Raw genomic sequence first — 72,089 nt, 5'->3', positions numbered from 1 at the left:
TCCAAACTACAAGAAGATTCCACCTAAACATTAGGAAGAACTTCCTGACAGTAAGAGCTGTTCGACAGTGGAATTTGCTGCCAAGGAGTGTGGTGGAGTCTCCTTCTTTGGAGGTCTTTAAGCAGAGGCTTGACAACCATATGTCAGGAGTGCTCTGATGGTGTTTCCTGCTTGGCAGGGGGTTGGACTCGATGGCCCTTGTGGTCTCTTCCAACTCTATGATTCTATGATTCTATGATTCTATGACTCCGCCCTGTGGCCGCTTGAGGGCTGATGTGTTGCACGAACAAGTATTCGGTGACCCGCTCGTGCCAGTCTCCCCGATCCAGGTGCACCAGTGCCTCTTTTGCCGAGCGCACCATTCTCTCTGCTTGCCCATTGCTGGATGGATGAAAGGGTGGCATGGCGGATGCCCAGTCCCAAAAGATACCACTCAAAAGTGCCTGACGTGAACTGCGGTCCGTTGTCGGAGACAAGGACATCAGGACACCCATGAGTCACAAACAGGCCTCGCAGCACCCGGATGACGGCCTCGGTAGTGGTGGAGGGCATCAGGGCCACCTCCAGCCATTTGGAATAGGCGTCCACCACTACCATAAAGGTCCGGCCGTGAAAGGGGCCAGCCAGATCGATGTGCACCCTCGACCAGGGTGTCTTTGGCGTCTCCCAGGTGTGTCCCTTAGCTGCCAGTGGTGCAGGCCTCGATTCTTGGCACACTTGACAGGCAGACACCCAGGCAGTGATGGCATCGTCCATGTTAGGCCACCAGACATAACACCGAGCCAACGCCTTCATTTTGACAATTCCCGGGTGGCCAACGTGCAGAGCCTCCAGGACACGTTGATGGAGTCTTTGGGGAATCACAACGCGGTCTCCCCACAGCAGACAGCCGCGATGAGCCGAGAGTTCATGTTGTCTGGTTGCAAAGGGCTGGAACTCCGATGCAAAAGGCCCTTGTGGCCACCCCTTCCACACCCAGTTGAGCACACGGCTGATGGTGTGATCCTGGGCAGATGCGGAGGCCACAGTGGTAGCCGATACAGGCGCTGCCGGAAGATCCTCAATCAGGAGGAGCGATGAAGCTGGAGTCGGGTCTTCCACAAATGCTGGAAGAGGGCAACGGCTGAGGGCGTCGGCATGGCCCATTGATTTCCCCAGGCGATGGACGAGCCGGTAGTGGTAGGCAGCCAGGAAAACAGTCCATCGCAGCATGCACGGTGAGAGGACCAGTGGAGTTGGATGATCACCGGTGAGGAGGCCCAGGAGCGGCTTGTGGTCAGTGATGAGGTCAAAAGTCCTGCCATAGAGGTATTCATGGAACCTCTTCACTCCAGCCACAAGTGCCAGTGCCTCCTTGTCAAGCTGGCTGCAATTCCGTTCCGTTGGAGATAGTGTCCTGGAAAAGTAGGCGAGCGGTGCTTCTCTTCCGTCTGGAAAACGGTGACTAAGGACAGCGCCAATGCCAAAAGGTGAGGCGTCACAGGCAAGGACCAGCAGCCTGGCTTCACTGTACTGTACCAGCACACTGTCCGATGAAAGGAGAGCCTTGACCGCGTTGAAGGCCGCCGTCTCCTGATGACCCCAGGACCAAGGCGTCTTTGTGCTGAGGAGTCGGTGAAGAGGCTCAGCCACCGTGGCTTTGTGGGGCAGGAACATGTTATAAAAGTTCAGCAGCCCCAGGAACGCCTGCAACTCCGTCTTGTTCTTTGGGATGGGGGCCTGCTGGATAGCGCGGATCTTGGATGTGGTCGGGTGAAGGCCGGAGGTGTCGATAAGATAGCCCAGGAACTCTACCTGTGGAACGGCGATCTGGCACTTCTCCCTCTTTACCTTGAGCCTCTTGGAACCTGGTCAACACGGCACGGAGGCGCTCGAACAGCTGCTGGTGTGCGTCTGCGGACACCAAGACATCATCAAAATATGGTACCACGCCTGGAAGCCCTTGCAGGAGACGCTCCATAAGGCTTTGGAAGATGCCAGGAGCCACACTCACCCCGAACTGCAACTGGCGGCAACGGAATGCCCCTCGGTGGGTGACGATCGTCTGGGCTTCAGCAGTGGCATCATCGACAGGCAGTTGTTGATAGGCTTGGGCAAGGTCCAGCTTAGCAAAGACCTTACCCTCACCCAGGGAATGCAGCAGGTGTTGGACAAACAGGAGCCGGATGCACTTGTAGTCAGCGCAGATTCTCACCGACCCGTCTGGCTTGACAGGCGTGACGATGGGGGTTTCCCACTTGGCGTGGTCAACCGGCTCCAAAACTCCTTGGGCAATCAGCTTGTCCAGTTGTTCGTCCACCTTAGCCTTGAGAGCAAAGGGAACCCGGCGTGGCTTTAGCTTGATGGGGGCGACTTGTGGATCAAGGCTAAAGGAGATGGGCGTACCTGTATATTGCCCCAAAGTGCCATCAAAAACCTCGGCAAAGTCTTTGACCAGACCCTCAGTCTCTGCGTTAGAGATGCAGTTGATGCCGGTGACTTCCAGGCCGAGGGCATCAAACCAGTCTAGCCCTAGGAGGCTTGGCCGCTGACCTTCGACCACCACCAACTGGAGCAGACCTGAAAAATCCTTGAAGGCGATCCGGAACCGGCCAACGCCTACCACGGGAATGTCGTTTCCCTGGTAGTCTCTCAGGTATACGCGGTGAGAGTTGAGTTGCCTTTTGGACACTCTGGGTACCAGTCTTTTGATGGTGCTCCAAGACACGATGGACAGGGCAGACCCGGTGTCGATCTCCATGTCACATGGAGCTCCTTCAATGAGCACCGTGACGTTCAGCTTGCGTCGCATAGGCGAGTCGGTTTGGCCAATCGTGGTTCCAGACGGGCAGCGGCGGTTGGTGAGAGCGAAAACAGCTTTCCTTGGCAGACTGGAGTGAAGACTTGGACTTGCGAGTCGGTGAAGGGGGTGTGTGTCAGACGGAGCCGATCGGCAGACCTTAGCGATGTGGCCCCTTCTGGAACACTTCCTACAGATGGCGTCTCTGAATCGACACTTGGCACGGGAATGGTTGCCTCCGCAGCCGGCACATTCCGGTTGACCCTTGGACTTCTGTTGGAACTTCCTGCGCTCCCGCTTTGTCTGGTGCACGTCATCGTCTTCACTGGAGGATGCCTCATCACTGCTGGCCTCTTCATGATGCACTGGAACTGGCTTCCTAGCAAGACACGGGCTGCTGGACTTGCGGATCTCCTGGGCGGAGCGTTCCGCAGCTTCTGAGGCCACAGCCTCCTCAATGGCTTTCTGTAGCGTGAGGTCTGGCTTGGCGAGGAGACGCCATTGCAGATGGATGTCCCGGACCCCGCAGACGATTCGATCCATCAGGGCATCGTCTAAGTCTCGGAACTCACAGTGCATTGCAGCCTGTCTGAGGGTGGTGGTGTAGTTGCTGATTGACTCCCCCTCTGCCTGGTTCCAGTGGTAAAACGCATGGCGGGCAGCAATCTTGGATGTCTTTGGTGCGTAGTGGTTGCGGAGCTTCTCTTGGATCGTGTCCCATGGTGTTGCCTGGACTGCTTCAGGCGCAACCAATGCTCGGGCCGTCTCAAACACCTCAGGGCCACAGAGGCTGAGGAATAGGCCCCGCTTACGCTCCTGTGATACTGTTGTCAGCTCGTTGGCTTGGAGGTAGCAGTCGAACCGAGCGAGGTAGGAGTCCCATGATTGAGAGGCTGGCGCAAACGGCGGTAGAGGCACAAGTGAAGCCATGATTCCGATGCCGGAGAGAAGGGCGATGGATGCTCTAGCCAGAACGGTCAGCTCTGAATTAGTTCTGTCCAGTGATTTCGCTCAGTGATTTCACTCTGTGATTCAGCTCAGTTCAGAGGATGGCCGCATCTGGCTGTGCTCTGATGTCCACCGATCCCATCCTCGTCACCAGTGTAGAATAGTGGGTAGACATGACAGACGACACAGCAATTTCTCCAAAGCAGCTCTTTATTTTGTAAGCTGGAACAGAAAACTGAACAGCAAACAGCTCAGCCGGCCTGCTTTTATAGGCAGCCAGCTATCAACATTGTAGCAACAACAACCCAGGGTTTCCCGCCTAAAATAACTGACATGGACATGAGTGAAAACTATCTACAGTATCCCCCTGCTGGCCCAGGGTGAGAACTTCAGTACATAACAGCCAGTTTTTTTTATACTGGGAGTAGATTTCAGTCTCTTGGGAGTTGGACATGCCTGCACTAGGGCATCAAGCTACTTAAGGTCTATTTCTGCCTCAGTTGGGAGGGTGGCTCACAAAAGCTTTTACCTATAAAATGTTGTCTACTTAGCAAACTAAATGTCTGAGAAGGGTGTTCTCTGGTTTAACAAAAGGTGAGCAGGGGCTTTGAAGTTGCTCATTAACAGCTAATAGCTGGGCTAAATCTACACATATATAAAAAATGTTGTGGAAATGCTTTAAAAATGTTTTTTAAAAAATATATGGAATTTGCCATTAGCTCACTAGCACCATTTGTATAATTCATTTAAAACACACTTAAAACATTATATTTGCACCTGTATAGCTGAGTCCCTGGACAGAAAACTGCTAAATAGGACAGTCTTATTCGCATGGTGAAATGCCCTGTGTTCTTATTTAAATTATAGTTTTTGTTTCTAAATTTATGTATAAATTATCCCTACCTATAAAGATCAAGTAGCTGCCTTCATTGTAATCTTTTCAGCATCTGCTGAAATATTCTAAACAACATTGTTGTCTAGAAAGTTGAAGCAATTCTAATCTGTTTTAGAATTTTAACTTTGGTATGTTTTGAAGTATGGCTGTGAATTTTTCTTGATTTTCTTTTTTTTCTTTTTATTGAAGGTTTTTACAGTCAAAACACTTTATGAAATAAGTAAACAAGTTAGCATATATAAATCCTTTGCTCTCCATTTTGGTGGTGGGTTTTCTTCCTTGGAGAAGTCTATGGTCACCCAGCTTTGCCTTCTGCCCAACATCTCATTTTCTATATTGATAGGATTTGTTTTGTTTGGAGAACATTTTATCAGTAAGCCCTATCCCTGCAGTCTTACATCCCCCCCACAGGTCTACCGCCCCTGTAAACCTCAGTAGGCCTAAATCTTCTCAAGTGTGTAAAGCCCTCCTTTCACAGGCTAATCACATGCACTGATATATCAAAAGCACCAGAACAGCTTCAGCATAAATCTTTGCCAAAATATCAACAACCCTGTTACACCTAGTTTTGCATGTAATATTGGAATACAGACTACTGACATCTCCAGGCAGGACTCAGAAAGACACCTGCCAGTGACCCTGGAAATATCCGCTCACTTGGGACTCTGGGTGGGTGGCTGTTGCTGCTGTGGTGGGTTCAAGGAGGCTGCCAACTTCCAGGCATGGTCGGGGAGGGCTGGCACTGCCCAACTCTGGCTGCGTTAGAAGAAGAAGAAGAAGAAGAAGAAGAAGAAGAAGAAGAAGAAGAAGAAGAAGAAGAAGAAGAAGAAGAAAAGAGCTTGGATTTGATACCCCGCCTTTCACTCCCCTTCAGGAGTCTCAAAGCGGCTAACATTCTCCTTTCCCTTCCTCCCCCACAACAAACACTCTGTGAGGTGAGTGGGGCTGAGAGACTTCAAAGAAGTGTGACTGGCCCAAGGACACCCAGCAGCTGCATGTGGAGGAGCGGAGACGCGAACCCGGTTCCCTAGATTACGAGACTACCGCTCTTAATCACTACACCACATTAGACCCTCAGGCTGGGGCTTGGGGCAGCCAGCAGCCCACCCCCAGCCTATTTAAGGGAGAGGCCAGGTGCAGGCCGCTCTCTTGGCTGATTGTCGCAGGATTTTCCATCCACCCAGTCTTTAGGGGCCCACCCAGGGGAGGAAAGTGGGCACATTGCCATGGACCTTGATATGGTTAATTCAGTTGCTGTATTTGGGGGCCAGGGAGGAATTTTCTCCTGCAAGCAAATTGGCCGGCTTGTAGGTTTTCGCCTACCTCTTAGCAACTGTCACAACTTTGGTGGATTAGGCAATGGGCTGCATAGTACATGTTAGAGGGGTCTAGGAGGGGGGACTCTATCCGGGAGTCCACTGGTGGACCTTTCCCAATGGTGGCCTGTGCGGGGTTGTGGCATTCAATACATGTTTGAGTTGACTCCCCAGCACTGGTTTGAAGCCACCAGGTTCCTATCAGGTAGCAGGCAAGGTGCCTGATGCAGGTTATGCGCCCAATGTCTTAGCCAAACCTACTCTTTCCTTTAATCAATAAAGTTGTAGCCTAATTTTCAGTTTCTTGTGTCATTCCTGCAGCCTTTCTTTCACCTGTCATCGCCACTATGTGTCTGTGCTGGCAATCTACTACCAATCAGAACCAAGAGTAGTGAGCTAGATGGACCAATAATCTGCCTTGATCAGTCTCCTCAAGTCCTCCTTCCATTATCATCTCCATCCATTTGCACAGAGATTGCTTTCTGAGGCCATCCTCAAATATCAACTTTTTTATATATAAAAAAGTCATTTTTATTAAGTTTCCCATTTTAACAATCCAATCAAATCACATTGAATGTTCCAAATTATACAAATACATATCAAATGGTCCAAATATTCTGCCTAAATTATATTTTTTTTTGTTGGGACTTCCCATGTTTCAGGTTCGGGGGGACTCTTATCATCTCATATCTCTGCTGCCTTTAATAGTCTTTCCAATAGTTCCTTTAACCTGTTGTTAACCTTCCTTCTTTCATGGCCTCTGAGTTGTTTCCACAAGCAAGTTGAAATAAGCAATGATGTGTTTCTGTGTGAATTTTATGTGTATGACTCTTCAATGTTGTTGCAGTGTCTCCTCACACTCTGGTGTTTATGCCAAATCAATCCAAAAGTCATTTCGCTGCTGACAGACGCCATCTTCTCTCAGTTCCAAATCTAGGCGTTTGCTCATTAATTTTCCCAGAGTGGTTGCATCAAACATTAGCCTTTCCAGGGGAGATTTACCAAATCGAACTTGAAATACAGATATAATGACATATTAAGAGCTCACCTCCTCCTATAACTATTTATAACTCTGCAGCTCAGTCTTATTCCATAATGGCAGATTTCCAATCAAAAATTGTGTCACATTCTAAGAACCCATCCAAAATTTTTTGAAGTCTCTCCAGAGGCTAACGAGATCCTGCTTCTTTCTAAAATCGGCATTTGGAGGGTCTTTTATCTTCTTCCAGGCAATTCAAAAAACAGAAGCTTTAATTATATAATATTGTTATTTCCACACAGTTTATATTGTCCAATCTCGCTTGCTGTAAATAATGTAAACGGTTCTTCTGGGGGGAGGGGTTGCCAAGTATTATAATAAATCAAAGTACAATAGTAAAAAAGGCTTTACCCCCTCCTTTTCTGTTCCGTTCCAACATACCAACTTAGATGTTATCCTCCACCACTCCGTCTCTTTTGGCACCTCAGTGGCTGGCTTAATTGGCAGATTAATTTCCCCCTCCTCACTCGAAGCATGTCCACAACTTAAATCCAAATTATCATCTTAAGTAATGGAATTTGGTGCTCTCGCAGGGACCAGCGTCCAGGAGATCCGAACTCCCTCGGGGGATTTCCATCCAGTGCTCCCACCCCCTCCTTCTTTACAAACTTGGGGGTGGTTTATTAGGCATCTGCGGATGAGATTGCATCTTCCCTTACCCCGGGAAGAGTTTGGGAGGCTGATTACTCCCATCTCAGCCTCTAATTACCCGGTGGGAGCTGGAGCGATGGTATTTCGATCGGATACTCCCTACTGATGTGGATAGATTCCTCCAAGTTGGTAGGCCCACCACCTGCCTCCTTGATCCGTGCCTGTCTTGGCTGATTAGGGAGTGTCCAGATGTTGCGCGGACCCTCCTGGTTGAAATTATCAATTTGTCCCTTGACACGGAGACATTCCTAGGGGAACTGAAGGAAGCAGTGATGTGTCCACTCTTAAAGAAAACTTCATTAGATCCCTTAGACCTATCCAATTACCGCCCAGTTTCAAATCTTCCATACCTGGCTAAGGTAATTGAGAGAGCAGTTGCTGAACAGCTTGGTAGGTTTCTGGAGGAAACATCGGCATTAGATCCATTTCAGTCTGGTTTCCGTCCTGGTTTTGGGACGGAGATGGCTCTGGTTGCCCTAACAGATAATCTCCGTAGACAACTGGATCGAGGAGGGTCAGGACTGCTGATCCTTTTAGATTTGTCAGCAGCCTTTGACATGGTCGATCATGATCTTCTGGACCACCGCCTCGCAGACGTGGGGATACAGGGCATAGCCCGTAACTGGTTGTGCTCTTTTATCTCTGGTCGGGGACAGAGGGTGGCACTAGGGAGGGAAATGTCATCGCGCCACTCCTTGGTGTGTGGAGTGCCGCAGGGCGCAATTCTCTCCCCGATGCTTTTTAACATCTTTATGCGCCCCCTTGCCCAGATTTTCCGGAGCTTTGGGCTGGGCTGTCACCAATATGCTGATGACACTCAGCTCTATCTGCTGATGCATGGCCACACCGACTCGGCCCCAAACACACTGACCAGATGCTTGGAAGCTGTGGCTGGATGGTTTCGTGGGAGCCGATTGAAACTAAATCCTTCGAAGACAGAGGTCCTATGGCTAGGTCGGGATGGCATGGGGATGAGGGACCAACTCCCTTCTCTTGCGGGGGCCCAATTAGTGCCAGTGCCTTCCGTTAAGAGTTTGGGTGTAATCCTTGACGCCTCCCTTTCCATGGAGGTGCAAGTTACAGCAACAGCCAAGGCGACATTTTTCCACCTTCGCTGCATCAAGCAGTTGGTCCCTTACCTTTCCCGCCCCGACCTGGCCACAGTGATCCATGTGACGGTCATCTCCAGGCTTGACTACTGTAATTCGCTCTACGCGGGGCTGCCCTTGAAGCTGTCCCAGAAACTCCAGCGGGTACAGAATGCTGCAGCGAGGCTCCTCACGGGGTCTCTGCCATGGGAGCATATTCACCCAGTGCTTTTCAAGCTGCACTGGCTCCTGGTGGAGTACAGGGTCAGATTTAAGGTGCTACTTTTGACCTTTAAAGCCCTTCACGGCCTAGGACCCTAGTACCTACGGGACCACCTCTCCTGTTATGCCCCACGGAGAGCCTCAAGGTCCATAAATAACAACACCCTAGTGGTCCCAGGCCATAAGAAAGTTAGATTGGCTTTAACCAGAGCCAGGGCCTTTTCAACTCTGGCTCCGGCCTGGTGGAACGCTCTGCCTCATGAGACCAGGGCCCTGCAGGATCTGATTTCTTTCCGCAGGGCCTGTAAGACAGAGTTGTTCCGCCTGGCCTTTGGCTTGGAGCCAATTTGATTCCCTCCCTCTCTTTCTTTTTTCTTTTCCTTCTCCTCCTGCGATGAGGATACATTTTAATATTTTAATGCTCCATTATTTTAATGTTGTATTTTATTTTTGTTTTTAAGTTGTAATCATTCATCTTGTTTTTATTATTGCTTGTAAGCCGCTCTGAGCCCGGCCTTGGCTGGGGAGGGTGGGGTATAAATAAAAAATTATTATTATTATTATTATTATTATTATTATTATTATTATTATTATTAGCCATCTTCCGTGGCACCTCAAGCAGAAGTTCCATGTCCTCAAATATCAACTTGATGAGCTTTAACATTAAGCCAAATCCCATGAAAACCAGGGTGACATATCTCCTCTTTTCCCAGGAAACATCCTCTTTTTCATGGGTATAAAATGAGTCGTCATAGCAAACCATAGTTAAAAGTAGAAGTCAGCAAATGTGTCCTCTTTTTGTGCTCTTCAAAATATGGCAGACCTAAATGCCCCTTAATATCTTGAGCCTTAAGTTAAAGGGGAGAATGGGTGATACTTTAAAAGTTGTATTTATTTGTCACAATTATGTTGTACAAAAAGAGGGGAGAAATAGATATTATCATCAAATGTAAAAGTCACAGAGTAAACATTTCACTTGTCATCTAAAGGCCAGTGGAAGTGATGGTATTGCAGCTGAACTATTTAAAATTTTAAAAGATGATGCTGTTAAGGTGCTACACTCAATATGCCAGCAAGTTTGGAAAACTCAGCAGTGGCCAGAAGATTGGAGAAGATCAGTCTACATCCCAATCCCAAAGAAGGGCAGTGCCAAAGAATGCTCCAACTACCGCACAATTGTGCTCATTTCACACGCTAGCAAGGTTATGCTTAAAATTCTACAAGGAAGGCTTGAGCAGTATGTGGACCGAGAACTCCCAGAAGTGCAAGCTGGATTTAGAAGACGCAGAGGAACCAGAGACCAAATTGCAAACATGTGCTGGATTATGGAGAAAGCTAGAGAGTTCCAGAAAGACATCTATTTCTGCTTCATTGACTATGCAAAAGCCTTTGACTGTGTTGACCACAGCAAACTATGGCAAGTTCTTAAAGAAATGGGAGTGCCTGATCACCTCATCTGTCTCCTGAGAAATCTGTATGTGGGACAAGACGCTACAGTTAGAACTGGATATGGAACAACTGATTGGTTCAAAATTGGGAAAGGAGTACGACAAGGCTGTATATTGTCTCCCTGCTTATTTAACATATGCAGAATTCATCATGCGAAAGGATGGGCTGGATGAATCCCACACCAGAATTAAGATTGCCGGAAGAAATATCAGCCTCAGATATGCAGATGACACAACCTTGATGGCAGAAAGTGAGGAGGAATTAAATAACCTTTTAATGAGGGTGAAAGAGGAGAGCGCAAAATATGGTTTGAAGCTCAACATCAAAAAAACGAAGATCATTACCACTAGTCCCATCACCTCCTGGCAAATAGAAGGGGAAGAAATGAGGGCAGTGAGAGATTTTACTTTCTTGGGTTCCATGATCACTGCAGATGGTGACAGCAGTCACAAAATTAAAAGACGCCTGCTTCTTGGGAGAAAAGCAATGACAAACCTAGACAGCATCTTAAAAAGCAGAGACATCACCTTGCCAACAAAGGTCCGTATAGTAAAAGCTATGGTTTTCCCAGTAGTGATGTATGGAAGTGAGAGCTGGACCATAAAGAAGGCTGATTGCCAAAGAATTGATGCTTTTGAATTATGGTGCTGGAGGAGACTCTTGAGAGTCCCATGGCTGCAAGAAGATCAAACCTATCCATTCTTAAGGAAATCAGCCCTGAGTACTCACTGGAAGGACAGATCATGAAGCTGAGGCTCCAGTACTTTGGCACCTCATGAGAAGAGAAGACTCCCTGGAAAAGACCCTGATGTTGGGAAAGATGGAGGGCACAAGGGGAAGGGGACGACAGAAGACGAGATGGTTGGATATTATTCTCGAAGCTACCAGCATGAGTTTGACCAAACTGCGGGAGGCAGTGGAAGATAGGAGTGCCTGGCGTGCTCTGGTCCATGGGGTCACGAAGAGTCGGGCACGACTAAACTATTAAACAACAACAACACACAATGTTAAAACATTATTCAGAGCCAGAAGATGGGCTATAAATGGGAAATGTTCTGTCGGATTTGCACATTGCTACTTTTACACATTACTGCTACATTCTTCTGAGATAATAACAATTGGACTTCAACGGTGTGCTAAGACGACTTCCCAATCATTGCAAGCATTTCTGTTTGCAGATGGAATGATTTGCACTTTGCTCTTGCTGCATGCTGTTCTGGAGGTTCTCCTGATCCTCTCGAGCAGACTTGGGAAGAACTCAGGAGCAGGAGACGGGGGAAAGTCCCACTGTGCAGCAGGTCACATTGCACTGGCTAGTCCAACAACTCAGTTGAATGTGTTCAAGGGTGCATTGCTATGCACACTTGCATGGGAACACAGTAACTTGCAAGTAAAAAACTATATGATCTGGCAACAAATCATTCTGTAGGTGTTATATCAAACTGTTCATAATAAATCATTTCTCCCCAGAGGTAATTGAGAGTTAGACATATTAATGGCATGTTTGAATTTCTACAAATGGTAATTCCCAGCTATTAGCTGAGTTGTCTTGATGACCTTCACTGTACTAGTATTACTTTACTCATCCTATCTTATTCATGTACTTCACACAGATATTCATATCCTTGGTAACCTTTGCAAATGATTTCCCGGGGGGGGGGGGATTTCTTCATCAATACCAGAAAAAACTAACCTATTGCCATGATCTTCTAAAAAGTAATTAGCCATGAATAATTGTTCCTTCCTGACATCTTTCTAGCTTGCACAGAATTGATTTTTTAAAAAAGTGGATCTATTAATTGTGGAAGCATTAGGCAGCTATTTTGCTTTTGTTCTCTCATTTCTTATTCTGTCTCTGTGTGTGTTTTGCTATAAGTGCAGTGGATTACTTTTTTTCATCTTGTTTAATGTTGCTGGCATATTTCCCAAGTTTTATTATAAATTGCATCCCAGACTGGCATAATAGATCCCCCCCACCTCCCACCAGTTTTATTAGTTTCGATTTTGCAAGGTTCCTTTGCCTTCCATGAGCCATTCTCATGAAAGTTAAGGCACATTTATTGGAGGAGGTGGGTCTTTTTTTCGTAATTTTGTATAACAAGCATCTTCTGACCAACTTCTAGTAAATGACTGTAAATAAGTCCAGCTCTCATCATGCAGCTGAACACCCATACTGTATAGTGTAAGGGATGTGGGGGTGGGGGGTGAACCTCATAAAAACCTCCTCAACCAGGAAGTAAGCAGTTAAAAGAAATCCTGTGCATTTCCCCCCAACTTCCAACTTGTCTGCCCACTTATCATTTTCCGCTGCACAACTGTGGGGGAGTGCTAATGTGATGGCCTGGGAATCCGATTCAGAGGCTGAACCGGAGGAATCCCAGCCTGCACAGGAGTCCCCGCCTCCAGGGCCGGCCGAACTGGGGCAGGGCCTTGATTCTGAAGCGCCTGCACCTGTGCAGGATCCTCAGGAGCAGGGACCAGGTGAATACACTCTGGCTCCGGAGGTGGTTGAGGACTCAGTGCCTACAGGTGAGTCTCCCCCTGGGTCCAGTAACCCTTCAGCCTCTCCTGAACTGCAGAGGTTCAGGGCAGAGAGGCGAAGGGAACTGGTTTCTCCCAGGAGGAGTGCTCGCCTTAAGGCCAGGAGAGCTAAATAGGTCCAAAGGTGCATTCTTAGTTCATGCTGATCAACAGTGAAGCCCAACAGGCCTGTGAGCACTTTGTGCAAATGAAGGCAGCCCTGTTTAAGGAAGTTTTTAATGTTTGAAGTTATATTCTGTTTTTAGTGTTCTGTTGGGAGCTGCCCAGAGTGGCTGGGGAAACCCAGCCAGGTGGGTGGGGTATAAATAATAAAATTCTTCTTCTGTTAAGTTGTGGGTGAACATATCAGACGACACAGCAATTCTTCAAACAGTTCTTGTTTATTCACAGGCCAGGACAGAACTGAACTGAAGGGTTCAGTCAGCCTGCTTATATAGAGCTCCAGTACAACGTAACTGTAACAATTTTCTAAAACTATCCAATCACTGAATGTCACTTTCGATCCCTTATTCGCATAACTATCTACAGTATCCCCCTGCTGGCCCAGGGTGAGAACTTCAGTACATAACACCTTCTTCTTCTTCTTCTTCTTCTTCTTCTTCTTCTTCTTCTTCTTCTTCTTCTTCTTCTTCTTCTTCTTCTTGGTGAGATAGAATCCATTTGCTCCCAGCAACCCCTGCCCCAAGGGTAATCAGAAAATTTCTGCCTGAGGGAATACTACAGAAATCAGCTCAGTAGTTAGAAAATTCTAGAAAGTTAGATTATATTTGCCTCAGCAGTCCAACACCCAAAAAGTACCCTATGTCTCCAGAAAATGTCTCTAGAGCCATCCCCCCACAACCCCCACTTTCAAGTTTGCCACAAAATGCTGTGTAAATTGGCTAGTCCAGAAAGTCAGTCACAAGAAGATGAGCTAACTGATGTCTGGTGTCTGTTTTTAAACTTGCGTAGGTCAGCTGTATGGGCAAGTTGCAGACAGGACAGGAGGGGAGGGAAGGGGGAAAGAGGCTAGAAAAAGTTCTGTTTTTGCCTGCTATTGTAATGTCTCCCAAAAAGAGGAACTGTTGAGACAGACCCTCAGAAAGAGGAACTGCTTACACGTGAAACTCAGAAAATTAGAATATCGTGGAAAAGTTCATTTATTTCAGTAATTCAACTTAAAAGGTGAAACTAATATATGAGATAGACTCATGACATGCAAAGTGAGATATATCAAGCCTTTATTTGTTATAATTGTGATGATTATGGGGTGCAGCTGATAAAAGCCCCAAATTAACAATATCAGAAAATTAGAATATTAAATGAAATCAGCAAAACAAGGATAGCAAATAGAGCAACATTGGACCTCTGAGAAGTAGAAGCATGCATATGTACTCAGTACTTGGTTTGGACCCCTTTTGCATCAATTACTGCCTCAATGCGGTGTGGCATGGATGCTATCAGCCTGTGGCACTGCTGAGGTGTTATGGAAGACCAGGATGCTTCAATAGCAGCCTTCAGCTCTTCTGCATTGCTCGGTCTCATGTCTCTCATCTTTCTCTTGGCAATGCCCCATAGATTCTCTATGGGGTTCAGATCAGGCAAGTTTGCTGGCCAATCAAGCACAGTAATCCCATGGGCATTGAACCAGGTTTTGGTACTTTTGGCAGTGTAGGCAGGTGCCAAGTTCTACTGGAAAATGAAGTCAGCAACCCCATAAAGCTCGTCTGCAGAAGGAAGCATGAAGTGCTCCAAAATCTCCTGGTAGACGGCCGCGTTGACCCTGGACTTAATGAAGCACAGTGGACCAACACCAGCTGATGGCATGGCTCCCCAAATCAACACTTCACACTCGACTTCAAGCATCTGGCATTGGAAACTTCACACTGGACTTCAAGCATCTGGCATTGTGTGCCTCCCCATTCTTCTTCAGACTCTGGGTCCTTGGTTTCCAAATGAGATGCAAAAGTTGCTCTCATCAGAAAAGAGGACTTGGGACCACTGAGCAACAGACCAGTTCTTTTCTCTCTCTCTTTAGCCCGGGCAAGGTGCTTCTGATGCTGTTTCTTGTTCAGGAGCGTCTTGACAAGAGGAATACAACATTTGAAGCCCATCTCCAGGAGCCGTCTGTGTGTGGTGGCTCTTGATGCACTAACTCCAGCCTCAGTCCACTCCTTGTGAAAGTTCCCAACACGCTTGAATGGTCTTTTCCTGACAATCCTCTCCAGGCTGTGGTCATCCCTGCTGCTTGTGCACCTTTTTCTGCCACACTTTCCCCTTCTGCATAACTTTCCATTAATGTGCTTCGCTACAGCACTTTGGAAACATCCAACTTCTTCTGCAATTACCGTTTGAGGCTTTCCTTCCTTACGGAGGGTCTCAATGATGGCTTTCTGCACAACTGTCAGGTCAGCAGCCTTCCCCATGATTGTGCTTCCTACTGAACCCATTGCAGGTGTTATGGATTGAATAGCTACTGCACCTTTTCACAATATTCTAATTTTCTGAGATTGTTAATTTGGGGTTTTTATCAGCTGTACCCCATAATCATCACAATTATAACAAATAAAGGCTTGACATATCTCGCTTTGTATGTCATGAGTCTATCTCATATATTAGTTTCACCTTTTAAGTTGAATTACTGAAATAAATGAACTTTTCCACGATATTCTAATTTTCTGAGTTTCACGTGTAAGCAGTTCCTCTTTCTGAGGGTCTGTCTCAACAGTTCCTCTTTTTGGGAGACAGTTATGGTGTCTGGGCCGTGGACCTCATCACTTTGGACTATAGGTGGGAGTTCCTATGATTCCCCAGGCAATAAAATAACATAAGAAATCCTTCACACAGAAAACTATGTTCAAGGAATGTTTTGTATGAAAACCGCCTTCTGTCATTTGAGGCCTTGCCTGCCCTTTGAACAGCACAGCTCAGGCATATGTACTACATTAGTAAGGAAAACTTAGTAAGGAACATGCCCCAGAATGCTCAGGAATTCCACATCAGACCAGTCTATGTGGAAAGAGTTCCGTAGAGCTATAGTTTGCAAACCACTGATGATAGTCCCATATTGTGTATTGTTTTCATAGTCTGCTGCTGAATTCAGAAGTGAATGCAATTTCCTGTTTGTGTTTATTGCAAATGCCAGAGTCGAATGACTTGAGAGAGATAGATGACTTGAGAGAGATATGCTATTCCACATATCTTGTCTGACCAGAAAAGTAGCATAGCTTATGTATGATTGCAAGTTGTCAATCACAGTAAATTAATGTCTGAGATGAAATTAAAATTTTAAAAGCCTGTAATTTCCAATCTAGCCCATGACATTAGCTAAGTAAGAGCATGGCACCTCTGTGGCCAGCAGGCCTGAGCAGAGATCCTATTTCTGTCCAGGGTTGGTGTCAGAAACTGGGGTCCTTGAGAAGTTGCAAAGGCTACAGCAACACAGGGTTCACAAATGATGCCTGTCCTGAGTCCTTATGCGCCCCATTAAAACGTATACCCCATTGTCCTGAGCAGCTGGATCTAGCTACATACTGTATTAATTTTGCACAAATCCTCTGTCTTTGGAGGCATTTATTTGTGAGTGTCTATGAATGAATTTTTACATGTTGCATTGGTTACATTTACATTGGTCACAGGTCATTCACCAGAAAACCTTTATCCACTTTAGCTAATGGGGCCTCCCGCTGCTGCTGCACCGCCAGAGCACAATTTCTGTTCTCATCCTGATGCAAAGTTCTTAACCCGAGGTACTATTTCTGGGTTAGCGGAGTCTGTAACCTGAAGTGTATGGAGTAGAGAGTAGAGATCTGAGAGAAGCTGGTGAAGAGGTGGGTTTCTTTTTTCTCTTCTTTTGTCTGCTTGCTTACTTTTGCAAGCTTGGTTGTGCTACAATGCCCTTCCTTGTTCAAAAGCTGGCATGGATGGTGGTGGGAAAGGAGTCTCCTCCGTGGTGGGATGGAGGTCTCAGCCCCCCCATTAAAACGTATACCCCAATGTACAATGATACATTGTCACTAACAAGAACTTCAAAGGCATGTTAACTTCCAGTAATTCAGAGTGGCCGTGGGGTGAAGCATGTGCAAGGAGCAAAGGTGAAGGAAGGTGTTTCGTTTCAGGTAAAGGACAAGCCAGGACTCAAGATGCATCTACATTTTATAAGAAGGAAGGAATCAAAACAAAAACAGCCAAAGGGTGTGTAGTGATCTCAGGATTAAAACTAGAAGACCCACCACAAGCCACATAATTATCTGTCGCCTCAGAAAGGGACAAATAACCTTTTAAAATCACCAGCAAAATATACTTTCGCAGCTAAAGCTTTTGTGTTCCCTCCCATGTGAATGTTCAGGACGTATGCTGCCGCTGGGTTCACTCATATGGAGGAGGAACCATTTGCGGCAACTGGCAACTCCCCTGTGACTGCACAATTATGGATTTTCTTTTCCAAGTTGCTGTAGGTGGGAACCAGCCTTATAGAAAAATGTGCAATGGGCTATGAAACTTAATTCATTTTTTCAACTGACAGGTCAGGAGGTGGTCATACCCCAACCACTGGTGGGTTGCACCTCTGACACACTTCTTTCAGAGCTGTGTAAAAGATGCTTTGGTGTGCATGGCCTTTTTGACAAGTATCAACTGCAAAAATTACTTGTCCTAAACAAGTGTTGCAAACAGGAGTGCTGCTCTCTTTTGCAGCTGGTCACCCTAAAACAGGATTGGGGCACCTGCAGCCTTCAGGTGTCCCTGGATTCCAACTTCCATTGGCTCTGGATGATGGGAGGTTTACATGAGAGGTACATCTAAGGGTCACCCCACCCTAAAGAGAATGAGAAAAGCTGGAATAAAATGTGGTAATGTTTGTGGTAAAGGCAGGTCCAGAATCTGAAAAAGTTGGTGCTTAGTCTAGCTGTTCCTAGTCTAGTGCACCTCTATATTCAGGTATATAAAAACAGAGGTATTTAAAACTGACTGAAATCTATGCTTTCTCTTCTGATTTAAGGCTTTTAAACCTCACCATTCCTGCTTAATGGACATTATTTCCCAGGAGTCCAAAATACAAGAAGACCTGCCCAAAGGTTTATTCAGAGAAAGGAGAATAATGCATTAAATCAAGCTTATAAGAAATCACATACAACTGTGGCATGATGACAACAATGACAAAACCTTTCTGTTGGACCACTGGTGAGTCACTACACAGGAAGTGTGTGGGTTCAGGGAACAGCTGTAGGTGGCTGACCGTGGACTGGGGCTCCTATACTGCCAACCACCTGCCCTTGTGATAGATGTGAAAAAGGAAAGGAGATCACAGAGCAGCTGTACAAAAGGAAGCAGCCAAAGGACAGGGGAAAAAACATATAGAGTGAGTTCTTGAGTATGACAAGCTGCAGGAAAGCTTCCTTCAGAAAATAACTTCATAACCAGAGTTTATATAAGGATTTTCAAAGATGCCATTTTGAGCTATGTTTCTTTACTCAGTGATGTGCTTTAGTAGAGAAATAACAATGCCAGTTCAGTGCTCCTGAAGCTCCCATAAAATATGTTACTATCTTCTGTTTTATTTCCTCCTTTCAGACAGCAGCCAAGAAGTATGTTGCAGTGACAGCATCTTTGACAAACCCTGCTCTTTGTTCTCCCTTTTGTTCCCCCTCCTCTGAATACTGTGGGGCAAAGATTTCTGAAGCACATTGATTTTTGCCTCACATAAATAAAATAGTTCAGCAAAATGGATACAGTATACAGAGGGCAGGACAGAGTCTTTAGATTTGGCCTTGGAAAAAACCTTAAATACATTCTGATGGAGAGCTATAATATCTTTGCTATTTATTCTTAATACAAAAGAGCATCATGAAAGCTCTTGCCAGAAGGCTTAAGAGGTTACCAGACCACTGGCTGAAGTAAGGCAACCTCCCACATTTAATAGGATGAATGTGCAACAATGGATGCAACTGGGTAGCGCTTCTTGGATTTGGTCACTTGAGCGTGAAACAGCTGTGATGGATAAATCAGGCCCAGTTCAATCCCTTTCAGTTTCCTGTTTAGAATCAATTTTAGTTTACTTCAATGTCTGAATCTATAAGCTTTGGCTAATAATTACCTTCCAGTAAAAAAATTTAAAAAAATTGAAGGCTAAGTATCATACTAACCATAGTATGCCAGTTCTGATTTACTGGCTAAAAGTTGTTCACATCACACAGGAAACTGAAAGGGAAGCCTGCATTCAGAAATGGGGAAGGGAAGGGAAGGGAAGGGAAGGGAAGGGAAGGGAAGGGAAGGGAAGGGGGGAGCCTGTAAGCCTGTGAACTGTTTTCCATCATCAGAATTATGATGAATGGAGCCACCGATTTGTGGCACTGCCTACACTACCCATTTTGATAAGAGCCCTACTAACCCAGAATCCAAGTGGGAATGGGTGGGGTTTGGCATGGGTTTCAATGATACCTGACATATTTTACGGTCTTTCTCACTGTGCACTTTAAACTAGGGTAGGCAAATCTATACAGCTTATGTGTCATATCAAGAGTCTGTCCTCCTCAGCCAAGTCCAGCCTTGTGAAACAGCTACTCAGGCCTCCTAGATTTCTTTGGTTCCATCCTCTAAATAAGGAAACAGGGACAGCAACTGTTAGGCTGGCCAATAGCTTCAGTTAGGATCCAGCTTCTCCCAGAACTTCCCCTATCACTGGTCACACTCCCTGGCTGCATCTGAGTTGTAAGAAGTACTTTGTATGCTGAAAAGTAGGTTGAACTATAAATCAATCAATCAATCAATCAATCAATCAATCAATCAAATAAATACAAACCTATAGATAAATTAAAATAAATAAAAAATTGTCCAGTAGCACCTTAAGGTAAAGGTAAAGGGACCCCTGACCATTAGGTCCAGTCGTGGTTGACTCTGGGGTTGTGGCGCTCATCTCGCTTTATTGGCCGAGGGAGCCAGCGTACAGTTTCTGGGTCGTGTGGCCAGCATGACGAAGCCGCTTCTGGTGAACCAGAGCAGCGCATGGATACGCCGTTTACCTTCCTGCCAGAGCAGGACCTATTTATCTACTTGCACTTTGACGTGCTTTCGAACTGCTAGGTTGGCAGGAGCAGGGACCGAGCAACGGGAGCTCACCCCATTGCAGGGATTCGAACCTTGCCGATCAGAAGGTCGGCGGTTCGAATCCCCATGACGGGGTGAGCTCCCGTTGCTCGGTCCCTGCTCCTGCCAACCTAGCAGTTCGAAAGCAAGTCAAAGTGCAAGTAGATAAATAGGTACCAATCCGGCAGGAAGGTAAACGGCGTTTCCTTGTGCTGCTCTGGTTTGCCAGAAGCAGCTTCGTCATGCTGGCCACATGACCCGGAAGCTGTACGCCGGCTCCCTTGGTCAATAAAGCGAGATGAGCGCCGCAACCCCAGAGTCGGTCACGACTGGACCTAATGGTCAGGGGTCCCTTTACCTTTACCTTAATTTTAATTCAGTGTTCTGTAGGAAAAATTTCTAGGGAGATACAAATTCATTTGAGCTGTTTAAAGGCCAGTGGATGACAAGAAAACTTAAGCTGTTGTTTGTGAAGGTTGATTGGGGACTAGCAATTTGGACAGTGCTGCAACAAATGAATTAGTAAGAAACCATAGGTATTAACACTGTCAACCATGAAAATGTGATTAGGAGGGATAAACTGATGTTAGCGATGCAATCATCACACCATGCTGGTAGGGGACTGTAAACTGGCTAAGCATACTATGAGATTTATCCTAGAGGATGTGACATTTAATAATGAAGAGATAATAAATTAATAATACCAAGTGTCCTACAGTGTCTTCCTCAGATCTCTTCATGAACATTAATTAATTCCCTCGTTAAACAGTTAGGCAGATAAATGCTCAGCAAGCATCCTATTATTATTATTTAAAAAACAAAAAATACCCACACCAATAAAAACCAAGAATTATTAGCATATTTTATGGAAGATAAAGAAAATAGACTGCAGAGAGGTTAGAAATCTGGGTTGACTGTGATAGAGGCAGTTTTGATGGGTGAGACTCAAATCAAGAGTGATTTAATATATGAAGTGTAGACTGAGGGATAGTGGACACAATCTAAGTCTTGTACTTTGACTGGGGAGGCACAATTACTCTCCAGCCAGATAAGCCTACACACTTGTAACATAATGTGATATGGGTACTAAAAGTGCTGTACCACATTTCCTCTGGTTTTAATTTTCAGGTAGAAATTAGAAATATTAATGGGGTAGAAATTCTACCCTGGATATAAGGTTGCCTGTTATGTTCTCTTTGGTGGTCTGGCTGCAGATTTTTTAAAAGATGCTATTCTTTTGGGGCAGCTGTCCAAAGAGGGCTCACTCATCATCCTGGGTTCATCATCATCTTGGGGAAAAGTGGCAAGTGGGCCTGTTGTCATTCAATGTCTTTATAAATGACTTGGATGAAGGAATTTAAATTTAAATTTGCAGGTGACACCAAACTGGGATGGCTGGCCAATGCCACAGAAGACAGAAATAGAATTCAAGCTATTGGAGAATTGGACCAAAACTAACAAAATAATTTCCATAAGGACACATGTAAGGTTCTGCACTTGGGCAGGAAGCTTAACATGAGTCCACTGCAAGAAAACTAATGCCAGGCTGCACCGACAGAAGTCAAGTGTCCCGACCAAGGGAAGCAATAGTCCCCCTCTATTCCCTGTTCTGTTTTGGGCACCACAATTTCAAAAGGATATTGACCAGCTGGAACATGTGCAGAGGAGGCCAACCGAGGGCGGGTCTGCACTCATGGTTTATAACATTAAGGGAGGGCTAAGGTATGATTTTCATCACATAACATTTTTTGTTTAGTCGTTTAGTCATGTCCAACTCTTCGTGACCCCATGGACCAGAGCATGCCAGGCCCTCCTGTCTTCCACTGTGTGTGTGTGTATTTGTTAAAAATTCCTTATAATATGCTATTGGGGGGGGGGGAGGCTTATACAAATAAGCAAAATCTATCTAGATTGGAATGTGACCAGGAAGCATGTTGATACACCCTTGTGAGTGAAGCTGTTGGGAGTCTCGTACTCCCAGCAGCGTCACCCAAGGTGGTAAGGTTAAAGGCGAGGAGCTAGAAAAAGAATGATCCAAGAAGTCCTCAACAGTAGATAAAAATCTACCGGTTGCCGTGATTACTCATGCCATCGGAATAGAGTTTTACTGCAAAGACTGTGCGTTGGTCAGCATGCACTGATCTACACACATAAAACAAATTTACGCACAGGCGTCTTCCAAAAACCCATCCCAAACCCAACCCCCAAAGTCCCATGGCAATCGGCAAATGGTAACGGGGGCAGGATCATGAGATCTGGAAGCCCCTAGGGCTGGCACATGGATGGTGGATATAGATTCAGTCACTCTGACTCAAGGTATGAGGCAGTTGAACAGCTCGGCAGCTGTATCCATGGCTGAGCAGCCCTTTTTAGGATCTACTCTGCTCACCCTGAAAAGGGGGGGGGGGCTAGGAAAGGCGCCCTAAACATAGTCTGTCTCCCTTTTCCCCTGACTGGATTACTGCGCCCAGTGGGGTCACCACCCAGAAGTCGGAAAAGACAATTGAAGTTTGGAACATGGAATATACAGACTTTGTCAGATAACACAGATAATGAGCGTCCCAAACGCAGAACTGCCATCATTGCAAGAGAGCTGTGATTTTTTAACATTGATATTTCAGGGCTTTAAGATACTCGAAGAGCAGGTGAGGGACAACTGAAGAAAGAAAAAGGAGGCTACATATTCTTCTGGAAAGGGCTACCTGTACAAGAACATTGAATACATGGAGTAGGCTTTGCTATCAAAAACAATCTTGTGAAGCTCTTGTTAGAAGTCCCTACCAGCATTGAGTGACTTTCAATCCTTTGAGTAAAACTCACCAAAAACCAACATGCTACTATTCTAAGCACTTATGCACCAGCACTGGATGCCGATGAAGACAAATAAGGATTTTTTTACTCTCATCTGGATACCATCCTATCATAAATGCCTAAGGAGGATAAAATTATCCTCCTGGGTGATTTTAATGCAAGAGTTAGACGAGATTTCGATCTGTGCCCTGGGACTATTGGGAAAGAAGGAGCTGGCAACAGCAACCAGAACGGAATCTTTACTTTTGACGATATGTGCAGCACACAACCTTGTTATCACCAACACACTTTTTTGACAAAAAAGTAAATTAAAAAATCATGAAGGCACTCTCGGTCAAACCACTGGCACCTCTTAGACTATGTAATTGTCTGAGTTGAAGATTGCCAAGATGTGCTCCTTACCAGAGCTATGACGAGTGCCAATGACTGCTGGACAGATTACCTATTAATACGCTCCACAATGGCTATCAAGATTATACCTCAACACAGGCTTCAAGGAAGGAAACCAAGGCGCAAAATGATCACTCAAGCCCTTCAAGATCCTATTAAGTGGGACTGCTTCCAAACGACTCTTAAGGACAATCTGCTTTCGGAATTCCCTGATAACATCGAGGAACACTGGACCAAGCTAAAAACATCCATTATTGCAGCCTGTGAACAAACTATTGGATACCAAACAGAGAAACACTAGGACTGGTTTGATGAAAATGACAGTGAGATTGAACGCATTATTGATAAGAAAAGGATCTGGCAAAGAGATAGAAACTGCACCACTCAGGAAAAAAACCCGTATGCCAACACTAAGGCTGAGGTTCAAAGAAGAACCAGAGAATTAAAGACTACCTGGTGAATAAAGCTCAAAGATTCAGCACTTAGCCAACACTCAAGATGCAGAGTTTCTTTAAAGCCACAAACCATCTATGGGCCGATAAATCATGGCATATGCCCCCTACGCTCAACAGATGGTACCACACTTCTAAAAGATAAAGAAGCTATTGCACTGTGCTGGAAAGAACATTACCAGCATCTCCTTAACTGCAACTCCCCCGTAGCTGCTGAGGTCCTGTCACAAATTCTGCAAAAACAAATTAGTGATGAGCTTGCAGTATCACCAAACCTGGGTGAGCTGTGTACAGCTATTAACCAAATGAAAAACAACATCAGGGACCTGATGGGATTCTGAAGTCTTCAAAGTGGGTGGAATTGAGCTTGCACAACAACTTCACAAGCTCATCGAAAAAATATGGGGGAGAGAGGAAATTCCACAAACTTTAGGGATGCCAAAATTATCAATCTTTTTTAAAAAGGTGACAGAATGGATTGAGGAAACTATTAGGGCATCTCTGTATTAGCTGTGGCCAGCAAAATTCTTGCAAAGATCTTAGCAAACCATCTCTTAACAATATCTAGGCAACTCTTCCTGAATCCCAAAATAGTTTTTGACCTTCTAGGGGGACAGTGGACATGATTTTCTTTGCTCAACAGCTTCAAGAAATTGCAGAGAGCAAAATCAGTCCCTGTATATGGGTTGACCTGACTAAGGCTCTTAACACTGTAAATCGTAATGCCCTGTGGATTGTCCTTCTGAAAACTGGCTGCCCAGATAAATTTGTGAACATCATTTGGTTCCTCCATGGTAATAAGTCAGCTACAATTGCAGATAACAGTGGCTCTCAAAATGAACCATTCACAGTGGGATAAGGTGTTAAACAGGGCTGCGTCATCGCCCCAACTCTATTCATTATTTTCATTGCCATGATCCTACACTTTGTTGAAGAGAAACTCCCCTCTGGAGTAGAAATCCTGTATCGAACAGATGGAAAGCTCTTTAATCTGAGCAGGCTGACAGCAAAGAATAAACAAAAAAATTTCCTTCCAGTAGCACCTTAAAGACCAACTAAGTTAGTTCTTGGTATGAGCTTTCGTGTGCATGCACACTTCTTCAGATACCTGAAGAAGTGTGCATGCACACGAAAGCTCATACCAAGAACTAACTTAGTTGGTCTTTAAGGTGCTTTAAGGTGCTACTGGAAGGAATTTTTTTTGTTTTGACTATGGCAGACCAACACGGCTACCCATCTGTAACTGGAGCAAAGAATAAGATCACTGTAACTTCCGTCATAGAGCTTCAGTATGCTGATGACAACATAGTGTGCGCACACTCAGAGGATGACCTCCAAACCATCCTAAATATCTTCGCAGAAGCTTACTAAAAGCTTGGCCTATCGCTGAACATCACAAAAACCAAAGTGCGACACCAACAAGCACAAAACAACTCCTCTGCAGAGCCACAAATCCAACTCAGTTGGAAAATGTCAATCACCTGGGCAGTTATCTTTCCACAAGGGCTGACACTGATGCCAAAATCCAGCATCACCTGAGCTCTGCAAGTGTAGCTTTCTCCTGATTGAAGTGCAGAATGTTTGAGGACCGGGACATTCGTAGGGAAACCAAAATGCTTGTTTACAAAGCTATTGTACTACCAACCTCCTGTATGCTTGTGAAATGTGGACCACTTATAAACACCATCTCCAACTCCTCGAAAGATTCCATCAGTGGTGTCTCTGAAAATTTTTACACATCACTTGGGAAGGCAGGTGTCGAAGCAGTGACTTCAACATCAACTTTGTTGGACTGGTCATGTTGAGCGGGTGCCTGATTATTGTCTTCCAAAGCAACAACCCTACTCTGAACTCAGAAAATGGAAGCCTAATGTTGGTTGTCAACAAAAGAGGTTTAAAGACTCTCTCAAGGCACATCTTTTAAAATGTAGTATAAATGCCAACAACTGGGAAACACTGGCCTGCGAGCGCTCCAATAGGAGAACTGCCTTTATCAAAGGTGTCATGGGCTTTGAAGACACTCGAACTCAGGACGAAAGGGAGAAACATACTAAGAGGAAGGCATACTTGGCAAACCCTCACCGTGATCAGCTCCTGCCCGGAAACCTATGTCCCCACTGTGGAAGGACATGTGAGTCTGGAATTGGCCTCCTCAGTCACTTACGGACTCACTACTAAAACAATGTTTTGGAAGACAATCTTACTTGGCTACGATGGATCACCAAAGAAGAAGAGACAGACAAAATTTTGGGTCATTTCTGAGATGCTCATCTGAAAGTTGGCAGGATGCATTACAGCATCACTGGAAAGAGAGCCTCCAACTGAATCCCTAAAGGTAGTGGTTTCTTCTACTGAATTAATTGATTAGCTTTGAAAAACAGCCCTTTTGGGGGGAATGATAATGGCTTTAAGCCCTATTTTCAAGGACCTATTCTAAATTACTCAAAGCTTTCCTCACCATAATGATTATAGAGTTAAACATTACTGAAGCTGCATAAGCAAAGTAGTGGCAATAACCAGCACAAGGAATAAAAGTCAAAATAAAAATTAAAAATTAAAAAAATGTCCTGTAGCACCTTAGAGATCAACTAAGTTTGTGCTGGGTATAAGCTTTCGTGTGCATGCACACTTCTTCAGATACACTGAAACAGAAGTCACCAGACCCTTGTATATAGTGGGAGGGTGGGGTGGGGTTTTTCTCAGAAGGGTAGTAGGAGATGGGTGATTGATTCAAATGGGTATGGCAATTAGTCCTACAGGAAAAAGCAAGGGAGAACAGTATGCAGATAACAAAAAATAGCTTTAGCATGTGTAATGAGACAAGAATCCAATATCTCTATTCAGACCAGGTCTCTCCATAGTTTTCAGTTTAGTAATAACTTGTAATTCAGCAACTTCTCTTTTAAGTGTATTTCTGAAATTCTTTTGTAATAAGACAGCTGCTTTGATATCCTGTATTGAATGTCCTGGGAAATCTCCTACTGGCTTCTCTGTCTTGTGATTCCTGATGCCAGATTTATGTCCATTTATCCTTTGGATAGGGACGCGGGTGGCGCTGTGGGTAAAACCTCAGTGCCTAGGACTTGCTGATCGTATGGTCGGCGGTTCGAATCCCCGTGGCGGGGTGAGCTCCCGTCTTTCGGTCCCAGCTCCTGCCCACCTAGCAGTTCGAAAGCATCCCTAAGTACAAGTAGATAAATAGGTACCGCTTTATAGCGGGAAGGTAAACGGCGTTTCCATGTGCTGCGCTGGTGCTGGCTCGCCAGAGCAGCTTCGTCACGCTGGCCACGTGACCCGGAAGTGTCTTCGGACAGCGCTGGCTCCCGGCCTCTTAAGTGAGATGAGCGCACAACCCTAGAGTCGGACACGACTGGCCCGTACGGGCAGGGGTACCTTTGCCTTTTATCCTTTGGATAAACCCTGTGCCAAAGCTCCTGAACAGCTCTGTCAGTTTTTTTTGAATGTTTAGTCAGCATCTCCTTTCTTGTAACTTGAAGCCATTGCCTCGAGTCCTACCCTCCAGAATAGGAGAAAACAAGCACGCTCCCTCTTCCATGTGACAGACCTTAAGATATTTGAAGATGACTATCATTTCTCCTCTCACACCCCTATTTTCAAGGCTAAACATACCCAGCTCCTTCAAGTGCTCCTCCTAAGGCTTGGTTTCCAGACACTTGATCATTTTGGTTATCCTCCTCCGCACACATTCCAGGATATCAACATCCTTCTTAAATTGTGGTGCCTAGAATTGGACACAGTATTTCAGGTGTGGTCTGACCAAGGCGGAATAGAGTGGTACTGTTACTTCCCTTGATTGGAACACTATACTTTTGTTGATGCAGCATTAACTTTTTTGCTGCTGCTGCATCACACTGTTAACCCATGTTAAGCTTGTAGCCCACCAAGACCCCTAGATCCTTTTCACATGTACTGCTGGTAAGCCATCCTATATTTGTGCATATGGTTCTCCCTGCCTAAATGCAGAACCTTACATTTTCCCCTATTGAAAATAATTTTGTTAGCTTACACCCAGTTCTCCAATTTGTTAAGGTCATTTTGAATTCTGATTCTGATTTCTGCAGCATTAGCTACCCCTCCCAGTTTGGTGTCATCTGCAATTTTGATGAGCATCCCCTCAATTCCTTCATCCAAATCATTTATAAAGATGTTGAACAACAACGGGCCCAGGACAGAACCCTGCAGCACCCCACATTACTTCTTAGCCTTCTGTTCTCCCAAAGACATCCCACAAGGCAGTAGAGATTTAGGTCAGTGTTTTCCTTCTCCCAGATAGGCTGTGTATGTGGCTGCATAAGGTGCTTACAGATGAGCTGAGATTTAAGAAGGACATGTATAATAAATGGAAGAAAGTATAGAAGGAGTATGCACAACCAGACAACAACAGTTTAAGGGAGAAGGCCAGGTGGGCCAAAGCTCAGAATGGGCTCAGGCTTGCAAGAGAGGTTAAAAATAACAATGAAAGTTTCTTTGGCTATGAAGAAGAACAAGCAAGAAGAAGAACAAGCAAGAAGTAGGCCCTCTGCATGGAGAAGACAGAGCAATGCTGTTGGATGGCAGAGAGAAGATGGAACTGCTCAACACCTACATTGCCCCTGTCTTCACCCAAAAGGAAATGGTGCATAGAATCATAGAATGGTTGAGTTGGAAGGGACTCCGAGGGTCATCTAGCACAACCCCTTGCAATGCAGGAATCTCTACTAAAGCATCCTTGACAGAAGGCCATCCAACCTCTACCAATGATGGGAGTTGTATTCCAACAAAATCTGGAGGGCTTTGCATCAGCATAAAACCACCCACCCCCATTCCATAGTCCCCAAACAGAATAGCTTACCCAAAACAAAACAAAACAAAACAAAACAAAACAACCAACACTTTCTAATTGCATGATTAAGTGAGTGATGGCTGGAGAAAGATGACTTTTCTATGGTGGTTCCTTTCCTCTGGAATGCTCTCTTCGGAGATACCCACCAGATGCCCAGGTTCTTCTCATTTAGGATTGTGGAAAAACATTCTTGTTTTCTCAGAACTTTAAGAATCTTTGAGATTACTAGAGGTCTTTAAAATACATATTTTGTATTGTTTTTATTGGATTTCCATTTGCCTCTGTGGGAAGATAATTGTGTTGAAGGTTTCTGAAACACTCAGCAAGAGCTGCACTACACGAACCTGCTTATTTTGTGTTTTCAACTCTAAGAGGCAGGAAGATAAACCAGAACAAAGCATGACTGGATCATGTTTCATTGTTTGCCTTGTGTCTCCACCTCTCTTCCCATGCAGTTTGCTATGATGTGGCATTTTATACAAGCCACTGCTATAGATCAAGGCAATAAACAAAATCTGCCATGCAAAGCAAGGCAGTATTCTTTCTTCTTCCTACATTCACTAAGCCAAAAAACAAACAAACCAGCACTGGGTTAAGAAACTTCCCTTTCACATTTTCTTCAGCTTGAAATGTTCTCATCTACTCTACAGTACATTGGTTGTCCTCATATTTCATTCCTTTCTTTTGTTATGACATCTCTGACCTTCACTGCTTTCTCATACTCAGTATGCTGTGAAGAATATACCAAGCTGTACAACTTAACTCTGACTTCTAGAGAAAACAAACAAATAGTGTCTGTGACAAAAGAAGCAATGATGGCAGCAAAACTCATCAGTGTTAGAAGTAAATCTGACTGCCAGAAGGAGAGTTCAGCAAAGTGTCACTGCCAGAGCCCATCATGCATTAGCTGCACAATGAACTTTGGATAAAAGGAGCTGGAGCTAACTGACATTCCCCTAGAACTCAGAAAACAGGAGAGGGCACCCATTTGGAAATGGTTCTCTCTAGTATTTGAAGTGATATTGTCAGGGGTTCAGGGAGAGAGGCACAGATGAGGGAGGAGACTGAGAGCGAGGGGGAAGAATCCCGGAACGAGGAGGAGGAGGATGACAATGACTTGAGGGTTTCCATGAGTCTTTCAAGTGAATCGGAGGATTCCCAAAAGGGGGCGCTGTTGGGATTTGCAGGATACTGGATAAGTCTGCAGGCTTCAACAGGATGATGCAATACTCTGCTGGGTCAGAGTGACTCAGCAGGAGTGTGATTAGTGTGATTGGCTATCACCTGTTTTAAAAGGAAAGCCTGTTTAACAGTGGGTGGTGGTGGTTGTGCTGTAGTTTGGTGGTGCTGTGGTGGAGAGTATTCGTTTGTAAGTACTCTGTATGGACTGTTTCTTTTGTAAATGCCTGTATATAGCTCACATTAAAAAGACTGCACTGGAAAAACCTGGAACTCTTAGTGTCTCGCTGAAAGCGCCGCGTGGAATACGCGACAGGGTTATGGGCCCAGCACGCTTCCGCTGCGCAAGAGTACAGGTGGCAGTTATCTAGCCGTGGGTGCTGGAGGTGAGCTGCAGGGATGGAGCAGTCCAGAACTGGCGTGTTGCTGGAGAAGCTGACGGCCACGAACTACAGCACCTGGTCGGTCCGCATGCAACACTTCCTCAAGCGTGAGGGCCTGTGGAAGGTGGTGGAAGATCCACCGCAGCCCTCTGAGCAGGATGAAAAGGATGAGAAAGCTTTGGCTACGATCATCCTTGGAGTGGACGACAGCCAGCTAGTCTACGTAGCTGATAAGGTGACGGCAAGTGAGGCGTGGAATGCGCTCAAGGCTGTCCATGTGCGAGAGACAGCTGGCTCACTGATAACACTGACCAGGAGACTGTACCGGTGTCGGAAGAAACCGGGGGACTCCCTGGTAAACCACCTAAAATTCCTAACAGGCTGTTTCCAAGAGCTAGCCTTAAGAGGGAGGCCTGTGGGGGAAGAGGACAAAGTCTTTATAGTCCTGAGTTCCCTTGATGACAGCTATGATATGCTGGTAAACTCCCTTGAGTCGGTAGAGACTGATAAGCTGACTCTGGAATACGTTACCGGACGGTTGTATGCAGAGGAGGACAGGCGTGCAGAGCGAAAGATGACCTCAGCCCAGCTGTTGGAGCATCCCAGAGGGAACAACAGCCGGGAAGAGCAGAGGTGTCGGGAGCCGGAGAAACAGCCAGGAGGAGCTGCTGCGGACCAGCCGGTGGTCAACAAAGTAAAAAGGTGTTTTTGCTGCAAGTCCAGTGGACATCTGCTACGAGACTGCCCGAGGAAACAACAAAAACAGCAGAAGCACAGGAGGCAGCAGAGGGAGTCTACCGCTTGGGTGTCTGCAGATGGCCAAGAAAATGAAGAGCTGTGGGTTCTGGACAGTGGAGCTTCTCAAACCTTTTGTAAAAGAAAAGGACTGCTAACTGATGCTAGGGCTTCAAACAAAAAACATGTAAGTCTTGCTACGGGCCAGAAAGCTAATGTGGTTTGTGAGGGGGAGGTTGTGTTCCCACAGCTGGGACACACATTCAGGAATGTGTTGTGTGTGCCTAGTTTGCAAAACAATCTCCTGAGCATTCCTGACTTGGCAAAAGCAGGCTTTGAAGTAAACTTTGTGGGAGATCAGTGCCAGATAAAGCAAAATGGGGCAGTGTTGGCAAATGCTAACCTTAGAGCTAATATGTATGTACTGCAGTGTGAGTCTAAGGTTGCGAATGTGCAAAATGTCCCAACCCATGATATGTGTATTCATCTCCTGCACAGGCGTCTGGCTCATGCAAGCTATAAGGTGCTGAACAAAACATTGGAGTTGTGTGGGGGGATGAAAAACATTAAAAGTTGTGATAATTACTTAGACTGCAATATCTGCAAGGAGGTTAAAAGCAGGGCTTGCCCAGTAGCAAGAGCAAGCCAGAGAGAAACCAAAAAACCACTGGAGTTGATTCATGCTGATGTAACTGGTCCTTTTCCACCAAGTGTCTCCCACAACAAGTACTGTTTGATCCTAGTGGATGACTATTCTAGATTTGGCTGGGTCTATCCATTAAAGCAAAAGTCTGACGTTGCCCAAACTTTGAAGTTCTGGGTAAGAAGGGTAGAAAGGCAACTTGGCGAAAAGGTGTGCTTTATTCAGACAGACAGGGGAGGAGAGTTTATGGCAAGCTCCCTAAGAAACTGGTTGCGTTCCCAAGGGATTAAACATAGGCTTACCAATGTGGCAACGCCTCAGGAGAACGGAGTAGCAGAGCGGAGGGGAGGTGTCTTGCAGACACAAATGAAAGCATTGTTAGCAGATGCAAATCTTCCAATTAAGTACTGGGCTGAGAGTATTAAGACCGCAAATTATATTGGGAATCGCTTGTGGTCAAGGGTACTAGATGACATACCCTATAAAATTCTCTATAATAAAAGTCCCAGTTTGCAACATTTGAGAATCTTTGGGACAAAGGCATGGGTTGACATACCTGTAAAAAACCGAAGAAAAGGTGGGAAAAGGGCACAGCAGTTGCTGTTTCTTGGGTATGAAAGTGGTACGAAAGCCTACAGGTTTGAAGATGATAAAAATCTTTTGAGTTATAGTCGATCAGCCAGCTTTAATGAGCAAAGAAATTGGCCCAAGATACATGCAAACCAGCTGCCAGAAAAAGTTTTACTGCCGAGCATACCTGATAAGGCAGTTGAAACAAAGCTGAGAATTGGCAGCTCTGCCAGAGAAACTGAAAGGGAGGAGGTAAAGGTTGAGCATTTTTCTCCAGCTGCTAGCATAAAGCAGGGGAGAGAAGAAAGTGCAACAGGGACAGGAGGAGGTAAATCTCCAGAATCAATCCACCCCAAAAGCAGTCCTGAAGGTAGCCCAGGGGGTGAGATTAATGAACCAAGGAGGTCTGCAAGAAGTAATAAAGGTCAACCTCCAGACCGTTATGGGTTCCCAGCCACCATAAACCAGGTTTGTGTAACTGAGCCAGAAAACTTTGAAGAAGTGCAAGAGTTACCTACTCTAGAGAAAGAGGCGTGGTTAAAGGCAATGCAGGCAGAGTATAACTCTCTGCTAAACAACAATGTGTTTGTACCTACAGAATTGCCTGAAGGTAAAAAGCCCATAAGCTGTAAGTGGGTTTTTAAAGGGAAAAAACTGGCTGATGGTAGTTGTCAGAGGAAAGCCAGGTTGGTTGCATGGGGCTTTACACAGAGGAAAATGATACATTATGATGAAGTGTTTGCCCCAACAGCAAAGGCTGAAACAGTAAAATCAGTTTTAGCAATGGCAAGTCTGAGAGGGTTAAAAGTTAATCATTTTGATGTTGCCTCAGCATATTTAAATGCTCCTATTGATGCCGAGGTGTATTTACAGCAAATACCAGGTTATGAGCTGGAAAAAGACAGCATGGTGTTAAAACTGCAAAGGGCACTATACGGTTTACACCAAAGTGCACGTCTATGGCATGAATGCATAGACACAACTTTGAAAAAGATGGGATTCAAACAAAGCCTGGCTGATTCCTGTTTATATTCAGCAATGGTGCAAGGAAGTGTTTGTTATTTACTTTTGTACGTTGATGATATCTGTCTAATAACAACTGCACAAAAGCAAGTGTCTTGGTTTATAAACAGCCTAGGTAACAAATACAAACTGAAGTATTTGGGAGAGATTCAGAATTACTTAGGAGTAGAGGTTCAGAGAAATGAAGAGGGCATCTACTCTCTGAGTCAGAAGGAAAAAACTGAAAAGTTACTGAAGACATATGGAATGGAGAGGGCAAATGAGGTTGACACTCCCATAACTACCCAGTACAAAAATGAACCAGAAGGGCAAAAATGTGAGAATGCAACAGCGTTTCATTCTCTGTTGGGTTCTCTGTTATATTTAAGTTGTTGGACAAGACCCGACATAACATTGGCAGTGCACATGTTAAGCCAAAGAAGTGCAGACCCGGCTCAGAGAGATTGGGTAGCACTTAAAAGAATCCTAAGTTATCTGAAAGGCACAAAAGATTACAAACTGGTGCTGGATACAGGATATGATCAGCAAGTGTATGCATACGCTGATGCCAGCTGGGGGGACAGAGAAAATGGAAAGTCTACCACTGGCTATGCCATATATATTGGAAATGCCCTCATTCAGTGGAAATCCCAGAAACAAACATTTGTTGCCACAAGTACTTGTGAAGCAGAGTACTCAGCCATAAGTGAATGTGTATCACAAATAGAATGGTTTGCTTGCCTAACAAAAGAGCTTGGAATACCTTCTGAAATGCCAATCACTGTGCTAAGTGACAACATGGCTGCACAACAGCTTGCCAACCAACAGAACTTTAAAAGCAAGAGTAAACATATTGCTATAAGATACGGAAATGTGAAAAATGCTTTGGAAAGAAATGTGTTAAAGGTACAGCACTGTAACACAAAATGTAATGTGGCAGATTTGTATACAAAATGTTTGGATGCTCCTAAATTTCGAGACTTAAGAGAATTATTAGGTCTCAAGCCTTTGACTTAAGGAGGAGTGTTGGGATTCGCAGGATACTGGATAAGTCTGCAGGCTTCAACAGGATGATGCAATACTCTGCTGGGTCAGAGTGACTCAGCAGGAGTGTGATTAGTGTGATTGGCTATCACCTGTTTTAAAAGGAAAGCCTGTTTAACAGTGGGTGGTGGTGGTTGTGCTGTAGTGTGGTGGTGCTGTGGTGGAGAGTATTCGTTTGTAAGTACTCTGTATGGACTGTTTCTTTTGTAAATGCCTGTATATAGCTCACATTAAAAAGACTGCACTGGAAAAACCTGGAACTCTTAGTGTCTCGCTGAAAGCGCCGCGTGGAATACGCGACAGGCGCCCCTGGTCAGGCCAAGGGGAGTCACAGGGGGGACTCGTCAGGAGCAGGGGAGCAGCAGGGGAACCCCGAGTGGGAGTTGGAGATCGGGGCCGGCTTCCCCGCCGGAACAGAGTGAAGAGGGTGGAGTTCCCAGTGTGACAGACGAAGCAGAGCAGGAAGCAGAGAGGGGAAGGAGATTGGGGCAAGACGTCCTGCTGGAAGGGGCGGAGAGTAGTACAGAGAGTAGTGTAGCTGTCAAGAGGAAGGTCAGAGGTAGCGAACGCGCGCCAAGTTCAAATGTGGAGGCGCGCGGGAATGCGGAGAGCCCGGAGGAGGAGCCTGGTCCCAAAGCACGGAGGAGGGGGGAGCAGGCGTCTGGGGACTCAGCGTCAGGGGAATCCAGGAGGGGAGGAACCCAGGGGGGCAGGAAGACCCTGCGGAAAAGGAAGGACAGGAAGAGGTGGACCAGCACAAGCCTCTTAAACTGGTGTGGAGGCGGGACTGATTCAGAGGGGACTTCAGCGGTCTAAGCGTAACAGACGTGGGGCTGCGCGCCTCGGCTGTGGAACAAACAATGTACTTCAATAAAGACTTTTGTAAATAAAGTGGACTTGGCGTTGGTCTCTTGTGAGCTGGGACCTGAGGCAGCCCTGACAGTAAGTCCCCTCTCTAAAAGAACGCAATTTTTTTTTTTGCAAAGCTCACGAAGTGTGGCAGCCATGAGTGCGGAGGAACAGTTGACAGCACTACGGAACGCAGTCACCGAGCTCTCCACTGCGGTAATAGCCTCTCAGAAGAAGAGTGACGATGCGGAGAAGCGATGCCAGGATCTGCAAGCCAGGTGGAAGCGTGCATGCAGAGAGGGGTTCCCAGGGTCCAGATCAGAGGGAATTGGACTTGGAAGGCGGGGGGGGGCAGTTTAGTTGCCCACTTCGATGGGAACCTGAAGCACTACCCCAGTTTCAGAGCAGACGTCCTATATGCACTGCATTTGCTTCGCAATGACTTTAAAGATGAGGAGGAGAAAGTGGGTTTTATTGTGTCTCATTTGCATGGAGACGCTAGAGTGTGGCTGCGCAATTTGTGGCGCGAAGATGGTCCTGCCCGCCGCGATTCTGATGAATTTATCAAAGCTATGGACGCTTGTTTCCAGTCCACTGTGGATGTTGATGTTGCGCGCCGAGAGATGCACGGACTCCGACAAGGCAAAGCCACTGTGCGTCAGTACCATTCGCGCTTCTTTGCATTGCTGACTGTATTGGGCTGGGAGAAAGACTCCAAACCAGTGAGAGATTTGTTCTGGGAGGGACTCCACGGCTCCATAAAAGATGAATTGGCCAGGGGTGACAGACCTCAAACCCTAGCAGAAGTAGTACAGAGGGCTCTTGCGATTGGAGTACGACACGAAGAACGTCCTTGGCACAGTAAGGAAGGTCGCCAGCGAGGGCACCTCCTCTTATCCCCAGGGAGTTCGGCCAGGTGCATCCTTCGCCTCTGATGCGGCAGGGGGAGGAACCAATGGAGCTTGGCGGTGCTAGAGCTCAGACAGCAGCCAGAGCCCCAACGTCCGGTGCAGTCAAGGCGAAGCCTCCTAGAGGGAACAGGAAATGTTACATCTGTGACAGTGCACAGCACATGGCTAAAGAGTGTCCCCAGAGGCTCCAGAAGCACACTGCAGCGTTAGCAACGGTCGCAGCAGACGTACTTCACGAAGAGCAGTTTCAGGGAAACGACAGTGCCTGGCTGGAGACAGCGATGCTGGGGCTCAGCCAGGCGAGTCTGTAGAGCAGTCCCCAGCGATTTTGCAGCACACAGACCCCTTACCACCCAAACCAGCGGTGCAGCTCACTGCAACACTCCAGTTGCCGAATGGAACCACCCTGGAAGTCCCCATTACAATCGACTCTGGGAGCAACGCGGACTTTGTGGGGGTGCAGTTCGTCAAGCAGCATCGCATAGCGCTTCTGCCAGCTACGACGCCCCTGAACGTAGTCACGGTCGATGGCAGGAAATTGCTAGGAGGGCAAGTTGTGCAACAGACGCCTCCCATGGTGATGCAGATTGGAAATCATCGAGAAGTCATTAGCTTCAACGTCACCCGCCTATCAGACACGCCTATAGTGTTAGGCATGAGCTGGCTAGAGAGACACAGTCCAGCAGTGGCGTGGTATCAGCGACAGCTCACCTTTTCCTCATCGTACTGTGCTCAACATTGCATCCAGTCCAGCCAAGGGGAGGAAGCTGGGCAGCAACTGCAACTAGGCATGGTGCAGGCAGTCCCCCGCAAGCACGAGGGATTTTTGGAGGTTTTCTGCGAGAAGGAAGCTGACCAGCTGCCACCCCACAGGCCTTACGACTGTGCGATTGACCTGCTGCCGGGGGCGAAACTGCCGACTGCAAAGCTGTATTCCATGTCTGAAGATGAGATGCAAGAACTCAGGGAGTTCATAGAGCACAATTTGAAGCGCGGATTCATTCGGGAATCCAAAGCGGTGGGGGGCAGTCCTGTGTTTTTTGTGAAGAAGAAGGACACGCCCCAGAAGAGACTCATTGTGGACTATCGAGCCATAAACTCGATGACAAAGCCCAAGGCCTTTCCCATGCCCAAGATTGACGACCTCCTAGCGACCGTGCGGAAGGGGAGGATCTTCACCAAGTTGGATCTGCGTGGAGCGTACAATCTCATACGCATGCGTGAGGGCGATGAGTGGAAGACGGCCATGTTCACGCCTCTGGGCACGTATGAATACAGAGTTATGCCTTTTGGTCTCCAAAATGGATCCCACTGCTTCCAAGCCTTTATGCATCACGTGCTAGCGGGACTCCTCTACAAGAAGTGCGTGTGCTTCCTCGACAACATCCTGATCTTCTCAGAATCGCCGGAGGCTCACGAGAGAGACGTAAAGGAGGTCCTGCAGAGACTACGGGAACACAGACTCTACGCCAAGTTGCAGAAGTGCCAGTTCGATGTGACGGAGGTGGATTTCCTGGGCTACAAGCTGTCCGACAAGGGGCTGGCCATGGACAGCGTCAAGGTCCGCGCGGTGTTGGACTGGAAGAGCCCGTGCAATCGGAAGGAGGTCCAGAGGTTCGTCGGTTTCGCCAACTTTTACCGCAAGTTCATCAGAGGTTTCGCGAAGGAGACAGCAGCAATCACGGACACTCTCAGTTCCAAGAAGAAGAAGTTCACTTGGACGGACCAGGCGGAGCGCTCTTTTCAGAAGCTTAAAAGCCTCTTCGCCTCCGAGGAACTGCTGCTGCATGTGAATCCCGGCAGGCCCATGCGGGTCGAGACAGACGCATCAGACAGAGCGGTAGGGGCCGTCCTTTTGCAGGAAGATCCGCAAGGGCACTGGAGGCCCTGTGCTTTCTACTCCCGGAAGCTCAGCAAGGCGGAACAAAACTACACCATCTGGGACAGGGAGTTGTTGGCCATTCACGCGGCTTTCAAAGCGTGGCGGCACTTCCTCATAGGAGCCAAGCACACCGTGCAGGTCCGCACGGACCACAAGAACTTAGAGTATTGGCGCACGGCGAAGCTCCAGAGCCAGAGGCACATGCGCTGGGCAGAATTCTTCGCGGATTTCGACTTCCGGATAGAGTACATCCCGGGGGACTCCAATGTCATAGCCGATGCGCTCTCAAGGAAACCGCAATATCTCGAGGAAGCGGCAACAGTAGCAGCCAAGCACATTTTCGCACTGCAGGCGTGGGCGTGCGCTTCAGTCGCCGTCGACCTGGACGCGGTGCGACGCGTGCTGCAGACGGATCAGTTTGCACAATCCAAGATGGAAGAGCTGCGCAGAGGTACAACGAGAGACGACGAGTTCCAGATACGCGACGGGCTGTTAACTCGCAAAGGTGCCCTCTACGTGCCAGGGGACGATCTCCGCGCAAAGGTTCTGCACCAGTTGCACGACGCACCCAGCGCGGGCCATTTCGGCAAGGAGAAGACAGCGGAACTGGTAGCCAGGGACTTTTGGTGGCCCCAAATGCGAGGTGAGGTCGCGGATTACGTCGCCAGATGTGACACCTGTCAGAGGTCCAAGCCAGTGCACCAGAAGCCAGCCGGACTACTGGAACCGCTGGAGACGCCACAGCAACCGTGGGAGCGGGTAGCGCTGGATTTTGTTACTGATCTGCCCAGCTCCCGAGGCAAGACGGCGGTACTGGTGGTGGTGGACCTGTTCACCAAGATGGCGCACTTCATTCCTTGCGCGAAGGTGGCGACAGCGGAACAGACCGCCAAACTCTTCATCGACCACGTGTTCAGAGTGCATGGGCTGCCACGGTCCATCCTGTCCGACAGGGGGCGCCAGTTTGTTTCCAGTTTCTGGCAGAAGCTCCTAGGTATCCTGCACGTCAAGATCAACCTATCGTCGGCGAGACATCCACAGACCAATGGCCAAGCAGAGAGGGTCAACGCTATCATGCAGCAGTACCTGAGATATTATGCCAATCAGCGACCCGCAGCTTGGGTGGATTACCTGCCGATGGCTGAGTTTGCCTACAACAACACGAAGCACGCGTCGACGGGGGTGACGCCATTCTTCGCTAACAATGGACGACATCCCAGAACCTTCCCGGGGTTCGTAACGACGGGGGAGGGGGCGCCGCAGGGGGCCGACCATTTCGCAGCAGAACTGCAAGAGGTGCACGACGAGCTGCGGAGACATTTGGAACTAGCTAAACAAGCCTATAAGGTGCAGGCGGACAAACACAGGAGGGCGGGAGAAGACATCCAGGTGGGGGACTGGGTATGGTTAGCGGCCCAAGCGGTGCCGGCCAAGTCGTTAGCTAAGAAGAAGCTAGGACACAGGCAGCTAGGGCCATACCAAGTTGAGGCCAGGATCAATCCCGTAGTGTTTCGACTGGCCCTCCCCGAAGGTTCCAGAATGCACCCGGTCTTTCATAGGTCGGTGCTCACCCCCTACAAGGCCCCACACAGATTTCAGGAGTCAGGGACGGCACGCAGAGAGTCACCCAAGGAGTCAGGGACGGCACGCAGAGAGTCACCCAAGAGGGGGAGGTCACCTAGGGCCGAACCACTCAACGAGGTCACAGAGATTGTGGACTCGAGATGGGGGGAAGAGGGAGTAGAATATTTTCTCGCCAGAGAGGGTACCCCAGCCAGCGCCAACAGTTGGGTGCCGGACTACGCTTTGGACGAGCCTCTTCTCAAGGACGAGTTCCATGCCCTTTTCCCACACAGGCCCATGCCAGCCGAGTACTTTGACGACTGGCTTTTTACGCCCACACTTTCAGCCAGCACTTTCCGGGGGTTTTCTTCCGCGGAGGAGGGAACGACAGAATCGAGCCCTCCCAGGGGATCATGCTCGGGGGTGGAGACGGAACCCTCTTATTGGTGGGAATCGAGCCCTCCCAGGGGATCATGGTGGGAATCGAGCCCTCCCAGGGGATCATGCTCGGGGGTGGAGACGGAACCCTCTTATTGGTGGGACGAGCAACCAGAGGAGGACTGGCGCAGGAGGTGGAGGGAGGGGCCTTGGCCAACAGCACCGGACGAAGTAACAATGGGAGAGGAGACCGAGAACACTTTGGGAGACAAACCCGAGTTCGAGCACACATACACTGAGCTGGAAGCAGAGGAAATCGAAGTAGACAAACTGTATCCAGCATCTACCCCCGCAGAGACGTGGCTCCCAAAACCTGCGCCCGACGGGCGGGAGGGGGGAAGGGGGGGCTTCGAGTGGGGGATGGATGTCAGGGGTTCAGGGAGAGAGGCACAGATGAGGGAGGAGACTGAGAGCGAGGGGGAAGAATCCCGGAACGAGGAGGAGGAGGATGACAATGACTTGAGGGTTTCCATGAGTCTTTCAAGTGAATCGGAGGATTCCCAAAAGGGGGCGCCCCTGGTCAGGCCAAGGGGAGCCACAGGGGGGACTCGTCAGGAGCAGGGGAGCAGCAGGGAAACCCCGAGTGGGAGTTGGAGATCGGGGCCGGCTTCCCCGCCAGAACAGAGTGAAGAGGGTGGAGTTCCCAGTGTGACAGACGAAGCAGAGCAGGAAGCAGAGAGGGGAAGGAGATTGGGGCAAGACGTCCTGCTGGAAGGGGCGGAGAGTAGTACAGAGAGTAGTGTAGCTGTCAAGAGGAAGGTCAGAGGTAGCGAACGCGCGCCAAGTTCAAATGTGGAGGCGCACGGAAATGCGGAGAGCCCGGAGGAGGAGCCTGGTCCCAAAGCACGGAGGAGGGGGGAACAGGCGTCTGGGGACTCAGCGTCAGGGGAAAGCAGGAGGGAAGGAACCCAGGGGGGCAGAAAGACCCTGCGGAAAAGGAAGGACAGGAAGAGGTGGACCAGCAGAAGCCTCTTAAACTGGTGTGGAGGCGGGACTGATTCAGAGGGGACCTCAGCGGTCTAAGCGTAACAGACGTGGGGCTGTGCGCCTCGGCTGTGGAGCAAACAATGTACTTCAATAAAGACTTTTGTAAATAAAGTGGACTTGGCGTTGGTCTCTTGTGAGCTGGGACCTGAGGCGGCCCTGACAGGTTTCCTAACTCCTGCACAATCAGACATTCTGAACTTCACAAGTAGCTGCTCAATCTTGCCTCTCCGACTGAGCAAGAAGCTTCCATCTTCAGTCCTGTCTATCTGCACACCTCGGTAGATCTTTACTGCACCCAGGTTCTTGAGCTAAAACTGTTTTCCAAGCTCTTTGGCAAACTTCTGCACCTGTTTGTGTGCCCTTGAGACATATATGATATAATCAACAAAGACTAACACCATTTCCTGTGACTCTCCTGACCCTTTAAGGTACAGGCAGCTGTCAGCAAGACTCTTCCTGATACCTAGCTTCTCTAAGGCTTCATTCAGGCATAAGTTCCAATTTCTGGCCGATTGCTTCAAACTATAAATAGACTTGTGAAGCTTCCATACAGTGTTTGGCTCATTGCCCTCAAACCCTGGAGGAGGAAGCATGTACAGATCCTCCTGGAGGTCTGAGTTCAAATAGGCCACATCCACATCAAAGTGATGCACCAGCAAACCTCTTTGTGCAGCAATGGCTAAGAGCATGCACAGAGTTTCACTCCAGGAAGTGGGAGCATACACCTCAGTGTAATGCAGCCCCTTCTGTTGTGTGAGCTCTCTGGCTACTAACCTAGCCTTGTACTGTGGTTCTCCAGTTGCTGTGGGTTTAAGACAGTTAACCCAGCGGCTGCTCACGGCCTACTTGCCCACTGGCAACGTCGTGAGGGAGAACACACCTAGATACTTCATTGAGCTCATTTTCTTCTGCATTGCCTCATGCCATTTCCTGGCTTCTTCCTAAGGCAGTTTCTGAACATCCTCAAAACTCTCAGGTTCACACTGTGCCATACTGTGATGGCCTGGGATTCCGAGTCTGAGAGCGATCCGGAGGAATCCCAGCCGGCACAGGAGTCCCCGCCTCCAGGGCCGGCTGAACTGGGGCAAGGCCTAGATGCTGAGGAAACTCAAGAGCAGGCACCAGGTGAAACCATTCTGGCCCCAGAGGTGCTGGAAGACTCAGTGGCTACAGGTGAGCCTTCCCCGGGGCCCAGTAACCCTTCGGCCTCTCCTGAACTGCAGAGGCTTAGGGCAGAGAGGCGAAGGGAACTGGTGTCTCCCAGGAGGAGTGCTCGCCTTAAGGCCAAGAGAGGCGGGGCTTCTAGGGGCCGGGACCGCCCCCGGCCTTAGAAGAAGATAAAGGTCAGGCAGCCCGGTCCCAGGTTGCAGGAGCAACGTCGTTGTGGAGTACCTGCTTTACCCAGTCCTTGATCTGCACTCCCAGTGTGCCTGTTCCTCGCCCGGCTTCCTGTTTCTGACTCTCCGGTGTTCCTGTTCCTCGCCTGGACTCCTGCTTCTGCCCTACCAGTGTTCCTGTTCCTCGCCTGGCTTCCTGCTTCTGCCCTACCATCGTTCCTGTTACCCCGCCTGGCTCCCTGTCTCGGACCTCGCATCTCATCTAGTGATCGTCTACCCTGCTAGAGACTCTGGACTGATCTGGGGCTACGGTAATAGTACCTTATCCCCCCTGGGACCAGCACAGTTTGCTCCCACCACACCCGCACTCCCCCTTCGTTGGGGTGCGTTCGGGAAGAGGCCATGGCTGACCAGGCAGCGGCGCTGGTGGCATTGGCCCAGGAGAACCAGGCCTTGACCCACACTGTTCAGCAGCTAAACGATGTGGTTGCGGCGCTTCAGCAGCGGTTGGATGCCTTTCCAGATTCTGGGGCCGACGCCCCAGCTCCAGGCAAGTACCCAGTGGCCTTGCCAGAGAAATTTGATGGGACCCTGGCCAGTTTTCCCATGTTCTTCGCCCAGGCCAAGTTGTATATTCAGGGGCGAGCCCGGAACTTCCCTGACGACCACACCAAGGTGCACTTTCTGATCAGTTTGTTAAAGGACCAGGCGGCCAAGTGGGCTTTGCCACTGCTCCGGCAAGACTCTCCTTTGCTAACGGACTATGTGGGATTTTGTAACCACTTAGAGACTGTGTTTGGCAACCCTCTGAAGGAGAGCCAAGCCAATCGGGCGATTCGTCAGTTGAGACAGGACAAGTCCACAGCCGCCGCCTACGCCACAGAATTTCGGCTATTGGCACAAGACTTGTCTTGGAATGACTGTGCACTACGGGACCAGTATCTTGAGGGACTGTCGGACGAGATACTGGACCAGTTGGCCATGATGGATCGTCCCACCACGCTGGACGCCCTCATTCAGCGGAGCCTACAGATAGACGATCGGTTGGAGGACCGTCGCCAGGCCCGGGACCACCAGCACTCCCGGCTCCTGGCGCCAGTCCTTCCCAGCAGGTCCACACCCACAGCCGAGTTGCCAGTCGAGCCAACGCAGCTCGGGGCTGCGCGACCTCGCCTCTCCCCCTCGGAGAAGACGCGGCGTCGGGAGGGAAACCTGTGTCTTTACTGCGGTGGGAGTGGACATTACGCCCGTTCCTGTCCCAAGAAGATGCCAGTCGCAGGGAAACCGCCAACCTTGGTAGCCGAAGGCCCTAGCAACATGGGGTCCCAATCCATGCAAGAGGGGCCCTCACCAGTGGAATTGCGACATCTCATGGTTCCAGTGCGTCTCTACCCTCCAGGTGGACCCTGGATTCTTACCCACGCTCTGGTAGATTCGGGGGCAACCCGCTCCTATATGGACGCTGCCTTTGCCGCTCATCATCAGGTGCCACTTCAGAACAAGCCAGAACCGGTACAGGTGGAGGCAATTGACGGACGGCTCCTGCGTTCAGGTGCCGTCACTTGGGAGACCCAGCCCTTGGTCCTGTGTCTCCAGCAGCACCGGGAGGTGCGAACTTTGGACATTGCCTCCATGCCCCGGTTCCCCTTGGTGCTTGGAATGGACTGGTTGGAGGCTCACAATGTTCAGATTGACTGGGTTAATCGGACTGTGCACTTCCCAGACCCATGTCCCCATGCTCTGCCCGAGATGCTAGCGGCTGCACCCACTGAGGAGGCAGTACCCATGCTCCCAGCCGTGTACCGGGACTACCAAGACGTGTTCGAGGAACGGGGGGCAGACCAGCTGCCGCCGCATCGGTCTTTTGACTGCGGCATAGACCTCCAGCCCGGAGCGCCCCTGCCGGTGAGTCGCTTATACTCTCTAACAGAGCCAGAGCGCGAAGCTTTGCAGGACTTCCTGCGCAAGAACCTGGAGCGTGGGTTCATTAGGCCTTCTACCTCGCCCACCGCTGCGCCAGTACTCTTCGTTAAGAAGAAATGTGGGGAGCTTCGTCTTTGCCATGATTACCGGGCCCTGAACAAAATTACCATCCCGGACCGGTACCCCTTGCCCCTTTTGGTAAGCCGTGAGTTTTGGTGGCCCCGTCTGAAGGCTGACGTGGCTCGCTACGTCGCTGGTTGTGATGTCTGCCGGCGGGCCCTACTGGGCGACCCCCCGGCCTGCTTCAGCCATTGCCAGTTCCACCACGTCCTTGGCACACGGTTTCACTGGACTTTGTAGTGGACTTACCCCCGTCTCGTGGCTGTACCTGCCTTCTAGTTTTCTCCGACCATTTCACTAAGATGGTGCACTGTGCCCCCTGCCCATCTGTACCCACAGCCAAGGACACCGCTCAGCTGTACCTTCAGCATGTCTTCCGCCTGCATGGCCTACCTGAGCGTGTGGTGTCCGACCGGGGCGTTCAGTTCACATCCTGGTTCTGGCGAGCATTGCACCAGACCCTCGGGACGGAGGTCTGTCTCTCATCAGCTTACCACCCACAGACCGATGGCCAGACGGAACGGGCGAACGCGGTGCTGGAGCAGTATCTTCGGTGTTACTGCAGCTACCAGCAGGATGACTGGGTCGACCACCTAGCATTGGCGGAGTTCGCCTACAACAACGCGGTGAATGCGTCCACCCAGCAGACCCCGTTCCAGGCCAGTTATGGGTATCATCCACGGCTGTTTCCGGATGTGCTGCCAGCATCTGCGGTTCCTGCGGTGACGGGAGTGGCTTCAGGAGCTCCAGTCCCAGCAACAGCTCTTGATGGAACAACTGCGTCAGGCCAAGGAGGCGTACAAGGCCCAGGCCGACCGCCACCGCCAGGTGGGGCCGGAACTCCACGTCGGTGACCTGGTATGGCTCTCCACTCACCACCTCCACCCCTCTCGACCTTCGCGGAAGCTGGACGCCCGTTTCACCGGCCCGTTTCCTATCGTGGACCAGGTCTCGCCTGTAGCATTCTGTCTCCAGTTGCCTGCAACTCTGAAGGTTCACCCGGTCTTCCACAGGTCCCTTCTGAGTCCAGTGGCCCCACCCGGCGAGTTCCACCCAAACCGTCCCAGACCGCAGCCAGTTATAGTTCGGGGGGAACCTGAGTATGAGGTTGAATGCATTCTGGACTCTCAATTCCGCAAGGGGAAGCTGCAGTACCTCATAGACTGGAAGGGGTATGGGCCAGAGGACCGTTCCTGGGAACCAGCGGCCAACGTCCACGCGCCTGCCTGCATCCGAGAGTTTCATGCGGCGTACCCCAGCAAGCCGGGTCCGGACCCTCAAGTGAGGGGGGGCCTGGGAGGGGGGATGGTGTGATGGCCTGGGATTCCGAGTCTGAGAGCGATCCGGAGGAATCCCAGCCGGCACAGGAGTCCCCGCCTCCAGGGCCGGCTGAATTGGGGCAAGGCCTAGATGCTGAGGAAACTCAAGAGCAGGCACCAGGTGAAACCATTCTGGCCCCAGAGGTGCTGGAAGACTCAGTGGCTACAGGTGAGCCTTCCCCGGGGCCCAGTAACCCTTCGGCCTCTCCTGAACTGCAGAGGCTTAGGGCAGAGAGGCGAAGGGAACTGGTGTCTCCAAGGAGGACTGCTCGCCTTAAGGCCAAGAGAGGTGGGGCTTCTGGGGGCCGGGACCGCCCCCGGCCTTAGAAGAAGATAAAGGTCAGGCAGCCCTTCACTGTTTATTAGGGTTCTCCCCTGTCTTGTGTGATCTCTTTCTTTACCCTTGCTGAATTACGAGCGGCAACGTGCCGGTGCTGCCTTTACTTTTACCGTTGCTGACTTACGAGTGGCAACGTGCTGGTGCTGCCTTCCGAGGGGCAGCGCGGTACCTTTAAGTACTTGAAAACATCGCTGCCATCTGTCCGCCGGCAAAAAAGCGCCTGAAAAAAGTATTGAGTCTCTGCAAAAGCGGGCGCGGGGCCCCCGCCTGCCCCAGCCATTGCTTTGGGTCGCCGTTTTTCTTGCTTTGCTGACAAAGCCTTCTGTAGCGGCCACTGTTTTTGAGCATTTTCAACTCCTGTCCTTATTGGTAAACTTTTCAGGGAACCTTTTCTCTTACGAGTTTGTCTTCGGTTGCCAGGGCAACGCGCCACCGCCATTTTGGGCAGACACCACGTGGTGAGGCGTGGTCCACCATTTTAAGTAAGGGCGGTAGAGCATAGCTCTTCCCCCTTCGCTCTGATACTCTGTTACCATTTGAACAGCAGGCGCTTCACAGTAGCGGAGCCGTGCTCCGCGGGCTTCAATTTCTCAGGCTTTGAGACGGCAAAAATAACAGGAATAAAAGAATAAGTGATTCTGGGTTAACTTAAAATAAATAAATAAATACATAAACAAACAAACAAACAAACAAACAAACAAACAAACAAACAAACAAACAAACGGAGAAAGCCCTACTTAGCAAGGAACAACTAGGCAGCTGTGATAAGGACTTGGGGGAATAAACGGCAGGATTTCCTGATTCTTTTTAAAGTGGCTGTGCCTGTTCGTGGCTCTTAGCATTGCTGCATCTGCAAATTTTAAAGTGCTCTCAGTATTTACAACACTATAAGGTGCCCATCTTCTCTGCTTTATTAAGCGCAGTGCCTGTTCACGCTTCATTGCTCGATACTTCTTAATCAGTTAGAGTGCTGCTGGCTGGGTCTTTACTTCAGCACCGTGCTGCTTCAAGCACATTGCACCCTGCAATTTTCCAAGTTATGGGCTCTGCTTCTTTGTCTCTTTATTAATAGTTCACACTTTATGGTTTTCCCTTCTCAATAATTTAATGTACTTCGGGGTTGTTTTCCTAAGGGTTTATTGGCGTCATATTTTGGCACACTTTTCAGCAATTTTAATTGCTTAAAGGGTTTTCCTAGGGGATTATTGGCTGGCTTTAGTTGTGAGGCTCTCAGCATTTGTCTTTTTTAATATTTATTAAAGATTTTAGGCATTATAATCACCAAACACATATAGACCCATCCCCAAAGTACAATAAACAAAGAAAAACACACACAAAAAAGAAAAGTTTAACATCTAATACAAAAGACATACCACATCAATATCAAATCGTTGATAACCATACTTTCTTCACTTTTTAGACTTCCTCACGTCTCTCGTTCCTGCGTTCCAAATTTATAAAGTTTTAGACAGCAATTTATCACCTTGTTTCAATTCTTATTTTGTATTTTTCCAATATTATGTCTCTAGTTTTAAATACTTTAACCAAAAGCTTAAATACTTAATTTAGGCATAATATTAACCCAAAATTTATCTTTTTCTCAAATTTCACCTATTCTCGTATTCCTTTCAACTAGCTTACTGATGCCATGTTATTTTCATTCTTGCATCCTTCTTAACACCCATACAATTTACAATGTTTTTGTAGATAGTCCTTAAATTTCTTCCAATCCTCTTCCACTGCTTCTTCTCCCAGGTCACGGATTCTGCCAGTCATTTCTGCTAACTCCATATAGTCTATCAGTTGCGTCTGCCATTCTTCCAGCGTGGGCAAATCTTGGGTTTTCCAATGTTTGGCAATAAGTATCCTTGCTGCTGTTGTTGCATACATAAAAAATGTTCGATCCTTCTTTAACACCCTCTGGCCAACAATACCCAGAAGTAAGGCCTCTGGTTTCTTAGGGAAGGTATACTTAAATACCTTTTTCAATTCATTGTATATCATTTCCCAGAAAGCCTTAACCCTAGGGCAAGTCCACCAGAGGTGAAAGAACGTTCCTTCAGTTTCTTTACATTTCCAACATTTGTTATCAGGCAGGTGATATATTTTTGCAAGCTTGACTGGGGACATGTACCACCTGTATATCATTTTCATAATATTTTCTTTTAAGGCATTGCATGCCGTGAACTTCACACCGGTGGTCCATAACTTTTCCCAGTCAGCAAACATAATATTATACCCAATGTCCTGTGCCCATTTTATCATGGCTGATTTAACTGTTTCATCTTGTGTATTCCATTTTAGCAGCAAGTTGTACATTTTTGAAAGAACCTTAGTTTTAGGTTCTAACAGTTCTGTTTCTAACTGATTTTTCCACCTGGAATCCTATCTTTTTGTCCGAATTAAAAACCTCTTTAATCTGAGCATAATGTAGCCAATCTCGCACTTTATCTTTTAGTTTCTCCAGACTCTGCAACATCCAAGTATCTCCGTCCTTTTCTAATATTTCCCAATATTCTGGCCATTTGGCCTCCATATTGAGTCTTTTCTGGGCCTTAGCTTCCATTGGTGACAGCCACCTTGGGGTCTTGTTTTCTAATAGGTCTTTGTATTTTATCCAAACGTTAAACAATACTTTCCTGACAATATGGTTCTTGAAAGCCTTATGACTTTTAACCTTGTCGTACCACAAATATGCATGCCATCCAAAAACATTGTTAAAACCTTCCAGATCTAGGACATCAGTATTTTCAAGAAGTAGCCAATCTTTCAGCCAGCAGAAAGCTGCTGATTCATAATACAACCTTAAGTCTGGCAGGGCAAACCCCCCTCTTTCTTTAGCATCAGTTAATATTTTAAACTTAATTCTGGGCTTTTTGCCCTGCCAGACAAATTTAGAGATGTCTCTCTGCCACCTCCTGAAACACTCCATTTTATCCATAATCTGTAAAGTCTGGAACAAAAACAGCATCTTTGGCAATACATTCATCTTTATAGCAGCAATTCGGCCCAACAAGGAAAGTTTCAATCTAGACCAGCCTTCTAAATCCCTCTTAATTTCTGACCAGCATTTTTCATAGTTATCCTTAAATAGACTCAGATTCTTGGCTGTTATGTTTACCGCTAGGTATCTCACTTTTTAAACCACATTTAAATCTGTCTCTTTCTGAAACCTTTCTGATTCTGAAGATGTCAAGTTTTCCCCCCAATACCTTGGTTTTTTTGCTTGTTTAATTTGAATCCCGCCACCCGACCAAACTCATGAATCAATTGTAATACCCTTTTCGTACTAGATTCTGGCTCCTGTAATGTCAAAACCAGGTCATCTGCAAAAGCTTTAAGTTTATACTGTTTGGCTCTGACCTGAATTCCTTCAACCAACCGGTCCCCTCAAATCATATTCAAGAGCACCTCCAGGACCGAAATAAACAACAAAGGGGAGATAGGGCAACCTTGTCGTGTTCCTTTTTCAATTTTGAACTCTTCCGTCACCACATTATTAACTATCAATTTAGCCTTTTGTTCTGAGTAAATTGCCTCTATACCATTTTCAAACCGCCGTCCCACTCCCATCCCTTCCAAATTTTTCTTCATGAACTTCCATGAAATGTTATCAAAGGCCTTCTCCGCATCTATAAATATTAACACTGCTTTTGTGTTGATGTTTGTTTGCAAAAGTTCCAAAATGTCAATAATATTCCTTGTGTTAGTAAACAAATGTCTACCTGGGAGAAAGCCTGCCTGATCCTTGTGAATCACTTCATTTAAAACTTTTTTAAATCTACTTGCTAAAATATCTGCAAAGATTTTGTAATCCACATTTAGGAGGGAGATGGGACGGTAGTTCTTAAGCTGTGTCTTTTCAGTTTCTGATTTGGGTATCAATGTGATGAAAGCTTCTTTCCACAATTCCAGTGCTCTCTTCCCCTCCATAATTTCATTGCAAACCTCCAATAGAGGATGTATCAAATAGTCTTTCAATATCTTGTAATATTTGGAGGTAAGCCCATCTGGCCCTGGAGATTTGCCCAATTGCATATTCTGAATGGCACCTTCGATCTCTTGTTGTGTTATTTTATAATTCAGGATTGTCCTATTTTTTTGAGACAGTTTTGGTAGTCCGTTGCTCCTCAAAAATTGATTTATCTCAATCTCATTCTGCGGCCCTTGAGTGTATAGTTGTTTAAAGTATCTCTGGAAGCACTTTCTGATCTCCACCGGATTCTGGATATTTCTCCCTTCGATCTCTAGATTAGTGACCGTATTTAATTTTTGTCTCTTTTTCAACTGCCATGCTAGCAGTTTTCCACATTTATTTGCCGATTCAAATGTTCTTTGTTTCATTAACTTAATTTTCCACTCCACTTCTTGATTTATCAATTTGGAGTATTGTGCTTGGTAGAGTTTAATTTCTCTCAAAATCTCCTGTGACTTCGGTCTTGATCTTAGCTTCTTCTCACACTCTTTAATTTTCTCCAAAATCCTGTCTTTTTTTCTCATTCTGTGCTCTTTTCTTTATAGTGTTCTGTTGTATCAAAAACCCCCTCATGACTGCTTTACTTGCGTCCCAGATTACTCTTTTTTCCACTGTAGTATTCAAGTTTATTTCAAAATAGTCCTTCAAAACTTTTTGGGCCTTTTTGGTAATCTCCTGATCTCTAAACAGATTGTCATTCATCTTCCATCTAAAGGAGCCAGTTGGCATTAATCTCATATCCATCTTCACTGCATTATGGTCGGAGCAGGTCTTTGGGCAGATTTCCACTTTTCTTATCTTAGGCGCCAGCCCTCTAGTTGTCCATATTTGGTCGATTCTTGTCCATGTCAGTTGGGCTTCAGAAAAGAATGTTCCTTTTCTTCCTAGGGGGTTCTTTGTCCTCCAGATGTCAATCAAGTCCATATTGTCAGTTAATTCAAAAAAAGTTTTAGGCAGTCTGCCATCTTTTGTCATATTTTGGCTGTGTGACTTATCCATGTTTGTTGATACCACCCCATTCATATCTCCCATCATAATGATGTTGTTATAGTCCATATAGTCCAGCATTGTCTCATGCAGCTTCTTGTAAAATTCTGATTTCCCCTCATTTGGTGCATAAATTCCTAATATCAAAAACTTTTCGCCTTGAGTTTGGATCTCAATTGCCAAGATTCTTCCTTGCTCATCTTTGAATAAAAATTTTGGTGCTAGGCTCTCCTTTGCATAAATCACAACTCCTCTTTTCTTAACTCGGTCCGATGAAATAAATTCTTGGCCTGAGGCTCTCAGCATTTGTCACTGCCGATACAGCCTGGGGGCTTCACTGGGGGCTTTAAGCACAGTCTTGGGTCTTCCTGCTGGGATAGAAGCTTAATACCACATGGTCCAAGGAGCCGTAGAAGCATTCACTAGCTTAGGACTTTGGTGGCAGTGAGAATATCGGGTTTCATCAAGTCATCTGTGCTTTCCAGCATTCTGAGATTTTGTCTTTGGATAAGTCATTGCATTTTCTGATCTAGCAGGTATTGTTTTAGCCAGCCGGTGTAGCTTATACTGAACTATAACCTTTAGCTAGGGTGCAGGTGGTTATCCCCTGGGAGGCCCCAGCAGGCTAGGCAACACTGAACTTTGCCAGCCTCGTAAACAATACTGAGCTTAAGGTATTCCAATTCAAAGAACGTTGCTAGTATAGCAGGATGGCTTCCAAAGGAAATCAGCAGTCTCCTTCCACAAGCAGCGGTGGCACCCAATTCCCCACTATGCCATGCGATCCTCAAGCATTTGCCTAATTTTTCATCGCTTTCAATGCATTCTATAGGAAATGTAGGCCGAGGGTCCTGGCTCTGCCAGTGCCAGAACCATCGCAGGATGTCATACCCGATAACTTCTCTGGCAGCCAGGAATATCCTGGCACATCGGCTTCCATGTCTGGCGGTGCTCTACCTGATAACCCCACACCCAGATGCCCCCACACACGCTCTCAGTCAGTCACTTCTAAGAAACCCAGCTCGGGCGCAAGTAAAGGTAAGGCACCCGCAAAGGGTACCAGCAAGGGAAAGGCGCCTGCAAAGGGGGGCAGCAGCAATTCTTTGTCAGGATGTAAGTATTCCCAGAATTTTTCAGGAACAGCCAACTCAGCACAGTTCAACTGAAGAGGGCTTGGGTTCTGGCTCAGAGGCAGAGCAGCTGGCGCCTCAAATCGCCCCAGTGGCTGCCAATATGAACCAGGCCAGCAGCGAGGGGCAAGGGGGCAAAAGGAAATCCAAAAGGAAGCACACATCGGCGAAGAAGAAAAGAAGTAAGCAGTCTGATACTAAAGATGAGTCAGGTACGTCTTCCTCGGATTCCGATGGTGAGGGAGCTATGGAAGGGTACTGGGGTTTTGGTGAGGATAATCATGGGCTTCCTTTATGGGTGCATGAAAGAAGAGCCAATTCACACCGTAAGAAGTTCAATGGAACATTAGAGTGGAAGGAGGGGGCGCTGGTGGAAGACGTAAAAAATTCCATCAATTTGTCTACAGATTTTATATTAGTAAATCATTTGTCCCAGAAGAAGAGGAATAAGATCCTCAATGGCGACTATGTGGATATATTCACTCTCCTCCCGCCTACCAAATTAACTGGGAAAGGGGAAAAGAAGCGCCCTTTTGGTAAGCGTAAATACAGAACACCCAGGGCCAAACACACCTTTGACAACTGGTTGGACGGGTTCCAGGTCTTTATGGGAGTAGTTTGCGTGGCTTATCCCAAGCGAGCTATGGATCTCGTTTATTTGGCTCATGTCAGGTGGGCTCATACGCTGGCTGGTGAGACCGCGGCATTAACGTATGACGAGAATTTTTGTAGAAATGCTTCTCTTCTACCCTCCACTCGCTGGGACCCAAGGGACCCAAATTACTGGGGTGAGGATGTGGGCCCTTACATAGAAAAGAAGAAACAGGAACCGGTCAAGTCAGGTAAGACAGAAGCAAAACGGCACCGCCAGTGCTCGGAGTACAACAGGGGCGTATGTTCATGACCCTCCTGTAAGTATCTCCATGCATGCGAACGGTGCCTGGGGAACCACCCTGCCTCTGCGTGCTTTAAGGCCAAGCAGCAGCCCTTTCGGGGCAGCAGGGGGTACTTCAACAACAATGCTAGGGGTGCCTCCGGATCTTCCCACCAGGGTCCTGGTAACCGCCAGTAACATGTCTCTTGGACTTGCCTTCTCCCCTATCCAACTCCACCCCCTTAAAAACCTACTAGACCTATACCCTGATAGAAAAGCAGCAGAATACCTTTGGGACAGGTTCTCCTTGGGTTTTAGAATTCCAGTAGCATTTCCCCCTAACACCGCGGACCCCCAAAATCAAAAACCAGTAAGAGAAAGGCCTGAGATAGCTAGAAAGAAGATACAGAAAGAAATCGAGGCAGGGAGGGTTGCAGGTCTCTTTATTGAGCCACTACTGGAGGGGCTGCACATATCCCCTCTGGGCATCGTCCCAAAAAAGGCACCGGGCGAGTTTCGCATGACCTCTCTTACCCAAGAGGTGGCTCTGTCAATGATGCGATCCCTCAGGAGCTTTGTACTGTGAAATGCGCCTCCTTCGATCAGGCAGTAAAAATGATCTGTAGATTTGGAAAAGGAGCACTTCTCGCAAAATGTGACATCGAGTCCGCATTCTGCCTCCTGCCCGTGCATCCAAATGATTTCCGCTGGTTGGGGTTTAAATTTGGGGGGGCGTACTTCATTGACAAAGTGATGCCCATGTGCTGCTCCGTGGCATGATCTGCATTCGAGTCTTTCAGTATGTTTCTGGATTGGGCCCTGTGCATCAGGACAGAGTCGGTCGGGGTATCGCATTACCTGGACTACTTTATTCTGGTCGTGGCTAATAGGCAGCGATGCTCTGCCCTTCTGGAGGCATTCTCAACCCTGGCGGAGGAGCTGGGAGTACCGCTGGCTGCTGACAAAACGGAGGGCCCAGCCACATCGCTGGTCTATCTGGGCATTGAATTAGACACTGTAGCCCAAACTTCTAGGTTGCCCGGGGAGAAATTGGGCGCCCTCAAGACATTGATACAACAGCTTCTGCCTCTAAAGAAGGTTACCCTTAGGCAAATTCAATCTTTGTTAGGTCACCTAAATTTTGCCTGTAGGGTGGTGGCACCAGGCCGGCCCTTTTGTGGCCGCCTGGCTAGATTGTCAGCGGGTCTGCGGGCACCCCAGCATAGGGTGCGCCTCTCCAAGGAAGTCAAGTCTGACCTGGGAGTCTGGCTAGAATTCCTGGACAGGTATAACGGGATATCACTATGGCAAGACATCATGGCACTCAATGCTGACTTGCAAGTCCAATCTGATGCGGCAGGTTCCCTGGGGTTTGGCGTTTATTTCAGGGGACAGTGGTGTGCTCAAAAGTGGCCCGCAGACTGGCAAGGCAAGTCTATTACTCGGGACCTTACATTCTTGGAATTTTCCCCTATTGTGGTGGCAGTACATTTATGGGCGGGGCATTTCTGCAATCATAGGGTTTGTTTTAATACAGATAACCAGGCAGTAGTATCGGTTCTTTCTAGACAGTCCGCATGTTCCACCAGAGTGCGAAACCTTCTACGGTCCTTTGTTCTCTTGTGCCTTGAGCAGAATATATATTTTTCAGCCAAATTTGTTCCTGGCGTTAATAATGACATCGCGGATGCTCTGTCTCGTTTTCAGATGGATCGCTTCCGCTCATTAGCGCCGGATGCTCAACAGTCACCGCTGCCTTTCCTGGAGCATCTCTGGAGCCTTGGGAGTGAGAAGTGATGAAGGGAGTATTGGGTGCAGTCGCCCCTTCCACAATGAGATCTTACAAGAAAGCTTGGGCTGACTTCTTAAGGTTTCGCAACAGTATACCCAACACGAGGCAGGATTCCCCTCCGCATAGGGAGGTCCTCCGCTATTTAGTTCACCTGAAGGAACTGGGCAGGGCACCAAAGACTCTTAACATTCAATCTGCTGGGATTTCTTTCTTTTGTAAAGCCCTGTTCTCAACCGACCCGTGCACGAAATGCGTGGTGCGTAAGGCTTTGGAGGGGTGGCGCAGATTCCAGCCCCCCAGCACTGACAAAAGGAGGCCCATAACTTATGACATTCTGACCCAGATACACAAAAAGTTAAGAGCAATATGCTGGTCAAAATACGAAGCCCGCCTATTCTTGGCCGCCTATTCCATTGCCTTCTTCGGTGCTCTCTGCATAGGCGAGGTGGTATGTGAGGAGAGTGGCCCCCTGCCAGAGGGGCATCCTCTTAAGCGACTTGACCCTTTCCAGCACTGACTTAATCATGCAAGTGCGGAGCTGTAAGACAGACCAACAGGGTAGGGGGGCCCTCCTTCGCTTACCAGCAGCTCAAGGGAGTAGACCTTGCTCAGTTAGGGATACGCGGCGTTTCCTTTATTTGAGACCCAACAACCCCGGCCCTTTCTTAATACATGAAGATGGCTCACTCTTGGGCAGGCACCAGTTCACCTGTGTTATGCGCCTGGCACTTGCAACATGCGGTCTGCCTGCGGCAGAATTTGCGGCTCACTCCTTCCGGATCGGGGCCACTACCACTGCAGTACACCTTGGGCTCTCGACCGAGAGAATAAAGGACATGAGTCGTTGGAAGTCCGATGCTTACAAAGCCTATGTTAGAAAAAATCTGTGACTAGCTACTTGTTTCCTGACCTCGGTTTGTCTTTCTGTTTCCTTTCCAGATCACAAGAGGGTCCACATTTGGCTGGTGGGCCACAGCATTGTGCATTGGGCAAAGAATCGTGCCATGAGCACTGGATTGGGGCAAAGCTTGAATTTACCTCCAAATATTGATGTGGCTTGGATTGTGCAAAGAGGGATGCACTGGGCTGAATTCAAGCGAGCTGTGATGGCTAGAGCCGCCTCGGAGGGCCCACCCGATGCCCTGGTTATCTATTTGGGGGAGAATGATTTAGCATATTGTAAAGCTATAGACTTAAGATGGAACATCTTCGATGACTGCTGATTTATTGGCGGTTTATCCCAACATTACCATCCTGTGGTCCTCATTGATTGAAAGGCAGACATGGAGGGATAGCTTGTGCCCGGTTGCAATCAATAGAGCAAGAAAAGTTTTGGAGCGGGTTGTGGCACGTAGAGTGGTGGCCCTGGGAGGGTGTGTTATAAGCCACCCTGTTCAGCAATGAGGCCCTCTACAGATTTGATGGCGTGCATCTGTCAGATGCTGGAAACGACATTTGGTTGGGGGACATCATATCAGGGATTAGGGGTTGGTTGCAAGCTGGGGGACATCTTAGCAGGGACTAGGGATTGGTTATAGGTTTGAAGGTATTGGCGGCGACCCCAGATTTAGAATTGTATCACCAAGCATATTTACTGTCAGGTACACAATTCTGGAGACCCACAACTGAAAACAACTGTCCAAAGCAGCCCAATTTGGAATATTCTTATGCAGCACCTCTAGAAAGATGGGCAGCACTTGGGTCTAAATACATTAATACTCAAGATGCTATTGAAACAATAACATCCGTTCCCACGATATGGCACCACATGTCCAAAAAATATAAATTTGACCTTTTCTCCCATGACAAAATGACTTGTGGGAAAATCTGTCTTTAAAAATTGGGAAAGAAATGGTCGCATGGAAGGGGTGGATGAATTTGGGTATATTAACATTAGACCAGTTGACAAACAAAGAAGATGAATTTTAAAAATATTCCATTTTAAGAGACAAATATAGATTAGCTACAAATGTTCAATGGCAATATCACCCGATAAAACACTTGCTAACCACCATTTACGGACCAGCAACTTTTACAGCCTCAGAGACCATATTGAAGCAGTTAATTACCGTATTTTTCGCCCAATAGGGCGCACCGGCCCATAAGGCGCACCTAGTTTTTTGGGGGGGAAATAAAGAAAAAAAAAATTATTTCCCCCCCAAGGAGCAAGGCTGGGGCGGGGGAAGCTCAGCGCGCCGGGGCTTCGGGGTAAGAGGCAGCGCTGCGCAAACCGGGGGAGGGCTCCCGCGGCTTGTGCAGAGCTCCCCGAAGCCCTGGCGCGACTGCTCAGTGCACCGGGGCTTCGGGATAAGAAGCAACGCTGCGCAAGCCGGGGGAGGGCTCCCGCGGCTTGCGCAGAGCTACCCTCAGCGACTGCTGAGTGTGCCGGGGCTTCGGGATAAGAGGCAGTGCTGCGCAAGCCAGGGGAGCCCTCCCACGGCTAGCACGGAGCTACCTGAAGCCCCGACGCGACTGCTCAGCGTGCCAGGGCTTTGGGGTAAGAGGCAGCGCTGCGCAAGCCGGGGGAGGGCTCCCGCGGCTTGTGCAGAGCTACCCGAAGCCCCGGCACGACTGCTGAGCGCGCCGGGGCTTCGGGATAGGAGGCAGCTCTGCGCAAGCTGCGGGAGCCCTCCTGCGGCTTGCACGGAGCTACCCGAAGCCCTGGCGCTACTGCTCAGCATGCCAGGGCTTCGGGATAAGAGGCAGCACTGTGCAAGCCGGGGGAGGGCTCTCGCGGCTTGCGCAGAGCTGCCTCTTATCCCGAAGCCCCGGCGTGCTGAGCAGTTGCTTCGGGTAGCTTCGGGATAAGAGGCAGCGCTGCGCAAGCCGGGGGAGGGCTCCCACGGCTTGCGCAGAGCTACCCGAAGCCCTGGCGTGACTGCTCAGGACGCCGGGGCTTAGGGGTGCAGGCAGCTCTGTGCAAGCCGTGGGAGCCCATGTCTTGCACAGAGCTTCCTGAAGCCTGGAGAGGGAGAGGGGTCGGTGTGCACCGACCCCTCTTGCTCTCCAGGCTTCAGCGAAAGCCTGCATTCGCCCCATAGGACGCATACACATTTCCCCTTCATTTTTGGAGGGGAAAAAGTGTGTCCTATAGGGCGAAAAATACGGTAATTCTTAAGCAACAAAAAAACCTGGCCATCAACATATAACCTTGCCCCAGGATGAGAACAGAAATCGGGCGGTGGCAGCAGCGGGAGGCCGCATTAGCTAAACTGGTATCTCAGGTTAAGAACGGTTTCAGGTTAAGAACGGACCTTCAGAACAAATTAAATTCATAACCAGAAGTACCACTGTACAGTGGTACCTTGGTTGTCGAAGGGCTTGGCTCCCGGACAAATCAGCTCCCAAATCGGCCACAAACCCGGAAGTGAGTGTTCTGGCTTGCGAACGTTTTTCGGAAGCTGAATATCCGATGGGGCTTCTGTGGCTTCTGATTGAGTGCAGGAAGCTCCTGCAGCCAATTGGAAGCCACGTCTTGGTTTTTGAACGGTTCCGGGAGTCAAATGGACTCCCGGAATGGATTAAGTTCGACAACCAAGGTCCCACTATACAGGTATTGAGGGTTGGGAAAAAGAATTAGAGATCACAATTTCGACCAAACAGTGGGAAACTGTTTTAACTGCTATAACTAGGCTGTCTCTGGATCTTAAATTGAAGCTCATACAACAAAAAAGAATATTTAGAATATACTGGACCCCATTACCTTTGTTTTAAAAAAGGGCTATCTAAGGTATTTAACTGTTGGAGATGCAATAGGGATAATGCTTCTCTAAAACATATTTTTTCATTGTCCTGTATTGAAAGACTTTTGGCAGAAGGTAACTGAAACCATCAACAGAACTGTATGGAACAACCTTACATTTACAGAGCAAAATATTCTCTTGGATTATATACCCAGCACATGGAACCTTACAAAAGGAGAATGAGTGGACTCACCGTGCCTTTACCACAGCAAAAAAACCTGATACTGATGAATTGGAAAAATAAAAGTGTGACTCCCTTCTACAATTGGAATGAAGACTTATACAAACTTGCAACATATGAACAACTTGCATATAAACGCAGATTTGCCATGGTATTTGGAATCCATTTTTTACAAATACTGTAATAGGTTAAGATCTGGTGAAGTACTGTATAATAACAACCTTGTAAAATATACAGTTTTGGGTTTCCACCCTTCCCCCTTTGTTTTCCCTTCTGCACAGGTTCTGTTTCTCTGTTTCTCTTTTTTGTTTTCATCTCACCATGTTTGGTGCACATATAGTTACAGCATGTACTTTTTGAACTTGCAATAAAGATATTAAAAGAAATAAGAAATAAGACACTGGACTTCCAGCAAAGCACTCTCACAGTCAGGTCAGGGAAAGTGCTCCTGCTGGCTCGAGCACATCCCGATCCCAGCAAGGCAAGGGAAGCACGGGGCAAAGTGACTTCTCCCAAAAAGGTCTGAGAGGACACTTCAGACCAAAAAGGGCACCAAACAGCGCAAAAAGGGGTTTCTAGGGCTTTGAGCACAATAGTGGGAGAAGGACTGGAGAACCTCAGCACTAAAAAATTGGGCCAACCTTACAACGAGATTCCCCAAGGACTGAAGTGAGTAGTGTTGAACTCTCCGATTCATAAGAGCCACTGGATCCTGCATCTTAACTAAAATAAAACAAAACTCGGACTAAAAGAGGCTTAAACTAAAAAAAACCAAGTTCATAGATGCAGAGGTTACAAATTACTATTAAGAAATCTCAGCCAAAAGGTTTTTTAAAAATTACTTACTGGAGATCCACGGCAACACGTTCTATTTAATTGCAACTAAAGAGCTTTACATCAAAGTAAAAAGTGAGGCTTTGCCTCTTGTCTCCTGCATACTAGCTGAAATACTGAGGTTGAAGTGAGCAAAACAGTTCAGCAAAGTTTAAGAACTGACCTAAATCCCTTTTAACGCTAAGGTGGTGAGTGGGAGTGGGGGGGAATTGCTAGATTCCTTCCCCTCAATCCTACCACTTGGCTTCATGGAGAATCACTTTGAGCAAAGCCATGCAGAAGGCAAAAGAATTAAAATAGTAAGTAGAACCCAAGGGAACCCAAGTGAGCTATAAATACCCGGCTGAGCATTGTGAACGGTAAAGAAGGGGGAGAAAAAGGAGAAAAAGATGGGAGAAAGAAAAGCCAGCGTCGGAGAGGAAAAAGGAGGTTGAACAGGAAATCATGGGATAGCACAGAGCTCCAAAAGATAGCGGCAACAGAGCGTCAATAGAAGAAGCACAGCAATGAGGATCTGAAGAAAGGGTGGTAAAATGGCAATGACTATAAAGAAAAGCTGAATAATCTATTGTCCTGCCTGTATAAAACGGAACCATAGACAAAATAATAGAAGGGCCTGCAATGCTGACTGCAGACACCTAGTGGCAGAGGAGGTAAATGCTTTAAATACTACATCAAAATAACCCAGCCTAGCCACAAAATAACAATGACTGTCTTCTTTTTTTGGTTGACTATATTATGAGAGATTTTGGAACTTTCAATTTAAGGTTTAAGGTAATACATTTGAATCCACTTAATAGGTTGATTGTAATTCTATAGTGTACTACCCACCAAGCAGAGGATTTAAGGAAATGTATTTTAAATGATCAACTTAGATAGCTAATGAATTCATCATATTTATTACTAGATTGTTTAAAGTATTTAAATGAATTGTATAGAGTTGTTTGATATTAAGAAGTGTGTAAAGTTGTCTGTTATGAAGAATTAAGCTAAAAGAGACAAATCTACAGGTATGCTTTACGCTCTGAAATAGAATATTATATAGTATTTGTACATAGTACTTGTTCAAACTCTCAGAATTATTGAAGGTGAATGAAATGAACTACTGAATGAAAATGAATTGAACCCCCAGCAAATCCCTCCTCCCAAGATTCTGATATTTGTTGACTTATATATATAGAAGAACCTATTGGAAGTAAATAAACTGGGCCAAAGTTTTGCATTGTGTGTATATAGGGAAATAGACATAATGGCTAACAAAAAGGGCCAACAGCTGATTACAACCTCAATAGCATCAGCAAGATGCCAGTCTATAGTATTAGTAGATACCCAAAGATGCCAATCTGTACCAGAACTAGACGAAGGTGATGATATAACGACACTAATTAAAAATATGAATAAGTCTATCAGTGATAAGTTGGATATCATGGGAATGAAAATTGAACTCTAAGTTAATTTTAATTTTAGAATTCTCAGGCCAATTAAAGGACCTAACAATTAAAAATCTGGAGATTGAAAAATCAGCGAATGACCTAAAAATCAAAACAAACAAACAAGAGGATCTCATGAAATAAACTACAAAAAACTACAGAATGAAAATAAAGAATTGAAAAAAAGGACATTGTCAGAGCTGCCTCAGGTCCCAGCTCACAGAGGACCAACGCCAGTCCGTTGTTATATGAAATAGTCTTTATTGAAGTTCAGTTTCTCTTTAACAGCCACGGCGCGCAGCTCTACGTCTTAAACCTTATACCGCCGAAGCTCCGTCTGAGTCTCCTCCCCCCAGACACCAGTTTAAGACCCTAGCCTTGCTCCACCTTTTCCTCTGCTCCCTCCTCCTCTGGGTCCTCTTGTCCGCTGAAGTCTTGCCCTTCCTAGACTCTTCTGACGCTGAGTCCCCTGAGTCTTCCCCCTCCCTCCGGCGGGCTTTAGGACCTGGTTCCCAATCCGGGCTTTCTGCTGTCCCGCGCGCCTGTACATTTGAACTTGGCGCGCGCGCCCAGCCTGCCACCTTCCTTCTGGCCGTTATACTGCTCCTGTCGCTGCTTCCCTCTTCGGGGATGCTAGCTGGGCCTGACTCCTCCTCCCTGCTTCCCGGAGGAGACGCTGACTCTGACCTGTGGGGCTCTTCCCCCCCACTACGCTCCGGTGGGGAAGCTGGTTCTGATTTCCAGCTACTGCTTTGGGAGTCTCCGCTGGCCCCCTGCTTCTGGTGTGTCCCCCCTGGAACCCCCCGTGCCCTGGCCATCGGCGCCCCCTTCTGGGAATCTTCTGATTCACTGGAGAGGCTCATGGAATCTCTCGGGTCACTGTCATTCTGCCCTCCGCTGCCCTCAGATTCTTCCCCTTCGCTCTCCATTTCCTCTCTCCCCTGTGCCTCTGCTCCTGAGCCCCTGACATCCATCCCCCCCTCGAAGCCCCCCTTCCCCCTCCCTCTCTTCGGGTGCGGGCTCCGGGTGCTCCAGTGCTGCGGGGGTGAATGCGGGATACCGTTCTCTCCCCGTGGTGTGCAGCCGGCCATCTGGATCCGGCCAGCTCGTAATGGGCTCGTCGACGTCGATCTCCTCTGCTTCCATCTCTCTGCCGCTGTGCTCGAATGCAGGATCCTCCCCCAACCCGTCCATGTCCTTCTCTCCCCCTGTCACCTCGGGCGAGGTTGCGTGTAAGAGTCCCCTGCTCCACCCAACTTCTGGTTGATTGTCCCACCAATAAGAGCAGTCCGTGCCAAACCCCGAGAGCGATCCCTCTGGGGAGCTTGTGTCTGGCGCCGGTTCCTCCGCTGATGAGAACCCCTGGAACGTGCTGGCAGAAAGTGTGGGTGTGAAAAGCCAGTCGTCGAAAAAATCTGCCGGCATAGGTCTGTGGGGGAAGAGTGCATGGAACTCGTCTTTGAGGTAGCGCTCCTCCAAGGCATAGTCTGGTACCCACCTGTTGGCGCTGGCCGGGGTACCTTCCTCGGCGAGGAGATATTCAACTCCCTCCTCCCCCCATCTCGAGTCCAAAATCTCCGTGACCTCGTTGAGTGGTGCCGGCCTCGGTGACCCCTCCCCTGTTGGTGATCTGCTGAGTGGGTCTGGTGCCGCCCTTGGGGTCTGAAACCTGTGGGGTTCCTTGTAGGGTGTGAGCACCGACCTATGAAAGACCGGGTGCATTCTGGAACCCTCCGGGAGTGTCAACCGGAAGGCCACTGGATTGATCTGCGCCTCGACTTGGTAAGGCCCTAGCTGCTTGTGTCTAAGCTTCTTCTTAGCTAACGTTCTGGCCGGCACTGCCTGGGCTGCTAACCATACCCAGTCCCCCACCTGGATGTCTTCCCCGACTCTCCTGTGCCTGTCTGCCTGCACTTTGTAGGCGTGTTTTGCTAGTTCTAAGTTCCTTCGGAGTTGCTCGTGGACCTCCTGCAACTCCGCTGCCAAGTGCTCTGCCCCCTGTGGCTCCCCCTCCCCCTTCGTCTCTAACCCCGGGAAGGTTCCGGGATGCCGCCAATTGTTGGCGAAGAACGGCGTCACCCCTGTAGACGCGTGCTTCGTGTTGTTGTAGGAAAACTCGGCCAGCGGTAGGTAGTCCACCCAGGTCGAGGGTTGTTGGTTCGCGTAGTGTCAGGGGTGCCTCAGGTCCCAGCTCACAAAGGACCAACGCCAGTGTCTCTTTATATATAAAAGTCTTTATTGAAGTTGATTGTTGGTTTTACATCCGTGGCGCACAACCCTACGTCTGTAGCTCTAGACCGTTGAAGCTCTGTCTGACTCTTCCCCTCCCCTACACCAGTTTAACACCCGAGCTTTGCTCTACCTCTTCCTCTTCTCCCTCTGCTCTTTTCTTCTCTGGGTCCTCCTGCCCTCTGGGGTTTCACCCTTCCTGGACTCCTTGGAGGCGGATTCCTCTGACTCCTCCCCCTGTCTCCGGCGGGCTTTGGGACCTGGCTCCCAATCCGGATTTTCTGCTGACCCGCGCGCCTGCACATTTGAACTTGGCACGCGCGCCCAGCTGGCCACTTTCCTCCTAATGGCTACACTGCTCCTGTCACTGCTTCCCCCTTCGGGGGGGCTGGCTAGAACTGACCTCCGCTCCGCCCCTCCACTCTCCGACGGAGGCGTGGTCAGTTCTGACTCACTCTCTCTCCCTGCTGGAGAAGACGCTGGTTCTGATCTGTGGGCTTCTTCCCCCCCGCTACGCTCTGGCGGGGAAGCTGGCCCTGATCTCCAGCTGCCGCTTAGGGACTCACCGCTGGCCCCCCTTGCCCTGACCCTGGGCGCTTCTTTCTGGGAATCTTCTGATTCGCTGGAGAGACTTATGGAATCTCCCGGGTCACTGTCATACCCTCCTAAGCTCCCCTCAGATCCTTCCCCTTCGCTCTCCAATTCCTCTTTCCCCTGTGGCTCTGCCCCTGAGCCCCTGACATCCATCCCCCCCTCAAAGCCCCCCTTCCCCCCTCCCCCTCTCCGGGCGTGGGTTCCGGGCGCTCCCGTGCTTTGGGGGCGAGTGCTGGATACTGTTCGGTGCCCCTGTCGTGCCGCCCTCTAACTGGATCTGGCCAGTCCGTACTGGGCTCGTCGATGTCGATCTCCTCCGCTTCCATTTCTTTGCATTCGTGCTCAAACCCAAGACCCTCTCCCAATACGTCCATGTCCATCTCACCCTCCGGTGCCTCGGGTGATGCTGCGTGTCCGGGCCCCTCTTGCAGTTCCCGTCTCCACCCCACCTCCGGTTGATCCTCCCACCAATAGGAACGGTCGGTGTTGACCCCCGAACAAGATCCCCTTGGGGTGCTCCATTCCAGCGCCATCTCCTCAGCTGATGAGAACCCCTGGAACGTGCTGGCTGAAAGTGTGGGTGTGAAAAGCCAATCGTCGAAATAATCTGCCGGCATCGGTCTGTGGGGAAAAAGTGCATGAAACTCGTCTTTGAGATAGCGCTCCTCCAGGGCATAGTCCGGTATCCAACTGTTGGCGGTGGCCGGGGTACCTTCCCTGGCGAGGAGATATTCTACTCCCTCTGCCCCCCATCTCGAGTCCAAAATTTCCGTGACCTCGTTGATTGGTGTCGCCCTTTGTGACTCCCCCCCTGTGGGTGATTCTCTGCGTGGGTCTGGTGCGGTCCCTGGTGCCTGAAACCTGTGTGGTGCCTTGTAGGGTGTGAGCACCGACCTATGAAAGACCGGGTGCATTCTGGAACCCTCCGGAAGGGTCAACCGGAAAGCTACTGGGTTGATTTGTGCCTCGACTTGGTAAGGCCCTAACTGCTTGTGTCCTAGCTTCCGCTTGGCTAACGATTTGGCCGGCACTGCCTGGGCCACTAACCATACCCAGTCCCCCACCTGGATGTCCTCCCCTACCCTCCTGTGCTTGTCTGCCTGCACTTTGTAGGCGTGTTTAGCTAGTTCTAAGTGCCTTCGGAGTTGCTCGTGGACTTCCTGTAACTCTGCTGCCAAGTGCTCTGCTCCCCCTCGTGGCTCCCCCTCCCCCTTCGTCTCAAACCCCGGGAAGGTTCTGGGATGCCGCCCATTGTTGGCGAAGAATGGCGTCACCCCTGTAGACGCATGCTTCGTGTTGTTGTAGGCAAACTCGGCCAGCGGTAGGTAGTCCACCCAGGTCGAAGGTTGTTGATTCGCGTAGCATCGCAGGTACTGCTGCATGATGGTGTTGACCCTCTCCGCCTGCCCGTTGGTCTGCGGGTGTCGTGCCGACGCTAAGTTGATCTTGACGTTCAGGATGCCCAGGAGCTTGTGCCAGAAACTCGAGACGAACTGGCGCCCCCGGTCGGATAGGATGGATCTCGGCAAGCCGTGAACTCTGAACACGTGGTCTATGAACAGCTTGGCGGTTTGTTCCGCCGTGGCCACCTTCGCGCAAGGAATGAAATGCGCCATCTTGGTGAACAGGTCTACAACCACGAGCACCGCTGTTTTGCCTCTCGAGCTGGGCAGATCTGTGACAAAGTCCAGGGCTACTCTCTCCCACGGTTCAAGCGGCGTCTGTAGCGGTTCCAGCAATCCCGCCGGCGCCCTGTGTACTGGTTTGGCCCTTTGGCATGTGTCACACCGAGCGACGTAATCCTCGACTTCACCCCTCATCTTGGGCCACCAAAAGTCTCTGGCTACTAATTCCGCTGTCTTGTCCTTGCCGAAGTGCCCAGCGCTGGGCGCGTCGTGTAACTGCTGCAGGACTTTCGCGCGGAGGTCGTCCCCCGGCACGTAGAGAGCCCCTTTGCGGAGGAGTAGTCCGTCGCGTACCTGGAACTCTCCATCCTTCGCTGTGCCTCTTTGCACCTCCTCCATCTTGGATCGTGCGAACGAGTCCGTCTGCAGCGCGCAACGCACCGCGTCCAGGTCCATGGTGGCTGAAGCGCACGCCCACACTTTCGGTGCAAAAATGTGCTTGGCCGCCACCGGTGCCGCTTCCTCGAGATACTGCGGCTTCCTGGATAGTGCATCCGCCATGACGTTGCTGTCTCCCGGGATGTATTCTATCCGGAAGTCGAAATCCACAAAGAACTCCGCCCAGCTGATGTGTCTCTGGTTCAGGAACCGCGCCGTGCGCCTGTACTCCAGGTTCTTATGGTCCGTGCGGACCTGCACTGTGTGTCTGGCTCCGATGAGGAAGTGCCGCCACGCTTTGAAGGCTGCATGAATGGCCAGCAACTCCCTGTCCCAGATGGTGTAGTTCTGTTCCGACTTGCTGAGTTTCCTGGAGTAGAATGTGCACGGCCTCCAATCCCCCTGCGGGTCTTGCTGCAACAGGACCGCCCCCACCGCTCCGTCCGAGGCGTCCGTTTCAACCCGCATTGGTTTGCTGGGGTTTACGTGCAGCAGCTGTTCTTCGGACGTGAAGAGCTGCTTGAGTTTCCGAAAGGACTGCTCCGCCTGGTCCATCCAGGTGAACTTCTTCTTCTTGGAGCTGAGGGTGTCCGTGATGGCCGCCGTTTCCATCGCGAACCCTTTGATGAACTTGCGATAGAAGTTGGCGAAGCCGACGAACTTCTGGACCTCCTTCCTATTGCGCGGGCTCTTCCAGTCCAACACCGAGCGGACCTTGGCGCTGTCCATGGCGAGCCCCTTGTCGGACAGCTTTTAGCCCAGGAAATCCACCTCCGTCATGTCGAACTGGCACTTCTCCAGCTTGGCGTAAAGTCTGTGCTCCCGTAGTCTCTGCAGGACCTCCTTGACGTCTTCCTCGTGAGCCTCCTGCGATTCCGAGAAGATCAGGATGTCGTCCAGGAAGCAGACGCACTTCTTGTAGAGGAGTCCCGCTAACACGTGGTGCATAAAAGCTTGGAAGCAGTGAGAGCCGTTTTGGAGACCAAATGGCATAACTCGATATTCATAGGTGCCCAAAGGTGTAAACATGGCCGTCTTCCAGTCAGCGCCCTCCCTCATGCGTATAAGGTTGTACGCTCCTCGTAAATCCAGCTTGGTGAAGATCCGTCCCTTCCTCACCGTCGCAAGCAGGTCGTCTATCTTGGGCATGGGGAAAGCTGTGGGCTTTGTCTTGGAATTTATGATCCTATAATCAACTATCAGCCTTTTTTGGGGCGTGTCCTTTTTCTTGACGAAAAACACGGGACTGCCCCCCACTGCTTTGGATTCTTGGATGAATCCCCGCTTCAGGTTGTGATCTATGAACTCCCTGAGTTCTTGCAGTTTGTCTTCAGACATGGAATACAGTTTTCCAGTAGGCAGCGTCGCCCCCGACAGGAGGTCAATCTTGCAGTCATAGGGCCTGTGGGGCGGCAGCTTGTCCGCTTCCTTCTCGCAGAAGACCTCCAAAAACGCCTTGTACTTGTTCGGTACTGCTTGCACCATGCCTAGGTGTAGCTGTGGTTCATCCTCCTGCCCCTCTCCTTCCTGGCTGGGCCGGATGCAATGTTCCGCGCAGTAGGAGGAGCCGAAGGTCAATTGACGCTGGTACCATGCCAATGCCGGGCTGTGCCTATCCAGCCAACTCATGCCCAACACTATGGGTGTGTCCGACAGGTGGGTGACGTTGAAGCTTATGACTTCGCGGTGATTTCCAATTTGCATCACCATAGGGGGTGTTTGTTGTGCCACCTGTCCTCCCAGTAGCTCCCTGCCATCGACCGTGACTACGTTCAGGGGCATCATGGCTGGTAAGAGCGCTATGCGATGTTGCTGGATAAAGTCCACTCCTACAAAGTCTGCATTACTGCCAGAGTCAATGGTAATAGGAACTTCCAGGGTGAGTCCATTTGGCAGTTGGAGCGATGCGGTGAGTTGCACCAGTGGTTTGGGTGGGAGGGGATCTGTGGGCTGTAAAATCTCTGGGGACTGCTTCACTGACTTGCCTGGCTGGGCCCCAGCGCCTCTCCCTCCAACCAGGCTTCGTCGTTTCCCTGCAGCTGTTCCTCCTGTTGATCTGTTCCCCTTACTGTTGCTGAGGCTGCAGTGTGCTTCTGGATCCTCTGGGGACACTCTTTGGCCATGTGCTGTGCACTGTCGCAGATGTAGCACTTCCTGTTCCCTCTAGGAGCCTTCGCCTTGACTGCTCCTGGTGTTTGGGCTCTGGTTGCTGTCTGAGCCCTAGCACCACCTATCTCCATTGGTTCTTCTCCCCTCCCCAATGGAGGCGTGGCTTCCGCGCGTCGCGTCTCTCTGGGTAGGAAAGGGGTTGTCCTGGCTTGTGTGCGCCCTAAACTGCCCTCATTCCTGCTCCAAGGGCGTTCTTCCAGGCACACGCCTACCACCAGGGTTTTCTGTATGACTTCTGTGGTGCTGGTAGGTCTCTCCCCCCTTGCCAGCTCATCTTTCACAGACCCATTTAGTCCTTCCCAGAACAGATCTCTTACGGCAGCGGAGTCCTTCTCCCAACCGAGCACATTTACCAACGCAAAAAAGCGGGAGTGATATTGTCTTACAGTCCCTTTGCCCTGCTTCAGCCCATGCATTTCCCTCCTGGCTACATCCACATCCACCGTCGATTTAAAACAACCGTCCATAGCTTTGAGAAATGCGTCTGAATTGGTATGGGAAAGTGAAAGTCCACAAGAGTTTCTTAGACCATATTTTTAGGGGACCATTATATCAAGCATGGGAAAGGAACAAAAACCTCCTTGAAAGAAAGACCCCATGGTGGATTTCACCAATAGAGGCTTTAACGGTCAAGAAAATAAATATGGAGGAGATAAACGCCACCTATGAAGAAATGTTAAGAAAAACAGACCAAGGGCCCAAACTTAGACCTTATGAAGAAATAAAAAATTTATTCACTGGTTGGCTTTTATTTAAATTTATTGAATTTATTCACTCTCCATTTCCTCTCTCCCCTGTGCCTCTGCTCCTGAGCCCCTGACAGACATGACCTAATGCATGCTAAATTAACAGATTTAAAAAAGATTCAAGAAGAAATGATTGATCAGATTGCAATCTTGGAAATGCATCAGAGAGAGCTTATACTCCATTTTAGAGGGATCCCAGAGATCAAGGTGAGGACATTGTAACCAAATTTAGAACTGGCAGAATGGCTCGGAGTGAAGAAGGAAGAGCTGTTTTTGGACACTGACAAGATTTATAGGATGAAGCCAGATATCCAAAGGAATTTCAGAGGACCAGGAGATTGTATGGTGTTCCTCAGCTCAAGATTAATTAAAGATAAGATCTTACAAAAAAGGAAACTAACAATTGATGGAAAAGGCATAATAATATATAAAGAAATTCCTAAATGACTTTTGAAAAAAAGAAACAGTTATAAGATTCTGATAGATGTGTTTTAATGGGAATCATGTTCAAATGGGAATTTCCAGAAGGCTTATATTTCACCTTTAAAGGTAGACGGCAACCATAAGATCCACAGATGAACTAGAGAAATTTAGGTTGAAATACAGAAGGGACCTGGGAGGTGAGGGAACCCAAGACAGAGAGTCGGAACCAGAGAGAGCGGCAGGAGGTAAAATTGCCAACCTGCTAAGAACATAGTAACACTACTAACTATTAAGCTCAACATAAACCTGATATTATTTCAATTATTTTTCACGATCCATTTTTACTATTGACAATAAAAAATCTATTTGTGAAATTAATAAAATAGGATGAACTTGAAAATAATCTCTTGGAACATCAATGGTCTAAATAACAAAATTAAAAGGAATAAAACTGAACATAATTTTTTTAAAAAAGCATGGGACATTATATGTCTCCAAGAAACACATATTGCCCAGAAACACAAAAGAGTGCTAATCAACAAAAGATTGGGAAATGAATTCATAGCATCAGACCCCTCAAAAAAAGGGGCATAGTTATTTATACGAATCCAAAACATGAAGCAGAATTAGTCTTAAATAATAATAAATAATAATAATAATAATAATAATAAATCTTCAAAGATAAAGAGGGCAGAACATTTGGAATTTGATTAATTAAAGTTAAAGGGAAGTTATTAATAGTAGGAGTGTATGTACCGAATAGGAGACAATCAAAGTATTTTAAGAAACTACAGGAGAAACTGATGCCGCATCAAGCAGTTGGTCCCTTACCTTTCCCGCCCCAACCTGGCCACATTGATCCATGCAACGGTCACCTCCAGGCTTGACTACTGTAATTCGCTCTACGCGGGACTGCCCTTGAAGCTGTCCCAGAAACTCCAGAGGGTGCAGAATGCTGCAGCGAGGCTCCTCACGGGGTCTCTGCCATGGGAGCATATTCACCCAGTGCTTTTCAAGCTGCACTGGCTCCCGGTGCAGTACAGGGTCAGATTTAAGGTGCTGCTTTTGACCTTTAAAGCCCTTCACGGCCTAGGACCCTCATACCTATGGGACCGCCTCTCCCGGTATGCCCCACGGAGAGCCTCAAGGTCCATAAATAGCAACACCCTAGTGGTCCCGGGCCCTAAGGAAGTTAGATTAGCTTCAACCAGAGCCAGGGCCTTTTCAACTCTGGCTCCGGCCTGGTGGAACGCTCTGCCTCATGAGACCAGGGCCCTCCCTTTCTTTTTTTCTTTTCCTTCTCCTCCTGCGATGAGGCTAAATTTTAATATTTTAATGTTTTCAATATTTTAATGTTGTATTTTAATTTTGTTTTTAAGTTGTAATCATTCAACTTGTTTTTATTATTGCTTGTAAGCCACCCTGAGCCTGGCCTTGGCTGGGGAGGGCGGGGTATAAATAAATTATCATTATTATTATTATTATTATTATTATTATTATTATTATTATTATACAATACAATAATGAGAATATGATAATTATGGGAGACCTAAATGGGGTTATTTCGTCAAACTTGGATAGGACTGAGAAAGATTCCTCAGTTAAAACTGGGAAACTTTCGACAACATTCTGCCAGATGGTAGATGATTTAAATCTAAAAGATATATGGAGAGATAAGCACGCAAATGACAAACAGTATACGTATTATTCTGATACTAACAAATTGGCAAGTTGAATTGATGCGATATGGATTTCGCATAATCTCATACCTTCAATTAAAAAAATAGAAATCTCACCTAAAATGATATTGGACCACAATCCAATTACTATGGAAATGAGGCAAAACACAAAAAGAAACACATGGTGGAAAATGAATGATAGACTAATAAATGATGAGAAGATTTTACAAAATGCTCAACAAACATTAAAAGTCTTCTTTGAAATAAACATGGCACAAGACACATATCCCAGAGTAATATGGGATGCAAGTATGGCCTATATAAGAGGATTCTATATTCAACAAAATATAATACAGAAAAAGATTAGGGAATCTAAATAAAATAAAATAAAGCAGGATTAGAAAATCAAGAAAAAGTACTAGCAAAATCCCCTAAAGATAAAAAATTGAGTCAAAATATAAAAAACATAATAAAACATTAAATATTTCACAAAACTATATAAAAGAGGGTCAGAAACAGAACAAGAAATTGCAGATTACCTCTCAAAGAGGAAAATAGCTAAAATAAGCAAAGAGAAAGTGGAACAGTTAAATGCCCCAGTTACGGCAATGGAATTACACCAAGCAATTTCAAGTTTGAAAACTGGTAAAGCTCCTGGCCCAGATGAACTAACGTCGATCCACTATAAAAAATTGGAAGATAACATAGTCCTGCCTTTAAAAAATCTAATGAATAAAATATTGGAAGAAGGTAAAATCCCAATGTCATGCCAAGAAGCAGATATTGCATTAATTCATAAGCAAGGAACACCTAGAGAGCTAGTAAGTACCTACAGACCCATCTCGCTATTAAACAGTGATTATAAATTATTTGCGGGCATCCTGGCAAGCAGGCTCAAATTAATACTAAAAGATACCACTAATTATGATCAATCGGGCTTTCTACCAAACAGACATATGAAAACAAACACTAAAGTGGTTATTGATTTAATTGAATATTTGGAATTAAGACCTAGCAAAAAAGTAGCATTTATGCTAATAGATGCCGAAAAGGCCTTTGATAACCTACCTTGGGCCTTTCTGCAAAAAACTATAGAACTATCAGCTCTTGGAGAAAAATTCTGTAGAGTGTCAAAGCAATATATAAAGAACAACAAGCCAGTTTAATAGTAAACAACACCAAGACCAATATTATAAAAATTGAGAAGGGCACCAGGCAGGGTTGTCCGCTTTTGCCCTTATTATTCATTTTAACTCTTGAAATTTTAAATTCAGAATTAAGAAATGAAGATGAAATAAAAGGGATTACACTAGGGGAAAAGATATTTACAATCAAGGCGTTTGCGGATGACATAATTTTAACAACTGAAGAACCAGAAACAAGTGTCCCAAAAGCAATAGAGAAAATTCTAGAATTCGGCTGTGTATCAGGATTTAAGATGAATATGACTAAGACAAAGTTAATGGTGAAAAACATGCAAGAGCAGTAACAAAAAGATCTACAGGAAAAGACAAAATTGCAAATTGTG

General features: G+C 47.8%; 1 pseudogene; it reads left to right on the top strand.

Annotated features, from left to right (window-relative positions):
• The first annotated feature begins 60,477 nt into the window (after positions 1-60,477).
• On the top strand, positions 60,478-69,156 carry LOC144327579 (uncharacterized; annotated as a pseudogene).
• The last annotated feature ends 2,933 nt before the right edge of the window (positions 69,157-72,089 follow it).

Source organism: Podarcis muralis, chromosome 4 (genome assembly GCF_964188315.1).
Source record: "Podarcis muralis chromosome 4, rPodMur119.hap1.1, whole genome shotgun sequence".
Lineage (NCBI taxonomy): Eukaryota > Metazoa > Chordata > Lepidosauria > Squamata > Lacertidae > Podarcis > Podarcis muralis.
This window is presented reverse-complemented; position numbering and strand designations above follow the sequence as displayed.